At 59.9% G+C, this 61618-nt stretch overlaps 1 protein-coding gene across 1 annotated transcript; it reads right to left on the reverse strand.

Moving 5' to 3' along the window:
- Nucleotides 1-36329: 36329 nt before the first annotated feature.
- On the reverse strand, nt 36330-49586 carry VAT1 (vesicle amine transport 1). The gene is given in 4 exon segments (XM_048517753.1): nt 36330-36461; nt 36464-36496; nt 37801-38008; nt 49070-49586. Coding segments are annotated over 4 exon segments (738 nt in total). The 5' UTR covers nt 49466-49586; the 3' UTR covers nt 36330-36360.
- Between the last annotated feature and the right edge of the window lie 12032 nt (nt 49587-61618).

Genomic DNA, 61618 nt, shown 5'->3' on the forward strand with positions numbered 1-61618 from the left:
GTTTGCTGTGAGGGGGGAAGGGCAAGGAGATTGTCAGCCCCTTTGAGTCTCCTGCAGGAGAGAAAGGGGGGATATAAATCCAAAGTCCTCTTCTTCTCTTCTTTTTTATTATACTCCCTGGCAGCAAGCCTGTGTTTTGCAGCACTGGCAAGAAATGTCCTCTAGAAAAAACAGAGTGGACGGCTAAAGTATGGGAATGAATGAGTTAAGTTGACAAGTTTCACAGATCTAAAGATGTGAGAGGGGTAAATCGATGCTGGTTGTCTGTACGGCTGCATGTAGACGCTGAAACGGGATAATAATCATTTTAAAAAGCTGGAATCTGCAGTATAGTTTATATTAAAATGTATTTAACTGAGATTGCTGAACTAGAAATGAGAGGGTTAACTGTACCTTTTTTTTAATTGAGGAGAATTCTAGGGCAGCGATGGCGAACCTATGGCACTGGTGCCAGAGGTGGTACTCAGAGCCCTCTCTGTGGGCATGCACAAACAGAGTTCATCATGTGGGGGGGAATAGCGCTACACACATCTAAGACTGGCCTGTGGCCGCTGGAGAAACAGATTATCCAAGCATTAAAACCTAAGACCTAGTTTTGGGGAAGCAGTGTAGAGTAACCCTATGATAAAAGCGCTGTATTAAACCCCACTGATTTTCATGCAAAGAACTAAAGAAACATGATCCTTTACACTGAGGGAAGTAAAGCTTGGTTGCTGGCAATGGGGCTTGCTTCTGAGTAAACCCTCCTAGGGTCGTGATTCACCCGTTGGAAGAGTTGCACAGTTGCTTCAAAGCAAAGCCACCGACTACCACCAAGCTTACTCCCGAGTAACGCATGCCTCAGAGCCAACCATTTTTTCTAAACTAAAACCTCAGTATTCAGGTTAAATTGCCATGTTGGCACTTTGCGATAAATAAGTGGGATTTGGGTTGCAATTTGGGCACTCGGTCTCGAAAATGTTCGCCATCACTGTTCTAGGGTATTGGTATTAGGAAAGTATCTCTTTCACCCCACATGCAAACGCACTGGATTGTGAGTCCTTGCCAAACTCAATCAAGCAAACAGCAAAGGATGCTTTGAAGCTGTCCAAAGCCAGCTGGTGCATGTCTCCATTCAGGAATCTGGGAAGGTGCCACTGTCTGGGTCTGCTCTGTGGGCTGTGTTCATCGGCGGCTGCTCTCACCATTCACTGCTGTTTGCTTTTTCCGCAGCTCCGTCCTTCGGTCTGCCCACGGACCGTCCTGCTGTCAGGCATCCTGGATGTCTTGGACGAGGAGATGATGCGTGACGCCCTGGAGATCCACTTCCAGAAGCCCAGCAAGGGTGGGGGAGAAGTGGAAGCCATTGCCTACGTCCCGCCTGGCCTGGGTGCTGTTGCGGTCTTCGAACGAGAGGCAGGTGAAGCTGTCAGCCTTTCCACCGCTGGGCCGCTGTCTTGATCATGGCCCGTCCGGTGGCTCAGATATACTCGAGAGCAACTCAGTCCTTGTTCGGAGTTCTGAAAAAGAGGGGAGGTTTTGGTATTTTGAATGATGTGCCAGGGAAATAGATATCAATAGAAAGGGCACAGACTTTCCTTGGCCCTGAAATAACTCACCCGGATGGATGTGATCAGCCCAGAGGGAGGCGGCCGCAGAGCGTCTGGTGCCGGAGAGGGCTACCTATTCTGGGATGACGGCTGCCTCCTCCCCCTCTGCTGGGTTGGTTGTTCTCACGTTCCTATGTTTTTTTCTGCTGTGAAAATATTTTGCACTTCCTGTTTGGGAGTTCCCAATATTAAGTTTGTTTATTCAGAAACTCTAATAAATAAGTCTCCAAAGAATCACGTTAATGGTGTCTGTGGATAATTAGTGGAGGGGAGGGGATGGAAGGGGTGGTTTTGCTTGCTCTTAACAAAGAGTTATTTTTATTTATTTATTTATTTATTGGATTTTAAACCGCCCATCCCCGAAGGGCTCTGGGCGGCGTACAGCAGGCCTGCAGCAACAATACATAATAACATTAAACACAGCAGGCTAAAAACAACATTTTACACATAAACTAAGGTAATTTAAAACAATTTACAAATCTAAAACCATAAAACACAGCAGCATCAATAATATATGTGGCGCCCGATCCCAAGGCCGGGAGGGGACAGTGCTAATTAGATGGTATCAGGCGTACCAATGATGGCACGCAACACAAGGGCATCCTAGAGGGGGAGTCCGTGGCTGGCCTCACCAAAAACCCGGTGGAACAGAACTGTTTTACAGGCCCTGCGGAATTCACCAAGATCCCGCAGGGCCCGCACCTCTGATGGAAGAAAGTTCCACCAGGCAGGGGCCAGGGCCGTAAAAGCCCTGGCCCAGGTAGAGGCCAGCCACATCACGGAGGGGCCAGGGGCCACCAGTAAATTTGCCTCTGCCGACCACAGAGGCCTACCTGGGACATATGGAGTGAGACGGTCACGAAGGTATGAGGGTCCCAAGCCACGAAGTTAGACAGCTGCAGTTGCATAATGCAAAACTGCAGTCCTCGTTCCAGGAGGTCCTTGGGTCTGGGGGCGGGGGGGCAGGATTCTTGCAGAGAGCCCCATCAGAGCTGATTCCACTCCATGCGTGGGGCTGGCTCGGATATTTGTGGCCCACTAAGAAGAAATCAATAGTTAATTTTAAAGATCATATCATAAGAAGAGCACTGCTGGTTACCTGGGATAAATATAAATCAAAACTGTACAGGAAAATATCGATATGGGTCTCAAGGCTCGAAACTGCAAAATATCCAATTCGCAGAGTTATGAGAATACTAGAATGTGGAATAAATCTTGAAACAAAGAGAAAATCTAAAAATAGGTAACGTAGGGGGAGGAGGCAGGTCTGACAAGATGTAGCCTTGTAGGTACTTTGTGCAAAAGAAAATCCAAATTGTACATCAGGGAAATCACAGTCTCACACCTACAACAGTTTATAAACATGTTTGCATTTTCTGGCATAATTTTTGTTCCTTTGCTATGGGAGAATGGAAAGGAACACTTGTTGTAGGGATGCACTGCTGACCCAGCAGCACCGTAAGTAGAGCGCTGGCACACCGGCGCTCCTACGGCCTTCTGGTCGCACCGCTCCCCCACCCCTCATCCCCCGATGAGTCACGGGTCATATGAACTGCCTGGCTCCACAGCCGCCGGGTGTCCCGGACAAAGGGACAATGGAGTCGCACTTTAGCAGGTGAGGATTAGGCTGAGACGCTGATGCTCCTCTCCACATGCGCATGCCAGCCAGAGTGAGATCACGCATCACATGATGATCTCTCAGTCTCCCGCTCTCCCGGAATTCCCCCCGTTCCGCCCTTCTACACGCCCCCGTTAGAATCATAATAAAAGGTGCCAGGAACCAGCACGCGGGAGAGTCGCTAGGAACACGGACACCCGCGCTCCCGCTGCTGGCACTCTCCACCAGATGTTATCACCGCGTCTCGTCTCGTTCTTGCGCTGACCTCGCGGTCGCGACTACACTTGTGAACATCAAATCTGTTCTCGCATTCACACGTACCACAAAGTTTATTATTTTTTCACATTTTCTCTCATGCCCATGCACTATCTGTTTATTTTTGGCAATTTGCCAGCCCCCTCCTGTGGTTAGAACTGGACACCGTCCACCAAATTGTGGGTGGGTTGTACTGTTGTTACTGTTTTAACTAGAGTCCACCACACATGGGAAAAAAAGTTTCAAAATCTTTATAACAGCTCCAGCAGAGACGATCGTTTTGTTTAGACATCTTCTTAATTACTTCAGGGGTAATATACCATCTGAAAAACATTTTACACCAATTCTCCTTTAGCATCTGACTTTCTTTCGAAGTAAGTTTTAATATTTATTTTAGTCGCGAAATGTAAATTCCCATTTGGTAGAAAAGACTTTTAGGCTATATACCCTGGCTACGAAAGAGGCCAGACCACAATGGCCCACCAAGAAATAAGCCCTAGCATAATTTTTTGGGACTTTTGGAGGATGCTTGAAATATAAGCCCTACTCCAAAAATAAGTCCACAAAGATTACAGATTCCCCGGCTTTTAGCCGAGATCTGGCGGAGTGGCTGTGGAGGGCACAAAATCATGGAAAAAATAATACAGCCCCTGAAAATAAGCTCTAATGCATCTTTTGGAGCAAAAATTAATATAAGACCCTGTCTTATTTTGGGGGAAACACTGTAGTGTGACATAGCGGTTGGCAGGTTGCCTTGAGCTGGAGAGATCCAACTTTGAATCTCTGCTCAGATGTGGGCCAAGAGATCTGGAATTAGGATCTCCTACAGTTTAAAATTGTCCGCTGGTGGGGGTTATTTCAGAGTGGGCCGGTGGCACTGGAGGGGGTCTTGTTTAGGGCTGCTTTATCAGCCTTATCCCAATGACAGCTGCTCCTTGGCCCAGGTCTATGCCCCCCCTGATTTTGCCCCCTCCCCTTTCATCCAGGCTGCTTTGAAAAAAGTCCAGAAAATGTCAATTGTACTTGGAATGCTGTGTACCGTTCTGGTCACCACACCTTAAAAAAGATACTGCAGAGTTTGAGAAGGTGCAGAAAATAGTAACACAAATGATCAGGGGCTACAACAACTGCCTTCTGAGGAGCAATTAAAGTGGTTAGGGGGCAGGGCTGTATGATGTAGAGAAAGGTGGGCTGGGGAGACACGATAGAGGTCTATAAAATTATGCACGCTGTGGGGAGACTGGACAGGGAGAAGGTCTTATCCCTCTCACAGCCCAAAACCTACTTATTTACTGCCAAGTGCCAACACGGCAATTTAACCATAATAGCACTCCGGCAGTCGTCTTGTTTGTGGACTGCCTAGAGCGAGTATTAGAGGAATCTCAAGACCAAGGGCCCAAATTTAAGGTTACATTTAAAGGCCCACTTGAAATTTACCGCTTAAGTTACCAGCGACGGAACACTAACCCTGAATGCTAAGGGTTTTAGTTTAGAAAAAACCAAAGATGGACGAAATCCGAAGGCCGCGCATTTTCGGGAATTAAAGCAGGCGAAGCAACCATGCAACCCTTCAAAGGCCGTTGAATCCACAGCCCTAGGAGGGTTTACTCAGAAACAAGCCCCATTGCTAGCAACATTGCTTACTCCCAGGTAAAGGATTGTGCACAAGCCCAGTCTAGATGTGTATGTAATGTGGCCAATGGCTAGTATTGGGAATTATTTTCCACCCCCCGCATGGCGAACTTCTGATACGCGATTACCCACAGAAAGGGCTCTGAGTGCCATAGGTTAACCACCGCCTAGCCTAAAATTTAAAACACAAATTAAGCAGGGTTCTGACAGAATAAAGGTACAATTACCTAATGAAGCGGCAAGGGCCAAAAGAAATGAAACTGAATTAATATAAATTAGTCACAAACTCAGACTCAAAGAGATACAAAACTAGCCCAGATTTATTAAAATTAACCGCGTCCGGATTTTCTTTGCCTTCAAGAGACTCATAAAAAGAAGACAGATGCGAAAGATTTAATAAAAGAGTGCCGAGACGAGGAAGGTGTTAGGTGAATCTAGATGGAATACAGAAAGGAATGGTGTTTCCATTTTAATAAGAGAGAGTCTTGATTTTCAGTTAGAGGAGTTAGTCAGAGATCAGAACCGACGTTGGATTACAGTTAAAGGGAAACTAAATGCATTTCAAATAATAATAATGAATATATATGCCCCGAATAAGAAACAGAAAAAGTTTATGGATAAACAGTTAGGTAGACCTCAAAACTTTTTTTTTCAGGAGATACGCTAATTATGGGAGACTGTGATATGGATTTAAGGGGGCCACCACTAGCCTAGAGGTACCTGGTTGGCCACTGTGTGAACAGACGGCTGAACTTGACAGCTCTTGGTCTGATCTAGCAGGGCCTTTCTTATGTTCAGAGCTCAGGGGCACCTCTTGTTAGTCCTTGATAGCTTTGGCCCAGCCAGCCTCCACCTGCCTGATGGGTTGTGGTAAGGGTAAAGTGGCCCTGCCAGCTGCCCAGAGGAGGGGAGGGCTGGAATGGACAGAATGACTTGAAGTCCTAAATTCTTCTGTGGCGATCAAAGGGGCAGCTGGAACCCCTTTCTGTCGGAATAGTACCAGAACAGGGGCACATAGCCAAATATCTTGAACTACTAACTGAACCCCAACAGAGATGGATTATTACAAGGGCCAGATGCAATACTTTTCCATCGGCCATTACAAAGGGTCGCTACCTGTCTATCCCTCTCCAGGATCGGGTCTGTCCACACTGTAAAAACCAAGTGGAGACTCTTGCTCACATTATACTTGACTGTCCGAGATATGTGGGTATTAGGAATTTCTCTCCAAATCCAAATCCAAAACCTTTATTAGGCATAAAACCGGTGTGTGTCAAGAATTTCAAATACAATAAGAAGATCATTATTAGCAGCTTGCGAGGTACACAGAATTAAAATATAGCAGCTTAGCTTTGGAAGTTTCCAACATTAGAGTTATTTAGAAGCGTAGCCATTTTTATTTTATCAGAAAAGAGCATAAATCCTGTTGGTAATACAGTTCTCAAATCAGTTCTGATGTTGTTGTATTTTGAACAGTGAAGCAGAATATGAGAAAGTGTAGGAATTTCTCTCCTGGAGTGGAGTCTTAGACATACCTGATCAGAGACTCAACCCAGCTCTGTTATGGAGCTTTTATCAAACAACACAGAAGTAGCCTCTTGGGAAAAAAATTACTTAGCAACATTTCTTTTACAGGTATGACAGAATTTTCCCAGTAACGTCCAATGCCTAGATACCGTTTATCCTCTATCCCTGTGTGTTTCCCAGATATACTTTGGATTTATACGTTAGAGTATTATCTTGTAATGGAGCCTATTTTAATATGCCTAATAAAGGTTGTTGTGTTGTAACCAGCTGTGGCCACAGGGTGGTGGCGGCACTTCACTTTCCAAGGAACCATAATAGAAAAAGGCTTCCCTGTGAGAAAGCGGTTCAAGGGAGTGTATCAGGACACACAGGACGCCTTTCTAGTGTTTTGGAGCAACTGTGTGAAAACCCTGCAGACGTGAGATTTAAGGAGGCACAGACACGACCGGGCCTCCTAGCAGGGTGCAGAGGAGAGCAGCGGGGATGAGCAAGCCCTGCGAAAGAAAGGCTGGAGGACTTGGGGGCTGTTCAGTCTGTAGAAGAGGAGTTTGTGGTAGGATATGATGGCTCTCTTTTGAAGTATTTGAAGGGCTGTCACTTAGCGGAAGGTGGGGAGCTGTTCCTGTCGACAACAGAGGAGGCAACTTGCAAGAATAGGTTTAAATTATGGGCGGAAACGGACCGGCTGGTATACCAGAGTTAAATTGCCAGTTAGAACAGTTCATCAGTGGCACTAGGCTTCCTAAGATCCATCTCCTCTTCTCTAGTATTGAATACCAGAGCATCTGGACCAGGGGTAGGGAACCTGCGGCTCTCCAGATGTCCAGGAACTACAATTCCCATCAGCCCCTACCAGCATGGCCAATTGGCCATGCTGAGCCAGAAACTGATAGAGTTATGAATTCCCTGAACATCTAAGAGAGCAGGTTCCCTGAGACCTCCTGAACAAACATTTCCCAAGAATGCTTTAGAGTAGTCCCTTGCCTTTTGCAGGGAGTTGGACTTGAGTAGCCTTGGTAAAACGCCTTCCAGCTCTGCTTGATTCCACAGAAGTTAGAGTCCCTTTTACTACAAATGCTTGGTTGAAAGTCCTGTGCCAACATGATTCATAGAAGTCACACAGAGTGCTTTGGTATGACCCCTATACTCCAGAATGGAGTTGTGAGAATTGGGTGGAGACCCACAAGCAGCAGGAGGCTGCAGAGCTCATGTAGTTGGAGGGAACAAGGCTACCAGACTTGGACCTTGGTTGTGCAGCCCTTAACACCTTGTTAAGGTAAGCTGCACAATATTATTTAGGAACTTCCTACTACTGGAAGGGAGTTGTTTATTTTTGCTATGGTATAGAAGTGTTGGAGTTTATTGTTTCAAGAAGGGTTTCTTTTTTTTATGAATTTGCTTGATGGTAGGGAGTTCTCATAGAAGCCTTCATCACTTGGTAGATCCTATTCCCCAACAAGCCCTTGGAGTCTTAAGGAGCCAATGCTTACAAAGAGAAAAGAATTAAGACTTAGCAGTATCAGTAAGACTAGCTATAAAATAGAAAGGACTTAGAAGTACAACCCTAAGACAGGACCTTGGGAAGTGTGATGTTAAATGTTGATGTTTGATGTTATATGTTAAGAAAGTAAACCATTTTGTTTTTAAAAATTTGTTGTTGCAAACTCATTCCAAGTTCTGCCCCACAGAACCCACAGATAGAGGTTACACTGACGTGTAGACTCTGCCTCTGTGCTAACAGACGGTGTGAGCATTTCGGCCACCAATTGCCCCATTGAGCTAGACATGTGCTTGGAGCAGGCCCAGATGTGGTCTACCCAGTGGGAATTTGGATCTTGTGAAGACTTCTGGGGATGTACGAATACTAGTGCACAAATCAAGGGAAGGAAAGGGTGGAGCCTGCAGCTTGGTTTAAATAAAAGAATAAAGGGAATGCCAAAGTGATTCTGGATACAAGGCAGATACTGGCATTCATTCCAGCGAACGTTGACCTTTAGGCTGAGAGGTGTATGTTTTTGATGTAAATTTCCTGTTGATTTAAACAGAAGAACGTGTTAGATTGAGCATGAATGTAGAAGGACAACCAGGACAGCGGAATTTTAGTTCTTCTGTACTTTTCATAAGAACACAAGAACAAGCCAGCTGGATCAGACCAGAGTCCATCTAGTCCAGCTCTCTGCTACTCGCAGTGGCCCACCAGGTGCCTTTGGGAGCTCACAGGCAGGATGAGAAAGCAACGGCCTTCTGCTGCTGTTGCTGCTCCTGAGCACCTGAGCTATCTGAGATCAAGGAGGATCAAGATTGGTAGCCAGAGATCGACTTCTCCTCCATAAATCTGTCCAAGCCCCTTTTAAAGCAATCCAGGTTAGTGGCCATCACCACCTCCTGTGGCAAGATAAGAACATAAGAACAAGCCAGCTGGATCAGACCAAAGTCCATCTAGTCCAGCTCTCTGCTACTCGCAGTGGCCCACCCGGTGCAACTAGAGAGCTCACATGTAGGATCTTAGCAGGAGCTATTGGCCTTCTGCGGCTGTTGCTGCTCGAGCTGCCCTGGATTATTAAGGCATTTACAATCCTCAGATCAAAGAGGATCAAGATTGGTAGCCATAAATGGAAGCTTCTCCTCCATAGAATCATCCAGAGCCCCTTTTAAAGAGCTACTTATCCCGGAGTTGGTAGTATCACCCACTATCCTGTGGCAGCATATTCCAAAACCCACCAATCACACGTTGCGTGAAGAAGTGTTTCCTTTTATTAGATCCCTGAATTCTTGGCATTTTCAATAAATGCCCCCTGGTTCTAGTATTGGCAGAAAGAGAGAAAAATTTATCTCTATCAACATTTTTCTACCCCATGCACTTAATTTTATAGACTTCAATCCTTATACCCCCTCAGCTGCCTCCCTCCTCCAGGCTAAAGAGTCCCCAAGCGCTGCAGCCTCTCCTCATGGGGAAAGTGCTCCAGTCCCTCAATCATCCTTGCCCCTTCTCTGCACTTTTTCTATCTCTCCTCAATATCCCCTTTTTTTTGAGATCACGGCGACAAGGAACTGGACACAGTACTCCAAGTCACGGTCCAGCACCACTTGCTTTATAATAAGGAGCGAGAAGCAATCTTTGCAGTTTTATTCTCAATTCCTTTCCCTGGGCCGTTTATGCACGGCCTCTGAGTATGCAGCGGCGAGTTTGGCGAGGCATTGAAACGGAAATACTTCGCGAAGGCGTCGCGAGGCAGGGGGCGAGACTGACAGAAGGCAGAAGTGACTCCGCGGAGCCGCCTGTTACCCTCCTCCGCCCGTGATATGCATTCCCGCAAATTAGCCTGCAGGCGTCGCGGCCATACGCTGCCCCTCCGACCTGGAAGTGAGGAGGGACAATTAATAAAGCGGATGCGCCATGGCTGGTAAAATGGAAGACTGGCATCTTCTTGGCCAGTTATCGCCCAGGAGAGCATCCCTCTAACAACAACCCGGAGGTTGTTGTTTGAAAGTGACCTGGAGCCAGCCCTCTCTGAAGGAAGCGCATTCAGATGCGCCATGCTGCGTTGCAGCAGCGGGCGCTATAACGACAGCGGCCTGAAGTGGCGTTTTACCGCCAGACGTCATTATTTGGAGCGTGCAGAAGCGGCCTGGTCCCCAGCGCCGAGTTTCCCTTTTTTTTTTACAGCTGCCATGCATTGAGGTGGCATTCCCATGGGACTATCAGCTAAAGACGCCCTAAATCCAGCTTCCTGGTCTGCTGACTGAAATGCGCTGACCCCTGTAGCGTGTATGTAGAAGTTTGCGTTTTTTTGCCCCTATGTGGCCATCGCACATTTTACCACATTTAGACTGCATTTACCATTTCTTAGCCCTCACACCTAATTTATCAAGATTGCGCTTGGAGCTCTTATGATCCCCTTTATGGTTCCTCCACCACCCCTACATAATTTGAAGTATCCATCTACCAAACTTAGCCCACCCGCTACCCACCCCTGCTTGGAGGTCATTTTACTTAAGATAGATTTAAAGAGCACTGGTTCCAAAGGCGGATCATTGGGGGATACCACTCCTGGCATCTCTCCATTGTAGGAACTTCCCATTTACACCCACTCTTTGTTTCCTGTTTCTCAACCAGTTTTTAATCCATAGGAGGACTTCCCCTCTTATTCCTTCATTGCTGAGTTTCCTCAACAGTCTCTGGTAAAGGAACATCCAAAAGCCTTTTGGAAATCCAAGTAGACAGTATCCACAGTTCCACCCTACTATCCACATACCTGTTTACACCCCCAAAGTAGTAAGTTTGTAAAATAGGATTTGCCTCCTGCCAAGAAACCATGCTGGCTCTTTCTCAGCAGGTCTTGCTTTTCTACATGTTTTATAATTTTATCTTGTGAAGCCAGATTCTACTAATTTACCAGGAACAGATGTCAAACTGGCAGCTGGCTATGTAATTTCCAGAGTCCCCCCTAGATCCCTTTCATGCAAAGATTGGGTGCTTGGCATTGTTAAGCGCATCTTCCAGTCTTCCAGGGATGGAGCCACAGTTTCAGGGATAAATTCCATATTAAAGAGTAGAAGATCCAACGAGATTTCATGCTTGGAGGCTCTTTAAGAACTCTTAGGTGAATGCAATCTGGGCCCAGGGATTTGGTAGCATTTAGTTTATCCAATGGCTGCCAAGAACTTCTTCCTTAATACCACTATCTTACGCTGGATTCCTCGGATTAAGCCTCCTAAGAAGCTTGGATTTCAGGTGCAGGAATATTTCCCTCCCACCTCCTCTTGGGGGTGAAGACAGATGCAAAGAGAGATTCATTCCAAGCTTCTGCTGCAATCTCCCTGCCATCTTGCTTAGCACACCCTTTGTTCCTTTGTCATCCTAGCGGGCCTACAGCTTCCCTTGCTGGCTTCCTGCTTTTGATGGCAGCGAAGGGAACTGGCTGTTGCTGGTCAGATGTTAGCGGTATTACTTGTATCGTTCCCTCATGAAATCATACAGCCTCCCTTACAGCTAGCTTGCTTCTCTTTTGCCACCATTTGTATTTCCTCTCATATTCTTCATCAGCCAGAGCTGGACTTCCCATTTTCTAAAAGACATTTTCTTTTTTCTGATAATTTCCTCAGCCTCCTCTTATTATACGTAGGTGGCTTTCTTTTTTTGGACTGGGTGCTGCCTTTTCTAGCCTGTGGAAAACGTTTTGATTTCCAAGCTAGGCTTTTATTACTGTGTTTTTAAAATAGCCTCCAAGCATCCTGTGGACCCGGTTTTAGAAGCTCACCGGATTTTCATATTCCAGCATATTCAGAGCACCAATCCCCACGCGTTGCGTGGAGAAGTGTTTCCTTTTAATGATCCTAATTCTTCTGGCCAGGTTTTCAATGGATTGCCCCCTGGTTCTGAAGTATTGTGAGCAAGAGAGAAAATTTCCTCTCTGTCAGCATTTTTCTACCCCGGCCGCTTAATTTTATGAACTTCAATCATATCCCCCTCAGGGCGTCTCCTCTCTCAAATTCAAGAGTCCCAAACGCTGCAGCCTCTCCTCATGGGAAGGTGCTCCAATCCCTTCAATCATCCTCATTTGCCTTCTGTGCGCTTTTTTCTATCTTTTCGATATCCTTTTTTGGGATGCTTAAGTGGCGACCTTTAGACACTGAAGACATTACTCCAGAGTCTCGCGGTCGCACCACGGCTTTATATAAGGGCACGACAATCTTTGCAGTTTTATTATCAGTTCAGCGCCCTGAAATTATCCCCAGCATAGAGTTTGCCCATACTTCACAGCTGCCAGGCGGTGGAGTTGGTATTCCCATGGGACTATCAATGCCAAAGAAGCCTAAATCCTTTTCCTGGTCATAACATTGTGAAGATGGCGTTGACCCTTATCGCGTATGTAATGCTTGAAGTTTGGATTTTTTGCCCCTATATTGCATCACGCGCATTTTGCTACATTGGACTGCGTTTTGCCGTTTCTTAGCCCACTCACATGAATTTATAAAGATCCGCATGGAGCTCGCCAGCAATCCTTTGTAAGTTCTTACCACCCTACATGAATTTAGTATCATCCTACCAGAGCTTAGCCGCCACGCGCTACCGCTAGCCAGGTCATTTATGAATACATTAAAGAGGACTGGTCCCGAAACGGATCCCTGGGGGACACCACTCCCGACATCTCTCCATTGTGAGAACTTCCCATTTACACCCACTCTTTGTTTCCTGTTTCTCAACCAGTTTTGAATCCATAGGAGGACTTCCCCTCTTATTCCTTCATTGCTGAGTTTTCTCAATAGTCTTTGGTGGGGAACTTTGTCAAAAGCCTTTTGGAAATCCAAGTAGACAGTTCAGTTGGAGTCTTCTCAGTCGTTATACTTTTGGCCTTCTGGGGATGCAGTCCTGTGGTAATAATCTATCTCTTATCTTATCTATCTATCTGAAATATATCCTATATCTATCTGTCCTCATATCTATCTGTCTATCTATCTAGCTAGCTGTCTATCTATCCTATCTATACACACACTCTTGCACACACCAATTTCTGGAACTTAGGCAAGGGAAGGAGGGCAACCAATTCTTTCAGCCTCTGTTTACAAAGCGTCCTTCATACCCACAGCATTCTTGGTACCTTGCACACTATGTTCCTGCAGTCTCAGACAACTGTGAATAAACTGGGGGGAGGGGAGCTGCAATTGTCGTTCTCCACCGTGAGGTCTCCCTGTTCTCTTTTTGTGGCAGGGAGCTGCAGCCCTGCCCAAAGATGCAGCCGGGGCCTCGGGCAGCCGGGAACGTTGGAGTTTCCCACAGAAGCCACTGCTGGAGTTGCTGTGTGACCCTCTGGCGTTGCTTCTCTTCCATTATTCATGCTGCAAAGTCATCTGGACGAGGGAGGTCCTGGGCTCTCCAGCTGGCGCCATCTGATGCCGACCAACAGTCAGGGCCTCGGCTGTCCTTCCACTTACAGCCTGGCAGGGACCGGCCTGCTTTTTCTCTGCAGAAAGCCTCGAGCAGGACTGCCAGCCGGAGTGTCTGACCAGAGCGTCTGCTCCTTGGAGCTCTGGCAGGGACAGCTGTTCTTTCTCACCCCAGTGGCTTGCAGACAGCTGCGTTGGTCTGGGAGGAATTTCTGGGTCTTTGGCTGTGCTTTGGAATACTGGCTGTGCTTTGGAATCCCATTAGCCAATTGGCCATGTTGGCAGGGGCTGATGGGAATTGTAGTCCATGAACATCTGGAGAGCCAGAGGTTGCAGACCCCTGTTCTAGCTATATCAGTGATTATGAGAAGACCAAGATAATGGTTTTTACTAGATCCTTGAAGAAATATGACTGGGAAATAAACAATGTCCCTCTCGAACAGGTCAACCGTTTTAAATAACTTGGCCTCCTTTTTTCACACAATCTCTCATGGATCCCCCATAAAAAAGCAATACTTACCCAGTCATCATCTAGTACTTCTGGAATCCTCCGTTTTTTCTATAGCAGAGGGCACTCTTTTATTCCTGCCGCATTAAAGATTTTTAATGCGAAGATTGAATCCCAATTAGCATATGGAGTTCCAATCACAGATACAAGGCTATCAACCATTCACTCAATTCTCTCCAATCCATATTTTCCCCTAAAGATTATGGGATTACCTAACTTCATGTCCCCTACGCTTGGCCTATGTTTGGAACTTGGGCAATATTCCTTGGAACTTAAAGCCTGGTTTGAAGGCTTTAGATTTTGGCTGCGTCTTGATTTATCTTCCATCTAGACATTTCCCTTGACTTCCTTAATACTCCCCAGACACACAGGCTAACCCCTGTAAGATTTCTCTGATTGAAAATAAAATTGTATCTGTGGTTTGTCTCTTGAATCCACTCCTACTCTCTTTCCCTTATCAGAAGCATACAGAGCTACTGAAAGACCGACTCTTAGATTTGGGAATTTGCAGAACTGTATCTAGCAGCTAAAAGAACTTGCTCCTCCCGCACATTTTTGAATTCCATTTTAGGCAAGAATTGCATGGCTTAGTACTTATATTTTCTAGCCTTACCCCTGCTCCAAGGGAGAGCCTTCACAAGTGCTAGATTCAATGTCATGCCATCTGCCTTACTACACTGGCTTAGAGTTTAATAACCTGGAAAAAATCTAAAAGGTTCCTGTATAGCTGTAATGAATTCTAAGGTAGTTAAAAGAGCATTGTAGGCTCCACCAACTATTACATTGCACTAAAATTTGCTAAAATTAGATCTAGATATGTCAATCTACACCCTCTCTTCCAATCAGAGTTAACAGATTTGATTAGTTTATTTCTCTTGTTGAATAACTCTGATTCTGTTTTTTGTGAAGAGGTTGCAAGCTTTGTTATGGAAATAATCCAGAGCCAGTAACAATATGTATTTATCTGAGGTTATCCTTTTTGCCTTTTAAAATTGTTATGTTTGTTGTGTTTTGTTGCTGTTGTTCTATGTATGCCAATAAAGGCTTTGCTTTCTATATCAGTGATTCCCAAAGTGGACGCCACCGCCTTTGATGGAGATATGCTGCCTGCAGCGATCCAGAGTGATGATGGCTCCCTGAGTAAGAAACATTAATACATATATCTTTCTGTTTAATTGCTATTAAAATTTAAAAAAAATTAATTTCCAGGGGGCACCAAGTAATATTTTTTCTGGAAAGGGGGCGGTAGGCCAAATAAGTTTGGGAACCACTGAGCTATATGGTCACATCTATGCAGGCAGGAGGGCTGAAATATTAACCTTTTACGCTAAGGTAAAAAGAGATGCTGCCAAAAAACCTGAGAAAAAGACCCCACGGGAAAGGAGACTCTCTCACCAACCCTTGACAAGAAACCGATCACTCAGGCTAGGAAGGACTCCTGGGCTGCAGTTGGAAGCATCCTGCGGAAATTCCACAGTCCACATTCCAGTAAAGAGGATTTCTGCCAAAGCAGCAGCTTGTTGGCTTGGCTTCAAAGTGGAGGTTGGGACGACTCGAGCAACTTTGCCATGACCATTAAAGAAAGCCACGCAAAACACGCACAGCGTCTGATAGCTAAAACTCTGTGTCTGCAGCGCTGCTCAGCTGTGTGCTGAGGGTGAGGGCTGGCAGTCACTGTTTGCTGGCCGGCCGGCTATTCCCTCCCCTAGTCAATCCCCAGCAGCTTCAGACAACAAAAGATGAGGACAGGCATTGAAACTGGGGTGTGTTCTGTCCTGAACAATATTCTAGTATTGCCCCAAACGTCAGCAACCAAAACAGGATTTCTATCTGAAATAGAAGATGCCAGCCACAGATGCAGGCGAAACGTCAGGAGAGAATGCTGCTAGAACACGGCCATACAGCCCGGAAACCACACAGCACCCAAGGATTTCTATTGCAGAGCTTTTCTCCTTTCCCAGGAATAGCATAAATAGACTAAATTAGACACAATCAACGAAGGTTTTTGAATTAATTTTCTCTCACGGGAGAATTTGGGGAGGCTGCATGTCGGTCAGTCCTACTGGCTCATTGCTACCCATTTCCTTGAAAGTAGTCCCTTCCCCGAAGGAAATCTCGGAGTTTAGGAGCAGGATAATTACACACCCTGGAGCCGGATCCTGGCCCACTATCTGAGAAGAACAGGCACGCTTTAATTAGGCAGCAGACCCAGCAAAGAGAGAGAGGGAGCCCCACCTGGCTTCCTGCCCCTATGAGATGATGCATGTAATTATTTTCTCATGGGACAGACGTGCCTGTCAGGGCATGAAAATGTGAATCGCTCCCTGGACTTATAAGCTCCACCCACAACACAACACTATCAACCACCTCTTTGCATAACAAGTTCCACCCAAATGCTTACTGATTGGTTCCCCACCCTGGGACATGGACAATATACCCAACTAAACTTTCCCTTCTCACTAGACACAGTGTGTAACAGACTTCCCTCCATGACACGCCTCTGAAGATGCCAGCCACAGATGGAGGCGAAACATTAGGAACAAGATCCACCAGACCACAGCCACACAGCCTGGAAAACCCACCAGAACCAGAAAGAGGTTTATTTTTCTGTAATTTCAATTTCTAATGAATAAAATATTTTAAAATAAAACACCGGTAAGAAACGGAGCATGTTTTTATAATGAATGGAATGCTGAAAAATCACACCAGCATAGCCTGTATACTTCTATTTTATGTCTTAAATTGTGCTCTGTTATTTAAAATGTTGTACACCGCCCAGAGCCCTCTGAGAAGACGGTGGTATAAAGAAGAAGGAGGAGGAGGAGGAGCAGGAGACATTCTGTGGCTATATCAGGTCATCATTGCCAGCTGGCAAGTATGGAGGCCAGCAGCCACCTGCAAACTTTGTGCAAATGAACAAAGAGATCGGGACAACTTTTTTTGTTATATATTGTCGAAGGTTTTCATGGCCAGAATCACTGGGGTGAGGTGTTTTCCAGGCTGTAGGGTCGGGCTCTAGAAGCATTCTCTCCTGACGTTTTGCCTGCATCTGTGGCTGGCATCTTCAGAGAATCTGATAGTTGGAAAGGAAAGCAAGTGGAGTATATATACCTGTAAGTGAAGGTCAATAGGTGAGGGCATCTGAATAGGAGTGGCCTGGCAACTGAGTAACAATGAAGTGCAGCATGTGAGTAACAACGGAGATAGCATTTTTTTTGTTATGCTTTTAATAAACACCCAAAAAACACATAAGGCATAGGGTAACATTAGGCAGACGAGCAGTTCACGTCTGAATTTGTGTAAACAGGCTTGGCACATGAGCTTTCCAATTTTTGACACACACCTTGCATACGTAAGCAGGACAGCGCTGGCTTCTCTTCGAACATAAGGAAGTGGTATGAACTGGACAGATGCAGAAGCAGCTTGTGAGTCGCCAAAAGAGCACCGGGGCCAGGGCGGACACCCGCGGGCGCTGTGAAGGGACCAAGCTGCCCTTGGCCAGCACTCGGTGGAAGGCACCCCTTTGGCAATAAGAGGCGTTACACATCTAATTGCGGTAGACCTTTGCAGACCTACTTGTGTCCGGACATTCATTACAGCTCATTCAAGTGTACAACATTTGACACCATCACAGAAAAACCACATGCAGACAAGACATTTCCCTGGATGCGGACAGGGTGGTTCCCACACCCTTTGGCACGCCACCCTCCCCCATCTATCCCAGGGACCACTGCATAATATACTTTCTTGTTATCGAAGCCAAACCCCAACAAAATCCAAAATGAGTTTTAAGGTTTGCGAGTTTTCTTTTAAAGCCAATAGCAGGTCGACGGCAAGAAGCCAACTATCCAATAAAAAGACCCCTCCCTTTTCTAGCAATGTGTGCGACGACCCAGTTAGAACAGTTGGATGAAAATGGAAGCCAACATTCACATTCAATGGAATTTTCCAATTGGAACTCATCATTTTGGAACGGTTGCTTTGTCGATCTGTTTGAGAACAACACTACTTATCAACGAGACAAACTGAATATGTTTCTTTCCAAGGCCTCCCCGCACCCAGCTGTGCTTCCAAATTACAAGCACTATAACTTTGTATGCATTAGAACAGTGGTGGCGAACCTTTGGCACTCCAGATGTTATGGACTACAATTCCCATCAGCCCCTGCCAGCATGGCCAATTGGCCATGCTGGAAGGGGCTGATGGGAACTGTAGTCCATAACATCTGGAGTGCCAAAGGTTCGCCACCACAGCATTAGAAAAATATAAACTTGGATTCTTGAGAGGGAACTAACGTCAGGAGGATCTTCTTGAAAACTTCTCCCCTTAAACGAGTTGCACTTCAGTGACTGAGGTTCTGTAGGGTTAGGGTTATGGTAAAAAGGCATTTAAAGGCACAATTCCCTTTCAAGCTATGTTAAGGGGTTTTTTTAAGTGGTGGCAGCTACTAGTGGCTACGCTGGACCACACTGTTGCAGTCGGGAATTGTTCGAGGGAAACGGCTCCTCTTTTGCAGCACCTGAGGATCTCTCGGGCCTTAGCTGGTGCCTCCTGACAGTGGCCCACTGGGAACTTTTGCAGTCAGGTCTAGTCCAGGCAGACCTGACAACGGGTGTTTTTACAAACAATGCTAAGAACAATACTTTAATTCTCCACATCTACAACTCAAAAGAGGGACAGGCAGAGGCACACAACGGTTTCAAAATGTAGATCTCTAGACTGCCTTAATCCAGCCACAATTCCCATAAAAGCTTCCTTGGCCAGGACTATCCGTGTTCTTATCTGCAGGGATCAATTCCCCCGAGGGGATCAGTGTGCAAAGATGCACACGCTCGCGGCAACGATTGCCACACTGCGCAGGCTTCCCCGCTGCCCATGAGAGTCACAACCCGGAACCATTGTGCGTCTCAACCCTGTCGCTGTATCTTTTGGCAATTGTTTGAACAAGTCAAATTTGGCAAATGCTTCCTTGACTAGGTCTAGCTAATTCTCTCTTGAGAAGAAGGCACGGGAAAAACCAGGGGGCGCTTGTGAGGCGAGGCAAAGACGGGGTTCTCTGCAGAGGCCGGGCTCCTCCGGGCTGTATCTAAAAGAGAGGCTGCAGCATTTTGGGGCCCCCGTTCAGAATAAGGCATCGATCAGGCAGCTGCCGGTAGGCCGAAGCAAGGCAAGCGCACGAAGAGCTTTCAGGAGGGTTCCTGGTAGGGCACGTCCCACCGTCAGACGAGAGAGCTGAGCCGCGGGGCAAGTGTGTCTGACTGAGCGCTGCGGGTGTCAGTAAGGCAGATTTGGGGAAACTCAAACTTCCTGGACCGAACAGGGCAAGGTCCGTAAACTGCAGGGGCATTGGCTTGGAGATAAAGATTTGGGCCTAGTGCTCCTCAGAACATAGCCAGCGCAGCTAGAGAGAGCAAGGAGCCAGACATGGGGGCCGCGGGGAAAAAGCCCCTCTAGGCGAGGAGGAGGAGGAGGAGGAGGAGGAGGAGGAGGAGGAGGAGGAGGAGGAGGAGGAGGAGGGCGTGTCTCAGGGGCACAGGGGTGTGATTGGGGCTGCTTGCTCTAAGCCAGGGGTCTTCAAACTATGGCCCTTCAGATGTTCATGGACTACAATTCCCATCAGCCCCTGCCAGCATGGTCAAGTGGCAGGGGCTGATGAGAATTGTAGTTCATGAACATCTGGGGGGCCATAGTTTGAAGACCCCTGCTCTAAGCGGATCTTTTTCCCACTGGCCTGATTGGGGTCTGGATAAATTGGTCTGGGGCAGGTGAGCCCAACCTTAGAAGCACCTGGGCCAGGTTGCCTGGGTACAGCGCCAGGCCAGCTAGCCCAACATTAGCTGCGTTGTTTAAGCCCTACAAGCCAAGAGCTTTTCCACTTGAGTTTGGTACCTCCCACAGGCCAGAAAGCAGCGGGTTTCTCTGACTAGGTGGCCCTACAGCCCCTCCCAGCTATAGGATCCCCTCCATTAAAACCACTCGGAATATCACAAGGCAGGTTCAAGAACGCCGCTGGGAACCGATCTGGACGATGGAAGCCTGACTTGGCACCAGATGAAAACTGACATCCTAATTCCTACCCCTCTTCCCAAGTCCTCGTCAACTGTTTAAACCTCCAACCTTCCGATCGGACTCTCTTCACGTCAAGGGCCACAAGGCGTGCCGAGAAACAAAGCCAAGTCTGGGGACCACAGCTGACCACCACCCCCACCACCCCCACCCCCCCCCCCCCCCACCCCCCCCCCCCCCCCACCCCCCCCCCCCCCCCCCCCCCCCCCCCCCATTCCCCCACCCCCTCACCCTCCCCCCCCCCACCCACCCCCCTCCCCCCCCACCTCCCCCCCCCCCCACCCCCCCCCCCCCCCACCCCCCCCGCCCCCCACCCCCCCCCCCCCCCACCCCCCCCCCCCCCCACCCCCCCCCCCCCCCACCCCCCCCCCCCCCCACCCCCCCCCCCCCCCACCCCCCCCCCCCCCCACCCCCCCCCCCCCCCACCCCCCCCCCCCCCCACCCCCCCCCCCCCCCACCCCCCCCCCCCCCCACCCCCCCCCCCCCCCACCCCCCCCCCCCCCCACCCCCCCCCCCCCCCACCCCCCCCCCCCCCCACCCCCCCCCCCCCCCACCCCCCCCCCCCCCCACCCCCCCCCCCCCCCACCCCCCCCCCCCCCCACCCCCCCCCCCCCCCACCCCCCCCCCCCCCCACCCCCCCCCCCCCCCACCCCCCCCCCCCCCCACCCCCCCCCCCCCCCACCCCCCCCCCCCCCCACCCCCCCCCCCCCCCACCCCCCCCCCCCCCCACCCCCCCCCCCCCCCACCCCCCCCCCCCCCCACCCCCCCCCCCCCCCACCCCCCCCCCCCCCCACCCCCCCCCCCCCCCACCCCCCCCCCCCCCCACCCCCCCCCCCCCCCACCCCCCCCCCCCCCCACCCCCCCCCCCCCCCACCCCCCCCCCCCCCCACCCCCCCCCCCCCCCACCCCCCCCCCCCCCCACCCCCCCCCCCCCCCACCCCCCCCCCCCCCCACCCCCCCCCCCCCCCACCCCCCCCCCCCCCCACCCCCCCCCCCCCCCACCCCCCCCCCCCCCCACCCCCCCCCCCCCCCACCCCCCCCCCCCCCCACCCCCCCCCCCCCCCACCCCCCCCCCCCCCCACCCCCCCCCCCCCCCACCCCCCCCCCCCCCCACCCCCCCCCCCCCCCACCCCCCCCCCCCCCCACCCCCCCCCCCCCCCACCCCCCCCCCCCCCCACCCCCCCCCCCCCCCACCCCCCCCCCCCCCCACCCCCCCCCCCCCCCACCCCCCCCCCCCCCCACCCCCCCCCCCCCCCACCCCCCCCCCCCCCCACCCCCCCCCCCCCCCACCCCCCCCCCCCCCCACCCCCCCCCCCCCCCACCCCCCCCCCCCCCCACCCCCCCCCCCCCCCACCCCCCCCCCCCCCCACCCCCCCCCCCCCCCACCCCCCCCCCCCCCCACCCCCCCCCCCCCCCACCCCCCCCCCCCCCCACCCCCCCCCCCCCCCACCCCCCCCCCCCCCCACCCCCCCCCCCCCCCACCCCCCCCCCCCCCCACCCCCCCCCCCCCCCACCCCCCCCCCCCCCCACCCCCCCCCCCCCCCACCCCCCCCCCCCCCCACCCCCCCCCCCCCCCACCCCCCCCCCCCCCCACCCCCCCCCCCCCCCACCCCCCCCCCCCCCCACCCCCCCCCCCCCCCACCCCCCCCCCCCCCCACCCCCCCCCCCCCCCACCCCCCCCCCCCCCCACCCCCCCCCCCCCCCACCCCCCCCCCCCCCCACCCCCCCCCCCCCCCACCCCCCCCCCCCCCCACCCCCCCCCCCCCCCACCCCCCCCCCCCCCCACCCCCCCCCCCCCCCACCCCCCCCCCCCCCCACCCCCCCCCCCCCCCACCCCCCCCCCCCCCCACCCCCCCCCCCCCCCACCCCCCCCCCCCCCCACCCCCCCCCCCCCCCACCCCCCCCCCCCCCCACCCCCCCCCCCCCCCACCCCCCCCCCCCCCCACCCCCCCCCCCCCCCACCCCCCCCCCCCCCCACCCCCCCCCCCCCCCACCCCCCCCCCCCCCCACCCCCCCCCCCCCCCACCCCCCCCCCCCCCCACCCCCCCCCCCCCCCACCCCCCCCCCCCCCCACCCCCCCCCCCCCCCACCCCCCCCCCCCCCCACCCCCCCCCCCCCCCACCCCCCCCCCCCCCCACCCCCCCCCCCCCCCACCCCCCCCCCCCCCCACCCCCCCCCCCCCCCACCCCCCCCCCCCCCCACCCCCCCCCCCCCCCACCCCCCCCCCCCCCCACCCCCCCCCCCCCCCACCCCCCCCCCCCCCCACCCCCCCCCCCCCCCACCCCCCCCCCCCCCCACCCCCCCCCCCCCCCACCCCCCCCCCCCCCCACCCCCCCCCCCCCCCACCCCCCCCCCCCCCCACCCCCCCCCCCCCCCACCCCCCCCCCCCCCCACCCCCCCCCCCCCCCACCCCCCCCCCCCCCCACCCCCCCCCCCCCCCACCCCCCCCCCCCCCCACCCCCCCCCCCCCCCACCCCCCCCCCCCCCCACCCCCCCCCCCCCCCACCCCCCCCCCCCCCCACCCCCCCCCCCCCCCACCCCCCCCCCCCCCCACCCCCCCCCCCCCCCACCCCCCCCCCCCCCCACCCCCCCCCCCCCCCACCCCCCCCCCCCCCCACCCCCCCCCCCCCCCACCCCCCCCCCCCCCCACCCCCCCCCCCCCCCACCCCCCCCCCCCCCCACCCCCCCCCCCCCCCACCCCCCCCCCCCCCCACCCCCCCCCCCCCCCACCCCCCCCCCCCCCCACCCCCCCCCCCCCCCACCCCCCCCCCCCCCCACCCCCCCCCCCCCCCACCCCCCCCCCCCCCCACCCCCCCCCCCCCCCACCCCCCCCCCCCCCCACCCCCCCCCCCCCCCACCCCCCCCCCCCCCCACCCCCCCCCCCCCCCACCCCCCCCCCCCCCCACCCCCCCCCCCCCCCACCCCCCCCCCCCCCCACCCCCCCCCCCCCCCACCCCCCCCCCCCCCCACCCCCCCCCCCCCCCACCCCCCCCCCCCCCCACCCCCCCCCCCCCCCACCCCCCCCCCCCCCCACCCCCCCCCCCCCCCACCCCCCCCCCCCCCCACCCCCCCCCCCCCCCACCCCCCCCCCCCCCCACCCCCCCCCCCCCCCACCCCCCCCCCCCCCCACCCCCCCCCCCCCCCACCCCCCCCCCCCCCCACCCCCCCCCCCCCCCACCCCCCCCCCCCCCCACCCCCCCCCCCCCCCACCCCCCCCCCCCCCCACCCCCCCCCCCCCCCACCCCCCCCCCCCCCCACCCCCCCCCCCCCCCACCCCCCCCCCCCCCCACCCCCCCCCCCCCCCACCCCCCCCCCCCCCCACCCCCCCCCCCCCCCACCCCCCCCCCCCCCCACCCCCCCCCCCCCCCACCCCCCCCCCCCCCCACCCCCCCCCCCCCCCACCCCCCCCCCCCCCCACCCCCCCCCCCCCCCACCCCCCCCCCCCCCCACCCCCCCCCCCCCCCACCCCCCCCCCCCCCCACCCCCCCCCCCCCCCACCCCCCCCCCCCCCCACCCCCCCCCCCCCCCACCCCCCCCCCCCCCCACCCCCCCCCCCCCCCACCCCCCCCCCCCCCCACCCCCCCCCCCCCCCACCCCCCCCCCCCCCCACCCCCCCCCCCCCCCACCCCCCCCCCCCCCCACCCCCCCCCCCCCCCACCCCCCCCCCCCCCCACCCCCCCCCCCCCCCACCCCCCCCCCCCCCCACCCCCCCCCCCCCCCACCCCCCCCCCCCCCCACCCCCCCCCCCCCCCACCCCCCCCCCCCCCCACCCCCCCCCCCCCCCACCCCCCCCCCCCCCCACCCCCCCCCCCCCCCACCCCCCCCCCCCCCCACCCCCCCCCCCCCCCACCCCCCCCCCCCCCCACCCCCCCCCCCCCCCACCCCCCCCCCCCCCCACCCCCCCCCCCCCCCACCCCCCCCCCCCCCCACCCCCCCCCCCCCCCACCCCCCCCCCCCCCCACCCCCCCCCCCCCCCACCCCCCCCCCCCCCCACCCCCCCCCCCCCCCACCCCCCCCCCCCCCCACCCCCCCCCCCCCCCACCCCCCCCCCCCCCCACCCCCCCCCCCCCCCACCCCCCCCCCCCCCCACCCCCCCCCCCCCCCACCCCCCCCCCCCCCCACCCCCCCCCCCCCCCACCCCCCCCCCCCCCCACCCCCCCCCCCCCCCACCCCCCCCCCCCCCCACCCCCCCCCCCCCCCACCCCCCCCCCCCCCCACCCCCCCCCCCCCCCACCCCCCCCCCCCCCCACCCCCCCCCCCCCCCACCCCCCCCCCCCCCCACCCCCCCCCCCCCCCACCCCCCCCCCCCCCCACCCCCCCCCCCCCCCACCCCCCCCCCCCCCCACCCCCCCCCCCCCCCACCCCCCCCCCCCCCCACCCCCCCCCCCCCCCACCCCCCCCCCCCCCCACCCCCCCCCCCCCCCACCCCCCCCCCCCCCCACCCCCCCCCCCCCCCACCCCCCCCCCCCCCCACCCCCCCCCCCCCCCACCCCCCCCCCCCCCCACCCCCCCCCCCCCCCACCCCCCCCCCCCCCCACCCCCCCCCCCCCCCACCCCCCCCCCCCCCCACCCCCCCCCCCCCCCACCCCCCCCCCCCCCCACCCCCCCCCCCCCCCACCCCCCCCCCCCCCCACCCCCCCCCCCCCCCACCCCCCCCCCCCCCCACCCCCCCCCCCCCCCACCCCCCCCCCCCCCCACCCCCCCCCCCCCCCACCCCCCCCCCCCCCCACCCCCCCCCCCCCCCACCCCCCCCCCCCCCCACCCCCCCCCCCCCCCACCCCCCCCCCCCCCCACCCCCCCCCCCCCCCACCCCCCCCCCCCCCCACCCCCCCCCCCCCCCACCCCCCCCCCCCCCCACCCCCCCCCCCCCCCACCCCCCCCCCCCCCCACCCCCCCCCCCCCCCACCCCCCCCCCCCCCCACCCCCCCCCCCCCCCACCCCCCCCCCCCCCCACCCCCCCCCCCCCCCACCCCCCCCCCCCCCCACCCCCCCCCCCCCCCACCCCCCCCCCCCCCCACCCCCCCCCCCCCCCACCCCCCCCCCCCCCCACCCCCCCCCCCCCCCACCCCCCCCCCCCCCCACCCCCCCCCCCCCCCACCCCCCCCCCCCCCCACCCCCCCCCCCCCCCACCCCCCCCCCCCCCCACCCCCCCCCCCCCCCACCCCCCCCCCCCCCCACCCCCCCCCCCCCCCACCCCCCCCCCCCCCCACCCCCCCCCCCCCCCACCCCCCCCCCCCCCCACCCCCCCCCCCCCCCACCCCCCCCCCCCCCCACCCCCCCCCCCCCCCACCCCCCCCCCCCCCCACCCCCCCCCCCCCCCACCCCCCCCCCCCCCCACCCCCCCCCCCCCCCACCCCCCCCCCCCCCCACCCCCCCCCCCCCCCACCCCCCCCCCCCCCCACCCCCCCCCCCCCCCACCCCCCCCCCCCCCCACCCCCCCCCCCCCCCACCCCCCCCCCCCCCCACCCCCCCCCCCCCCCACCCCCCCCCCCCCCCACCCCCCCCCCCCCCCACCCCCCCCCCCCCCCACCCCCCCCCCCCCCCACCCCCCCCCCCCCCCACCCCCCCCCCCCCCCACCCCCCCCCCCCCCCACCCCCCCCCCCCCCCACCCCCCCCCCCCCCCACCCCCCCCCCCCCCCACCCCCCCCCCCCCCCACCCCCCCCCCCCCCCACCCCCCCCCCCCCCCACCCCCCCCCCCCCCCACCCCCCCCCCCCCCCACCCCCCCCCCCCCCCACCCCCCCCCCCCCCCACCCCCCCCCCCCCCCACCCCCCCCCCCCCCCACCCCCCCCCCCCCCCACCCCCCCCCCCCCCCACCCCCCCCCCCCCCCACCCCCCCCCCCCCCCACCCCCCCCCCCCCCCACCCCCCCCCCCCCCCACCCCCCCCCCCCCCCACCCCCCCCCCCCCCCACCCCCCCCCCCCCCCACCCCCCCCCCCCCCCACCCCCCCCCCCCCCCACCCCCCCCCCCCCCCACCCCCCCCCCCCCCCACCCCCCCCCCCCCCCACCCCCCCCCCCCCCCACCCCCCCCCCCCCCCACCCCCCCCCCCCCCCACCCCCCCCCCCCCCCACCCCCCCCCCCCCCCACCCCCCCCCCCCCCCACCCCCCCCCCCCCCCACCCCCCCCCCCCCCCACCCCCCCCCCCCCCCACCCCCCCCCCCCCCCACCCCCCCCCCCCCCCACCCCCCCCCCCCCCCACCCCCCCCCCCCCCCACCCCCCCCCCCCCCCACCCCCCCCCCCCCCCACCCCCCCCCCCCCCCACCCCCCCCCCCCCCCACCCCCCCCCCCCCCCACCCCCCCCCCCCCCCACCCCCCCCCCCCCCCACCCCCCCCCCCCCCCACCCCCCCCCCCCCCCACCCCCCCCCCCCCCCACCCCCCCCCCCCCCCACCCCCCCCCCCCCCCACCCCCCCCCCCCCCCACCCCCCCCCCCCCCCACCCCCCCCCCCCCCCACCCCCCCCCCCCCCCACCCCCCCCCCCCCCCACCCCCCCCCCCCCCCACCCCCCCCCCCCCCCACCCCCCCCCCCCCCCACCCCCCCCCCCCCCCACCCCCCCCCCCCCCCACCCCCCCCCCCCCCCACCCCCCCCCCCCCCCACCCCCCCCCCCCCCCACCCCCCCCCCCCCCCACCCCCCCCCCCCCCCACCCCCCCCCCCCCCCACCCCCCCCCCCCCCCACCCCCCCCCCCCCCCACCCCCCCCCCCCCCCACCCCCCCCCCCCCCCACCCCCCCCCCCCCCCACCCCCCCCCCCCCCCACCCCCCCCCCCCCCCACCCCCCCCCCCCCCCACCCCCCCCCCCCCCCACCCCCCCCCCCCCCCACCCCCCCCCCCCCCCACCCCCCCCCCCCCCCACCCCCCCCCCCCCCCACCCCCCCCCCCCCCCACCCCCCCCCCCCCCCACCCCCCCCCCCCCCCACCCCCCCCCCCCCCCACCCCCCCCCCCCCCCACCCCCCCCCCCCCCCACCCCCCCCCCCCCCCACCCCCCCCCCCCCCCACCCCCCCCCCCCCCCACCCCCCCCCCCCCCCACCCCCCCCCCCCCCCACCCCCCCCCCCCCCCACCCCCCCCCCCCCCCACCCCCCCCCCCCCCCACCCCCCCCCCCCCCCACCCCCCCCCCCCCCCACCCCCCCCCCCCCCCACCCCCCCCCCCCCCCACCCCCCCCCCCCCCCACCCCCCCCCCCCCCCACCCCCCCCCCCCCCCACCCCCCCCCCCCCCCACCCCCCCCCCCCCCCACCCCCCCCCCCCCCCACCCCCCCCCCCCCCCACCCCCCCCCCCCCCCACCCCCCCCCCCCCCCACCCCCCCCCCCCCCCACCCCCCCCCCCCCCCACCCCCCCCCCCCCCCACCCCCCCCCCCCCCCACCCCCCCCCCCCCCCACCCCCCCCCCCCCCCACCCCCCCCCCCCCCCACCCCCCCCCCCCCCCACCCCCCCCCCCCCCCACCCCCCCCCCCCCCCACCCCCCCCCCCCCCCACCCCCCCCCCCCCCCACCCCCCCCCCCCCCCACCCCCCCCCCCCCCCACCCCCCCCCCCCCCCACCCCCCCCCCCCCCCACCCCCCCCCCCCCCCACCCCCCCCCCCCCCCACCCCCCCCCCCCCCCACCCCCCCCCCCCCCCACCCCCCCCCCCCCCCACCCCCCCCCCCCCCCACCCCCCCCCCCCCCCACCCCCCCCCCCCCCCACCCCCCCCCCCCCCCACCCCCCCCCCCCCCCACCCCCCCCCCCCCCCACCCCCCCCCCCCCCCACCCCCCCCCCCCCCCACCCCCCCCCCCCCCCACCCCCCCCCCCCCCCACCCCCCCCCCCCCCCACCCCCCCCCCCCCCCACCCCCCCCCCCCCCCACCCCCCCCCCCCCCCACCCCCCCCCCCCCCCACCCCCCCCCCCCCCCACCCCCCCCCCCCCCCACCCCCCCCCCCCCCCACCCCCCCCCCCCCCCACCCCCCCCCCCCCCCACCCCCCCCCCCCCCCACCCCCCCCCCCCCCCACCCCCCCCCCCCCCCACCCCCCCCCCCCCCCACCCCCCCCCCCCCCCACCCCCCCCCCCCCCCACCCCCCCCCCCCCCCACCCCCCCCCCCCCCCACCCCCCCCCCCCCCCACCCCCCCCCCCCCCCACCCCCCCCCCCCCCCACCCCCCCCCCCCCCCACCCCCCCCCCCCCCCACCCCCCCCCCCCCCCACCCCCCCCCCCCCCCACCCCCCCCCCCCCCCACCCCCCCCCCCCCCCACCCCCCCCCCCCCCCACCCCCCCCCCCCCCCACCCCCCCCCCCCCCCACCCCCCCCCCCCCCCACCCCCCCCCCCCCCCACCCCCCCCCCCCCCCACCCCCCCCCCCCCCCACCCCCCCCCCCCCCCACCCCCCCCCCCCCCCACCCCCCCCCCCCCCCACCCCCCCCCCCCCCCACCCCCCCCCCCCCCCACCCCCCCCCCCCCCCACCCCCCCCCCCCCCCACCCCCCCCCCCCCCCACCCCCCCCCCCCCCCACCCCCCCCCCCCCCCACCCCCCCCCCCCCCCACCCCCCCCCCCCCCCACCCCCCCCCCCCCCCACCCCCCCCCCCCCCCACCCCCCCCCCCCCCCACCCCCCCCCCCCCCCACCCCCCCCCCCCCCCACCCCCCCCCCCCCCCACCCCCCCCCCCCCCCACCCCCCCCCCCCCCCACCCCCCCCCCCCCCCACCCCCCCCCCCCCCCACCCCCCCCCCCCCCCACCCCCCCCCCCCCCCACCCCCCCCCCCCCCCACCCCCCCCCCCCCCCACCCCCCCCCCCCCCCACCCCCCCCCCCCCCCACCCCCCCCCCCCCCCACCCCCCCCCCCCCCCACCCCCCCCCCCCCCCACCCCCCCCCCCCCCCACCCCCCCCCCCCCCCACCCCCCCCCCCCCCCACCCCCCCCCCCCCCCACCCCCCCCCCCCCCCACCCCCCCCCCCCCCCACCCCCCCCCCCCCCCACCCCCCCCCCCCCCCACCCCCCCCCCCCCCCACCCCCCCCCCCCCCCACCCCCCCCCCCCCCCACCCCCCCCCCCCCCCACCCCCCCCCCCCCCCACCCCCCCCCCCCCCCACCCCCCCCCCCCCCCACCCCCCCCCCCCCCCACCCCCCCCCCCCCCCACCCCCCCCCCCCCCCACCCCCCCCCCCCCCCACCCCCCCCCCCCCCCACCCCCCCCCCCCCCCACCCCCCCCCCCCCCCACCCCCCCCCCCCCCCACCCCCCCCCCCCCCCACCCCCCCCCCCCCCCACCCCCCCCCCCCCCCACCCCCCCCCCCCCCCACCCCCCCCCCCCCCCACCCCCCCCCCCCCCCACCCCCCCCCCCCCCCACCCCCCCCCCCCCCCACCCCCCCCCCCCCCCACCCCCCCCCCCCCCCACCCCCCCCCCCCCCCACCCCCCCCCCCCCCCACCCCCCCCCCCCCCCACCCCCCCCCCCCCCCACCCCCCCCCCCCCCCACCCCCCCCCCCCCCCACCCCCCCCCCCCCCCACCCCCCCCCCCCCCCACCCCCCCCCCCCCCCACCCCCCCCCCCCCCCACCCCCCCCCCCCCCCACCCCCCCCCCCCCCCACCCCCCCCCCCCCCCACCCCCCCCCCCCCCCACCCCCCCCCCCCCCCACCCCCCCCCCCCCCCACCCCCCCCCCCCCCCACCCCCCCCCCCCCCCACCCCCCCCCCCCCCCACCCCCCCCCCCCCCCACCCCCCCCCCCCCCCACCCCCCCCCCCCCCCACCCCCCCCCCCCCCCACCCCCCCCCCCCCCCACCCCCCCCCCCCCCCACCCCCCCCCCCCCCCACCCCCCCCCCCCCCCACCCCCCCCCCCCCCCACCCCCCCCCCCCCCCACCCCCCCCCCCCCCCACCCCCCCCCCCCCCCACCCCCCCCCCCCCCCACCCCCCCCCCCCCCCACCCCCCCCCCCCCCCACCCCCCCCCCCCCCCACCCCCCCCCCCCCCCACCCCCCCCCCCCCCCACCCCCCCCCCCCCCCACCCCCCCCCCCCCCCACCCCCCCCCCCCCCCACCCCCCCCCCCCCCCACCCCCCCCCCCCCCCACCCCCCCCCCCCCCCACCCCCCCCCCCCCCCACCCCCCCCCCCCCCCACCCCCCCCCCCCCCCACCCCCCCCCCCCCCCACCCCCCCCCCCCCCCACCCCCCCCCCCCCCCACCCCCCCCCCCCCCCACCCCCCCCCCCCCCCACCCCCCCCCCCCCCCACCCCCCCCCCCCCCCACCCCCCCCCCCCCCCACCCCCCCCCCCCCCCACCCCCCCCCCCCCCCACCCCCCCCCCCCCCCACCCCCCCCCCCCCCCACCCCCCCCCCCCCCCACCCCCCCCCCCCCCCACCCCCCCCCCCCCCCACCCCCCCCCCCCCCCACCCCCCCCCCCCCCCACCCCCCCCCCCCCCCACCCCCCCCCCCCCCCACCCCCCCCCCCCCCCACCCCCCCCCCCCCCCACCCCCCCCCCCCCCCACCCCCCCCCCCCCCCACCCCCCCCCCCCCCCACCCCCCCCCCCCCCCACCCCCCCCCCCCCCCACCCCCCCCCCCCCCCACCCCCCCCCCCCCCCACCCCCCCCCCCCCCCACCCCCCCCCCCCCCCACCCCCCCCCCCCCCCACCCCCCCCCCCCCCCACCCCCCCCCCCCCCCACCCCCCCCCCCCCCCACCCCCCCCCCCCCCCACCCCCCCCCCCCCCCACCCCCCCCCCCCCCCACCCCCCCCCCCCCCCACCCCCCCCCCCCCCCACCCCCCCCCCCCCCCACCCCCCCCCCCCCCCACCCCCCCCCCCCCCCACCCCCCCCCCCCCCCACCCCCCCCCCCCCCCACCCCCCCCCCCCCCCACCCCCCCCCCCCCCCACCCCCCCCCCCCCCCACCCCCCCCCCCCCCCACCCCCCCCCCCCCCCACCCCCCCCCCCCCCCACCCCCCCCCCCCCCCACCCCCCCCCCCCCCCACCCCCCCCCCCCCCCACCCCCCCCCCCCCCCACCCCCCCCCCCCCCCACCCCCCCCCCCCCCCACCCCCCCCCCCCCCCACCCCCCCCCCCCCCCACCCCCCCCCCCCCCCACCCCCCCCCCCCCCCACCCCCCCCCCCCCCCACCCCCCCCCCCCCCCACCCCCCCCCCCCCCCACCCCCCCCCCCCCCCACCCCCCCCCCCCCCCACCCCCCCCCCCCCCCACCCCCCCCCCCCCCCACCCCCCCCCCCCCCCACCCCCCCCCCCCCCCACCCCCCCCCCCCCCCACCCCCCCCCCCCCCCACCCCCCCCCCCCCCCACCCCCCCCCCCCCCCACCCCCCCCCCCCCCCACCCCCCCCCCCCCCCACCCCCCCCCCCCCCCACCCCCCCCCCCCCCCACCCCCCCCCCCCCCCACCCCCCCCCCCCCCCACCCCCCCCCCCCCCCACCCCCCCCCCCCCCCACCCCCCCCCCCCCCCACCCCCCCCCCCCCCCACCCCCCCCCCCCCCCACCCCCCCCCCCCCCCACCCCCCCCCCCCCCCACCCCCCCCCCCCCCCACCCCCCCCCCCCCCCACCCCCCCCCCCCCCCACCCCCCCCCCCCCCCACCCCCCCCCCCCCCCACCCCCCCCCCCCCCCACCCCCCCCCCCCCCCACCCCCCCCCCCCCCCACCCCCCCCCCCCCCCACCCCCCCCCCCCCCCACCCCCCCCCCCCCCCACCCCCCCCCCCCCCCACCCCCCCCCCCCCCCACCCCCCCCCCCCCCCACCCCCCCCCCCCCCCACCCCCCCCCCCCCCCACCCCCCCCCCCCCCCACCCCCCCCCCCCCCCACCCCCCCCCCCCCCCACCCCCCCCCCCCCCCACCCCCCCCCCCCCCCACCCCCCCCCCCCCCCACCCCCCCCCCCCCCCACCCCCCCCCCCCCCCACCCCCCCCCCCCCCCACCCCCCCCCCCCCCCACCCCCCCCCCCCCCCACCCCCCCCCCCCCCCACCCCCCCCCCCCCCCACCCCCCCCCCCCCCCACCCCCCCCCCCCCCCACCCCCCCCCCCCCCCACCCCCCCCCCCCCCCACCCCCCCCCCCCCCCACCCCCCCCCCCCCCCACCCCCCCCCCCCCCCACCCCCCCCCCCCCCCACCCCCCCCCCCCCCCACCCCCCCCCCCCCCCACCCCCCCCCCCCCCCACCCCCCCCCCCCCCCACCCCCCCCCCCCCCCACCCCCCCCCCCCCCCACCCCCCCCCCCCCCCACCCCCCCCCCCCCCCACCCCCCCCCCCCCCCACCCCCCCCCCCCCCCACCCCCCCCCCCCCCCACCCCCCCCCCCCCCCACCCCCCCCCCCCCCCACCCCCCCCCCCCCCCACCCCCCCCCCCCCCCACCCCCCCCCCCCCCCACCCCCCCCCCCCCCCACCCCCCCCCCCCCCCACCCCCCCCCCCCCCCACCCCCCCCCCCCCCCACCCCCCCCCCCCCCCACCCCCCCCCCCCCCCACCCCCCCCCCCCCCCACCCCCCCCCCCCCCCACCCCCCCCCCCCCCCACCCCCCCCCCCCCCCACCCCCCCCCCCCCCCACCCCCCCCCCCCCCCACCCCCCCCCCCCCCCACCCCCCCCCCCCCCCACCCCCCCCCCCCCCCACCCCCCCCCCCCCCCACCCCCCCCCCCCCCCACCCCCCCCCCCCCCCACCCCCCCCCCCCCCCACCCCCCCCCCCCCCCACCCCCCCCCCCCCCCACCCCCCCCCCCCCCCACCCCCCCCCCCCCCCACCCCCCCCCCCCCCCACCCCCCCCCCCCCCCACCCCCCCCCCCCCCCACCCCCCCCCCCCCCCACCCCCCCCCCCCCCCACCCCCCCCCCCCCCCACCCCCCCCCCCCCCCACCCCCCCCCCCCCCCACCCCCCCCCCCCCCCACCCCCCCCCCCCCCCACCCCCCCCCCCCCCCACCCCCCCCCCCCCCCACCCCCCCCCCCCCCCACCCCCCCCCCCCCCCACCCCCCCCCCCCCCCACCCCCCCCCCCCCCCACCCCCCCCCCCCCCCACCCCCCCCCCCCCCCACCCCCCCCCCCCCCCACCCCCCCCCCCCCCCACCCCCCCCCCCCCCCACCCCCCCCCCCCCCCACCCCCCCCCCCCCCCACCCCCCCCCCCCCCCACCCCCCCCCCCCCCCACCCCCCCCCCCCCCCACCCCCCCCCCCCCCCACCCCCCCCCCCCCCCACCCCCCCCCCCCCCCACCCCCCCCCCCCCCCACCCCCCCCCCCCCCCACCCCCCCCCCCCCCCACCCCCCCCCCCCCCCACCCCCCCCCCCCCCCACCCCCCCCCCCCCCCACCCCCCCCCCCCCCCACCCCCCCCCCCCCCCACCCCCCCCCCCCCCCACCCCCCCCCCCCCCCACCCCCCCCCCCCCCCACCCCCCCCCCCCCCCACCCCCCCCCCCCCCCACCCCCCCCCCCCCCCACCCCCCCCCCCCCCCACCCCCCCCCCCCCCCACCCCCCCCCCCCCCCACCCCCCCCCCCCCCCACCCCCCCCCCCCCCCACCCCCCCCCCCCCCCACCCCCCCCCCCCCCCACCCCCCCCCCCCCCCACCCCCCCCCCCCCCCACCCCCCCCCCCCCCCACCCCCCCCCCCCCCCACCCCCCCCCCCCCCCACCCCCCCCCCCCCCCACCCCCCCCCCCCCCCACCCCCCCCCCCCCCCACCCCCCCCCCCCCCCACCCCCCCCCCCCCCCACCCCCCCCCCCCCCCACCCCCCCCCCCCCCCACCCCCCCCCCCCCCCACCCCCCCCCCCCCCCACCCCCCCCCCCCCCCACCCCCCCCCCCCCCCACCCCCCCCCCCCCCCACCCCCCCCCCCCCCCACCCCCCCCCCCCCCCACCCCCCCCCCCCCCCACCCCCCCCCCCCCCCACCCCCCCCCCCCCCCACCCCCCCCCCCCCCCACCCCCCCCCCCCCCCACCCCCCCCCCCCCCCACCCCCCCCCCCCCCCACCCCCCCCCCCCCCCACCCCCCCCCCCCCCCACCCCCCCCCCCCCCCACCCCCCCCCCCCCCCACCCCCCCCCCCCCCCACCCCCCCCCCCCCCCACCCCCCCCCCCCCCCACCCCCCCCCCCCCCCACCCCCCCCCCCCCCCACCCCCCCCCCCCCCCACCCCCCCCCCCCCCCACCCCCCCCCCCCCCCACCCCCCCCCCCCCCCACCCCCCCCCCCCCCCACCCCCCCCCCCCCCCACCCCCCCCCCCCCCCACCCCCCCCCCCCCCCACCCCCCCCCCCCCCCACCCCCCCCCCCCCCCACCCCCCCCCCCCCCCACCCCCCCCCCCCCCCACCCCCCCCCCCCCCCACCCCCCCCCCCCCCCACCCCCCCCCCCCCCCACCCCCCCCCCCCCCCACCCCCCCCCCCCCCCACCCCCCCCCCCCCCCACCCCCCCCCCCCCCCACCCCCCCCCCCCCCCACCCCCCCCCCCCCCCACCCCCCCCCCCCCCCACCCCCCCCCCCCCCCACCCCCCCCCCCCCCCACCCCCCCCCCCCCCCACCCCCCCCCCCCCCCACCCCCCCCCCCCCCCACCCCCCCCCCCCCCCACCCCCCCCCCCCCCCACCCCCCCCCCCCCCCACCCCCCCCCCCCCCCACCCCCCCCCCCCCCCACCCCCCCCCCCCCCCACCCCCCCCCCCCCCCACCCCCCCCCCCCCCCACCCCCCCCCCCCCCCACCCCCCCCCCCCCCCACCCCCCCCCCCCCCCACCCCCCCCCCCCCCCACCCCCCCCCCCCCCCACCCCCCCCCCCCCCCACCCCCCCCCCCCCCCACCCCCCCCCCCCCCCACCCCCCCCCCCCCCCACCCCCCCCCCCCCCCACCCCCCCCCCCCCCCACCCCCCCCCCCCCCCACCCCCCCCCCCCCCCACCCCCCCCCCCCCCCACCCCCCCCCCCCCCCACCCCCCCCCCCCCCCACCCCCCCCCCCCCCCACCCCCCCCCCCCCCCACCCCCCCCCCCCCCCACCCCCCCCCCCCCCCACCCCCCCCCCCCCCCACCCCCCCCCCCCCCCACCCCCCCCCCCCCCCACCCCCCCCCCCCCCCACCCCCCCCCCCCCCCACCCCCCCCCCCCCCCACCCCCCCCCCCCCCCACCCCCCCCCCCCCCCACCCCCCCCCCCCCCCACCCCCCCCCCCCCCCACCCCCCCCCCCCCCCACCCCCCCCCCCCCCCACCCCCATGATGGGAATTGTAGTCCATAACATCTGGAGTGCCAAAGGTTTGCCACCACGGGTCTACATGTTTGAATATATAAAATTTTGAGATTCGTGTCAAAAGCTACAAAGATATGCCTGAATTTCAATGGAATCACTTGGCCAAGTCCAACTTTCTCTATCAGGGGTGTCAAATTCATTTGTTTCAAGGGCTGGATACCACACAAATGTGGTTTCGTTGGGCCAGGCCCTGTGAGGGGGGATTTGGCTGCCTTGGCTGGAGTATCCCCAGTCAGCTCCCCAGCCCAGGTTGGCACTGGGGGTGGTTACCTCAGCTTCAGAGGGCTTATCAGGCCTGCAAACCCCCCACCTTGATCTGCCGGCCCAGGTCAGGAGTGGGGGTTGCCTCAAATGGCTCATGGGCCTCGTGGGGCTCTCAAGGGGCTGGATCCAGCCCCTGGGCCACATGTTTGACACCCCCGTTCTATCTGCTTTTGTTAAGACCACCTTGTCCAACAGCACCTCTCATGGAACAAGTCAGGAGAAAAATGCCCCATGTTAGTATTAGAAGAACTACTCAATTCAATTATTTATATCCCAATTATTCATATTCAAAAGTATCCCTGACTGATTCAGTGGCCACCTTCAGGCTAGTGGTGGCGAACCTTTGGCACTCCAGATGTTATGGACTACAATTCCCATCAGCCCCTGCCAGGATGGCCAATTGGCAATGTTGGCAGAGACTGTTGGGAATTGTAGTCCATAACCTCTAGAGTGCCAAAGGTTCGCCACCACAGGGCTAGAAGTTGACCACAAAACCAGCTTTAAAAGATGGAACCACTCAGTTAAAAACCTGGGTAAACAAGAAATGATTTGTTCAGGTGCCTGACACACAGCGAAGGAGCACCGCTTCAGGCTCCAGGGGCAGCCTCTTCCAAAGGTGAGCGGCCACCACTGAAAACTCCATTTCCTGTCGTTTCACTTGCTTAAGAAATTTAAGCCCAGTGAACGAATACTTAAAACTTGGGGTTTCTGCTAGTGAACTTTCCACCAATCCACCTGCTCATTTCAATTGCCAGCTTGGGCTGAAAACTGAAACTCAGACAGAGGTCAGGAAGAGCCCCGTTACTGACCTTTTGGAGAGATTTTTCGGACTTCCTCCACATAATCAGTTGTCCGGTAATCGATGGGATGGGTGACTCCGTTCTCCCTGAGACCGTCGTGCTTGGAGGCAGAGGCGGTGCCAAAAATTGTGACATTTTCCACAGTCTTGCAGAGTTGGACCGCTGCAGTTCCTACCCCACCTGAGGATGGGAAAAGCCGTCCATGTAAGCAAACACAATTGGAGCCGTAGAAAATAGGGTGCCATACACAGAGCTCTTGAAGGCTCCAGCCCTCTCCAGGCCAGAGGGGGGAAAATGCCCTCTGTTGCCCAGAAAGTTGGCCATCATATTTTGCAGGCAACAGCTGCAGTATTAGTTCAACACACTGCGAATGTGATGTAAGCGGACAAAGGCCAACAAATGCACCAATGTTCACTAGGCCGCGTAATTTCTAGGCCCACCTAACTTGGTTCACTAAGATAAAGCTCCACCAATGCTACAAAGTGACCTCACCTTCAGAACAGGTTCCACCACACAATGAAAGTCAACATCTCCCAAGAATTCTGGTAGTTGCTTTTTCTTATTTGTCTCTCAACAGAGCTGACACACAAACCCAAATGGCTGCATATGCTCTGCAAAACCTTACTAAGTATTTCTAGGCTTTTTTAACATTCTTAACTTTATAACATTTATAACATTTTTAATATTCTTAACATTTATATTAAGTGGCACATGTGGTACATGTACATTTATATTAAGTGGAACATGTTAGCAGTAATAATTTTCTTACTTGTCTCTCAACAGAGCTGACACACAAATCCAAATGGCTGCATACACAATGCAAAACCTTACTAAGTATTTCAAAGCCTTTTTTAACATTCTTAACATTTATTACGCAGCCATTTGGGTTTGTGTGTCAGCTCTGTTGAGAGACAAATAAGAAAATTATTACTGCTTACATTTCCTACTATAATAATTATTGTTTTTGTAAAACCAATTTTGTAAAATTGTTATTTTATATAAATGTTAAAAATGGTGTTAGATATTACTAGAATCTAATGCATAAATTATACTATGTTGTTTATTTATTTGTAGAAAGACCTGTGCATGGCAAATGAATGAATAATTTTTCCTGAAAGAGTTGCTTCTCCTGAGGAAGACTACAGTGAAAACGTACTTATAAACGCGCGAGTCGTTTGGGAAGTACTTTCTATATGGAATATAATTATCCTAAAGATATTGAAAAAATGAACTATTTTTGCTCAGTAGATATTGAAGATATGGATTATGTATCTCAAAAACGAACAGTCGAAAAAACCGGATGTACAATCATTGGATTCAGTAACTGGATAATTATAAAATATACATAAATACATTTATTGAACACATTGATCCTCCGTCTTCAGTGTGTGACGCGCTGTTTTGTTCCAATGACCGAATTGCCCCAGGGAAGGAACAGTCTAAGCTGGTCAGGCTTAGCTTCCTCAGCAGAGAGTCCCCCTTACCTGCCGCCATGTGGACCAGGACGCTCTGGTTGGGTCGCAAATTTCCAAAGTCAAAGAGGACCATGTAGGCTGTGATATAATTGACCAGGAAGGCGGCTGCTTCTTCGAAGCTCATCCCTTCTGGCATGGGGAACGTCCGGTGGGCTGGAACGGTCACCACTTCCTGCCAGAGCCCGGAGGTGGCCATCACCATGACTCTATCCCCTATCTGGAACGAGAAGAGGCATTTAGCAGTGCTGACGGGAGGATCAAGGCCAGAGTTGGCTGGCCAGCCACAACATCCCCGCCCTTCGAGATCGTAATGGGATCCCCTTTTGAGTCAGACACCCTTGGACAGAGCCAACTTTCACCGAAGGATTTGCAACCTTCAAACAGCCTTTCCGAAGGCGCAGCGGCAACTTTCAGCTGTGGAAGGCGGCCCACCAACAAATGTCTACTCATGAGAAGTTCTCTGCAGTGACTTCACTGTGGCGTAGGAGGTTAAGAGCTTGTGTATCTAATCTGGAGGAACCGGGTTTGATTCCCAGCTCTGCCGCCTGAGCTGTGCAGGCTTCTCTGGGGAATTCAGATTAGCCTGTGCACTCCCACACATGCCAGCTGGGTGACCTTGGGCTAGTCACAGCTCTTCGGAGCTCTCTCAGCCCCACCTACCTCACAGGGTGTTTGTTGTGAGGGGGGGAGGGAAAGGAGATTGCAAGCCCCTTTGACTCTCCTGCAGGAGAGAAAGGGGGGATATAAATCCAAACTCTTCCTCTTCTTCTATCAGCGCCACCCAAATGCTAAAAAGGCCAAGTGACCTTATCCAAGCTGGCCTGTTTCTAATGGATTCAGAGCAGAGACACAAAGCTGGAAGAATGTAATATGTTTAGCAAAGAAATATATTGTTATGGAGCACAGGGGAAGACAACCATTTGCAAAAAGCTACCAGGAACTCTGGAAAACAGATGCTCTGTCGCCCTCCGAGGGTGGGCCGCTCAAGAGTTTTCGCGTGTTCTCAATTCTTTATTTATTTTATTTTTATTTATTATCGCATTTATAGACCGCCCCATCCCCTAAGGGCTCTGGGCGGTGAACAACAAGTGTTACAAAACAGTAATAACAGTAACAATAAAATTAATATAATTAACATCTTTAAAATATAGAATTACAGTATGCCACATGGATCACTTGGCGTCCAGCATTAAAACTATCAATAAAAACCCCTCCCGGAGAGGGGGACGGTGTAGATGTCACAAACTCCCAGAATGCTAAAAGGAGGGACAGAAAAGGCGCAGCAACATTAAAAGGCCAATGGAAGGCTTAAGGCTAGAAGAGGAATGTGAGTTTGCATGGTGACGGCAGGTCCAGTTCCTAGAGGGGCTCCCCACTTTTGGGGTACCGTCAGGGGACCAGACCAGGGAAACTACCTGCCAGATGGAAGCCCTGTTGCCCCTGTGTGATGTACTGGCTGCTGCAACATACACAGGAAAACTACCTAAGCTTGTCCCGGAATGGAAACCACCCAATCCCACAATCCCTTCTTCCCAGCACCGGCTGAGTGTGGGCTACTTGGCTTCACTTGCTGGTGAGGAGAAGGCAGTGGTGGGATCCAAAAATGTTAGTAACAGGTTCCCATGGTGGTGGGATTCAATCTGTGGTGTAGCGCCAATGGGGCTGGGCAGGGCACAACGGGGGGGTGGCCGGGCATTCCGGGGGCGGGGCATTCCTGGGTAGGGCACTGGTCCTTGGGCGGGAAACGAATGCACGCAGGTGCAGGCTGCCACGCACGCCGGTGCACCTCCTGCTAGACTGCTTCAAGTTCTGCGTGCTACTGCTGAGAGGAGGGGCGTAGCTAAGGCAAAAATCACGTGTCAAAATCACCCATTAGTAACCCCCTCTCGGCACACACAAATCGATTCGATTTCGAATACCTTTAATGGCATATAAATTGTTTAAGATTAACTTAGCAAGATAATAACAGCCTTTACAGCTTTACAATTTCTGACGAGTTAAAATAACACCATTTAAAAATTTAGCCACCGCTTCCAACAGCTCGTAGTTGTGGCTGTTTAAAAGATATATAACCTTCTGTTTATCTGTAATGCCTTCACTTCCATGCAGGAAGGGGATTATGTGCTTCTTCCTACCTATCTCATAAAAGGACAATTCAACAGCATATGAGATACTGTTTCCACAGAACCCATGCCACACGGGCATTTCCTTTCTTTATGCGGGATTCCAAGGTGGCGTCCAAGGCTAAAGGAAGAAGGCAGGGCATTACACCTAGCTAAGGTGACTGCTCTACGCCACCGGGCCTCAACCAGGAGATAAAGGTACTGGGCTACAATTAATCTATCCACAGGTATTCCCAGAGAGATCGGGGAACAGGTTTTATTAGCTTCCTCTAGCATCTGTTGAAACTCTCTGTCAAAAAGTCTCTTCTTGATAGCCCCATAGACCTCCTGCTCTGTTAGCATTAGCAGGTCCTCCAAGGAAATGCCCAACTCATTAAGTTTGGCTTCGATTTTAACCCACCACTGGGTTGCACACACAAATCATTAGTAACCTACTCTCAGGAACCTGTGAAAACCTGCTGGATCCCACCTCTGGGAGAAGGCACTCTGTCCATGCTCAGAATGACTTACCATCTCAGAAGTGAAATGAGCCTAACCAATCCCCCAGAATCCCCGGTGAGATGCATATTCTGCAGCAGCCACGCAGGGCTCCTTGGTAAAGTGTCCGTTTGGAAAACAAACCCCTTCCATTTGAAAATTATTGAGTATTTTGCCCGCTCTGAAGCAGCAGGTTTAGTGTTTAAGGCATCAACAAGACAGGCCGGCCTGGTAATAAGACAGACAGGCAAACAGTACACACCCTTTTACGGATGAAAAGGGTGAGCTATGGAAACAATGCAGCCCTCTCAAGCGCCATCCAGATTTCTGCTTTTTCCCCCTTGGAAAGAAAAAAACACATCCTTTGCAGAGAGGAAATCCTGTGTTTATCTGTGGCTCCAGTATCAGGAAAAGAGCAGCAGAGTAGCTCAACAGCCTTCACCTTCTGCGTGAACCTTCCTCTCCGCATGCTGGCAACGAATACTTTGCACATGTGTCCGCCAGGCGAAAGAGGCCCCGTTGCTGCCTTGTGGAAACGAACACGAGAAGCAGCGTTCATTTCCAGAACTGCATAATGGAGCGGAAGATGATTCACAGTAATTCACCCACACTGGTCACGCCGCACCCGGGGAGACCCACAATTCCAAACTCCATCTCCACCCTGAATGTGACACATCGTTCACTCTTTCACTCTACGACTCGAATTCCAGAATGCTATTTGCTAAAGATGAATGATAAAAACAAGGCTCCAATCTTAACTATGCAGAACCAAGTCACAGGAAACTCTGTGGCACTAAGTCTACAGATAAGCCCAGACTCTAAGAACTCTAAGAACATAAGAACAAGCCAGCTGGATCAGACCAGAGTCCATCTAGTCCAGCTCTCTGCTACTCGCAGTGGCCCACCAGGTGCCTTTGGGAGCTCACAGGCAGGATGTGAAAGCAATGGCCTTCTGCGGCTGTTGCTCCCGAGCACCTGGACTGTTAAGGCATTTGCAATCTCAGATCAAAGAGGATCAAGATGGGTAGCCATAGATCGACTTCTCCTCCATAAATCTGTCCAAGCCCCTTTTAAAGCTATCCAGGTGAGTGGCCATCACCACCTCCCGTGGCAGCATATTCCAAACACCAATCACACGTTGCGTGAAGAAGTGTTTCCTTTTATTAGTCCTAACTCTTCCCCCCAGCATTTTCAATGAATGCCCCCTAGTTCTAATATTGTGAGAAAGAGAAAAATTTCTCTCTGTCAACATTTTCTACCCCATGCATAATTCGATAGACTTCAATCATATCCCCCCCTCAGATGTCTCCTCTCCAAACTAAAGAGTCCCAAACGCTGCAGCCTCTCCTCATAAGGAAGGTGCTCCAGTCCCTCAATCATCCTCGTTGCCCTTCTCTGCACTTTTTCTATCTCTTCAGTATCCTGAATGAAGAAACATCTCACAGCATGGTTGTGGTTTTTCCAGGCTGTGTGGCTGTGGTCTGGTAGATCTTGTTCCTAACTTTTCGCCTGCATTCGTGGCTGGCATCTTCGGAGGTGTATCACAGAGAGAAATCTGTCCCACACTGTGTCTAGTGAGATGAGAATGTTTAGTGGGATATATATTGTCCATGTCCCAGAAATATTTCTACCATATATCAAGGGAATCACAGATCAAATAGGGAAACTGATGAAAAAACATAAGCTACAAACCATCTTCAAACCCACCAGGAAAATACAGCAGATGCTACGCTCAACAAAGGACAACAGAGACCCCCTCACTTCTGCAGGAGTCTATCGCATACCCTGCAGCTGAGGAAAGGTCTTCATAGGAACCACAAAATGCAGCATTCAGACTCGTATTAAGAAGCATGAAAGACACTGTCGGCTTAACCATCCGGAAAAATCTGAAGCAGAACATGTCCTAAATTGGACATAACATTTTATTTCAGCTGTTCTCAACCTGTGGGTCGCGACCCCTTTGGGGGTCGAACGACCCTTTCACAGGGGGCACCTAAGACTTCCTGCATCAGTGTTCTCAATCTGTAAAATGGATATATGTTAGGGTTGGGGGTCATCACAACATGAGGAACTGTATTAAAGGGTGGCGGCATTAGGAACGTTGAGAACCACTGTTTTATTTGAAAACACTGAAATTCTGGACAATTCGGAAGGTTACTATATCAGACTGCACAGGGAAGCCATTGAAATTCACAAACACCAAGACAACTTCAACAAGAAAGAAGAGACTCGGAGAATTAACAAAGCTTGGCTACCAGTACTTACAAACACCAGAATTAAAGGCTAAAGGCATGCTAAGTTCATGACCAATGGACTCCACCCAGACACAGGGTTTGCATTCACTAATACTGCTGCTGCTTCAGGGAATGCAAATGTAACTACAACGTAAATGGACTGATAACCTCACCCGCAATACAATGCACTCCACCACGCCTTTGCATATCAAGTTCCACCCAAACATTTACTGATTGGTTCCCCAGCCTGAGACATGGACAATATATACCCCACTAAACACTCTCTTCTCACTAGACCAGGGGTCTGCAACCTGCGGCTCTCCAGATGTTCATGGACTACAAATCCCATCAGCCCCTGCCAGCATGGCCAATTGGTCATGCTGGCAGGGGCTGATGGGAATTGTAGTCCATGAACATCTGGAGAGCCGCAGGTTGCAGACCCCTGCACTAGACACAGTGTGTAACAGACTTCTCTCTGTGATACTCCTCTGAAGATGCCAGCCACAGATGCAGGTGAAACGTTAGGAACAAGCTGTACCAGACCACGGCCACGCAGCCCGTAAAACCCACCACAACCAGTTGAATCCGGCCGGGAAAGCCTTCGACAATACTCTCACAGCATGTTCAGACACTGTGATTGCTTTGTAGGATGTTAACAGGATCTTGTGCCCACAGGAAGGGAGAAATGTGCGGCCGCCCAGTTGCCACGGCTTCTAATTGTGTGTGGCGTGTGAGAAGGGCACGCAGGTGCTGGTAACAGCGAGCAAAGCGGCTTAACTTTTCACTCACTTCTTAACAATATAGCAAGCAAGTCCGGCTGGCTGAGCTCCCGGAAACCTTTTGTTACATCTGCAGAGATCACCTCCAGCTCCCCGGCTCTGCCGTCCTCCTCCCCCACATGTTCCCAGGCTGCGGCAGAGACCCAGTAAAAGGGGCCAAAGTTTGAAAAGACACAGTGAGCCCCAGTGTGGACTCTAGATACATTTCCCTGGAATGCATCAGCTGCTTCACAACACAAAGAATCTCGATTTTCATTGTGGAGAAAATCTCTGGAGCCAGCTCCCCCCCCCTTTACTCCCCCACACGTGACCTCCACCCCTCCCAGCCATCACACGCCAAAAGCACATTAATAAATGCAGTTCAAGACACACTGCTGGATTTTGCACTGAGAGCAAATTAGAAAAAAACAGAATGATTCATTCTTCCAAACGTCTCTCCCCCACCCACCCACCCGCACATCCTCCCGATAGATTTTCTGTGATAGGGTGAAGTTTTGCAAAACACTTTTAACGGCTGCAAAGGAGAAACGTCAAAAACGGAACCAGAAGCAGAGATCAGAAGGGCCTGTGCGCAGAAAAGTCAGAGCTGGACATCAGGGGGGAATCTAAAGTACCTGGTCAATTCACCAACACACTTCTAAATGATCTGAATTTGCAATTTGTCCCCTCGCCCAGGGTGGGGATACACATAAAACTATGAATCATTGACAACATTATCACAACTGGTTCGCCTCTGCCACAGCTGGAAATGGTAAGCCACTCCAGAACAGAAGGGGAGGGGGGTGAGAAAGGAAAAGTGGACCCAATCCCTGGCTGGGCTGCAGCAAAAGGCCTTCGCCCTTCCCTTGCTCCCCGTGCGGCACCAAACGCACCCTTGGCCGGCAGGGGGCTGGAGGTAGTATTTTCCCCCCTCACACACATAAGGCCTACGTGGCACCAACACTGATAAGAGAAAAAGACTTCAAACCTGTACATTTCAAAGCCTTCCTCTGTTCCTTGCAGGGTTGCCAACTGAGCTCCTGCACCTCCCCATTTATTTGTTTAATTACCGTGTTTCTCCGAAAATAAAGACAGTGTCTTATATTAATTTTTGCTCCCAAAGATGAACCATGTCTTATTTTCAGGGGATGTCTTATTTTTCTGTGTTCTGTTCGTCGGGCATGCTTCCAAACAAAAACTTTGCTACGTCTTACTTTCGGGGGATGCCTTATATTGCGCACGTCAGCAAAACCTCTACTACGTTTTATTTTCAGGGGATGTCTTATATTCGGGGAAACAGGTTATAACCTCCAGGTGGAGCCTGGACAGATCCCCAAATGTCAACTAATTGCCAGACTACAGAGATCAGATCCCTGGGAGAAAAGGCTGGGCTCTATGACATGATGACCCTCTGGGATCTCTTCCCTCCGCAGCGGCACCATCCTCAGGCTTCACGCCCAGAAATGTCCCCAGCCTCGAACTGGCAACCCTTGTGCCATAGGGCAGGGGGAGGAGCTACACAGGTATCGGGCGGCACAACCAGATTCTGCACACAAAGAGGACAAGGAGGATACCTGATCGAAAGAGGATCTCACTGGCAAGAAGAGAAGCGCAGTCCCCCTCCCCACAAAAAGGAACCTGGGAGGGGAATAATTGGAGTGGGGAGCAGAGGTGGGATCCAGCAGGTTCTCACAGGTTCCCGAGAGTAGGTTACTATTTATTTGTGTGTGCCGAGAGGGGGTTACTAATTGGTGGTTTTGCCCCGTGATTTTTGCCTTCGTTACGCCCCTCCTCTCAGCAGTAGCGCGCAGAACTTGGAGCAGTCTAGCAGGAGGTGCACTGGCGTGCATGGCAGCCTGCGCCTGCGGGCATTCGTTTCCCGCCCAAGGACCGGCACATTGGCTGCGTCCTTGCCACAGCCCCGCCCAGGAATGCCCTGCCCCAGAATGCCCGGCCACCCCCCCGTCGTTCCCCGCCCAACCCCATTGGCGCTACGCCACTGTTTGAATCCCACCACCATGGGAACCTGTTACTAAAATTTTTGGATCCCACCACTGGTGGGGCGCAATGAGTGGGGGAGAGTTAGTTGACCCCTCTTCCACAGCCTCTTGGCTTCGATCGCCACACCTGTGAAACGGCTTTTCCGAAAGTCACCCGTGGCCATTACATACAAACATGAGAGCTTTTTGTCACCCAGTGGCCCAGAACATAATGCGATTCGTTCATTAAGTTCATGTGTACAGCCTTCCTTTCTCACGGAGACTCCTGGTGGGTTAGAGAGTAAAGAAAGGGGGGAAACTCAGAGGCTGGAGGGAAGGCAAAGCAGAAACGTTTGAATAAATGCATCAATAAAGCCACTCCATGTTCCAGGACACACAAGCTGGGCATATTCCTGCTACCACAAGAGAGCAACATGCCAGCGCCTCTTCGCCCTGAGGACGCTGTGTTCCCAGTCCCTACTGTGGCTATCATGACAGCTCTAGGCTCAGAGGAAGAAACTTCATGGGACCTTCAGGGGAACTGAGTCATGTCTCTGCGGGCCTGGCTCTGAGACACAGACAGCACCGGCTGACAGCTCTGGTGGGTGGTCTCAATTTTTATCTTTGCCGATCCTTCCTTATTTACTTTTCGCTCCTAATTCGGTAGATCACTCATTTCTGTTAGACGCAAGGCTCTGCAACCTGTGGCTCTCCAGATGTTCATGGACTACAATTCCCATCAGCCAATTGGCCATGCTGGCAGGGGCTGATGGGAATTGTAGTCCATGAACATCTGGAGAGCCACCGGTTGAAGACCCCTGTGTTAGAGCATTTGGAAAAGAGAACAGGGCCGTTCCAGCAGTTCTACCCATCAGATCCAAGAAAGCTCGTGGAAACATTAGGTCATCTTCAAGATATTTAAAGGGCGGGATCTCTTGCCAAAGCTCTCTTCAGCATCTATGTCAGGTCACCCAATGAGATCAGGCGTGCCGTTCAAACTGGGTGTGGTCGATACACTGACAACACACACCTCTCTCATTAATCGTGCTTGAAGAAATGGCTGCCTCGGTTTTAAATCAGTGTCTGCGTGCATTTCACCAGCAGAAGGCGAAGAAACTGCAAATGAACCCAGACAAGGCAAAGGCGACAATGGATGGGAAACAAGATGCTCTGAAATGGATGGACTTTTTCCCCCAGTTCTGGAGGGAGTAAAACCATCTGTAGCCAGCCTGGTTAAAAATGTGTGTGGGAGGGGGCAGTGGTGGGATCCAAAAATTTTAGTAACAGGTTCCCATGATGGTGGGATTCAAACTGTGGCGTAGCGCCAATGGGGCTGGGCGTGGCACAACAGGGGCGTGGCCGGGCATTCCGGGGGGTGGGGCATTCCTGGGCGGGGTTGCGGCAAGGACGCAGCCGCTGCGCCGGTCCTTGGGTGGGAAACGAATGCACGCAGGCGCAGGCTGCCACGCACACCGGTGCACCTCCTACTAGACTGCTTCAAGTTCTGCGCGCTACTGCTGAGAGGAGGGGCGTAACTAAGGCAAAAGTCACGTGGCAAAATCAACAATTAGTAACCCCCTCTCGGCACATACAGGTAATCAGTAGCCTGCTCTCGGGAACTTGTGAGAACCTGCTGGATCCCACCTCTGGGAGAGGGTATTCCCTATGAATGGAGAAGCACGCAGGTACTACTGCTAGGAAAGCCTTCTCCACCCCTTCACCTAGCATGGAGACTATCTCCCTTTCTGAACCTGGGCCCATGCTCCACATTCTCCAAGCTGGATTACTGTAATGTCATCCACGTGGGGCTGCCCTTGAAGACAACTCCAGCAACATACAGCACCAATTCTGGAGCAGACTGCCACTAATACTGCAGCTTTCGCCCCAGCAGCCCCTCCCACTTCACTCCACTGCTCCGGGGTATTTATATTCAGGCACTTAAAGACGTTTTTGGTATTAACGCATTGTGTTTCTAATGCTGCCGTGATTAGAAGCTACCTGGAGATAACTGGAAAGGCAGGATTTAAAAAGCAAGTACAGGATCATTTCAGCAGAAACCAGTGGGGCCTCCGATCAGCGGTGGGATCCAAAAATTTTAACAACAGGTTCCGATGGTGGTGGGATCCAAACAGTGGCGGCGCCGCACACACACACCTCCAGTCCCTGTTGGGCAGGGAGGTTGCTTTAGTAACCCCTTCTCGGCACTCAGAAAAAATTAGTAGCCACTTCGGGAGAAGTGGTGAGAACTGGTTGGATCCCACCTCTGCCTCCGATCCAAGAGGAGCTCTTCTGAGGATCAAGCCAGACCAGAAACTCTGAACCACCTGTTGCCAACTGGAAATGGAGAAACTGGTTGTTTCTCACTGGGACCTCCTACAAGGGGGCAAGAAATCTTAATGCGACCCAGCAGGATATGCCTGGCACTTTCAATATCGGGCCCATTTGGCACCCCGCTTAAAGTTACCTGCCGGCGCTAGCAAACCTCCGTAACTGCACAGGGCAAGGGCCAGACTTTTGGGGGGCTTCGCAGAGGGCAAGAGGAGCCAACTCTACCGGCTCGAAGGGACGCTTAGCACTGACCGGCTTCTAGAGTCTCTGCTGCCTCTTGGTTTCGGACTTCCATAGCAACCAGGATGGGAAAGGCAAGGTGTTGAGGAGAAGAGCTTTCCTAGTGTCATTTTGGATGCCTGGGGAATGAGCCATTCATGCTGGACCCCTCCCTTCTCCTCAGAGCCAACAGCCCTGCCCTGCAGGGCATCTAGTCAGCATCATTAGCACAAGGACTGGCCACGGAAATCCCACCGGACTCCGGGAAACACGGCTCTGAAGGGAAGGCGCTGCTTTCTTCTCTGTTTATTCCAAGAGGCGCAGTCGGAGCCAGCAGGATCTGGGTTGTGGGGGCCAGCCTGGTCTCCTCAGGAACTAAGTAGGGCTGGTTCTGGTCAGTATGTGGACGGGAGCCCCCCGCCCGCCGCCGCCCCAAAGTCGGGGCAGAGCACCTCTGTTGGTCTGTTGCCTTGAAACCCCGATGGGGGTCCCCGTAGGTCACAGGTGTCAAACTCGCGGCCCTCCAGAAGTTATGGACTACAGTTCCCATCATCCCCTGCCATCATGATGCTGGCGGGGGATGATGGGAACTGTAGTCCATAACTTCTGGAGGGGCGCGAGTTTGACACCTATGCCGTAGGTCCGTGGTGGAGAACCTTTGGCACTCCAGATGTCATGAACTACAATTCCCATCAGCCCCAATTGGCCATGCTGGCAGGGGCTGATGGGAATTGTAGTCCATGACATCTGGAGTGCCAAAGGTTCGCCACCACTGCCATAGGTTGTCTGCACCTTGACAGCCAAAAGCAACCACGCCTGCCTTCACCCTTAGAAGATCCTGAGAAGAGGCCAGCTGGTGATTGGGGCACATAAAAAGTACGGGGGGGGGTCACTCTAGATGGAGCCCCGCCCAGAGCCCGGGTCTTCCGCTTTCCCTCTTGCCACGATGCGTGGGCTACGCAGCATTCGGGGCCCCCCATCAGCTGAGAGGCAGCCCACCCACCCACCCACCCACCGGAAAGCAGGCCACGGGCTTGTGCGGGGATCTGCAGGAAAAGGCCCGCAGCCGCAGCAGCAGCCGCGCCCCTCCCTCCGAGGGGAAAGGAGCCCCGCCCCCCGGCTCCCTCCCTCCCTCCCTCCCCTCCCGCCGCGGGACCCACCTTGGGGCTGTCGACGCCCTCCCCGACGGCCAGGACGGTGCCGGCGGCCTCCATGCCGGGGCAGAAGGGCGGGGCGGGCAGGCGGTCGTAGAGGCCCTGGCGGGCCAGCAGGTCGGCGAAGTTGAGGCCGCAGGCGCGCACCTGCACGCTCACCTGGCCGGCCGCCGCGCTGGGCTGGGCCCGCGCCTGCACCTTCACCTTCTCGTAGCCGCCGAAGCCCGTCAGCACCAGCGCCCGGCACCGACGCCCCTCCGGCCCGGGCCCGGGCCCGGCCTCCTCGACGGCCCCCGACGCCTCCGGCTGCTCGCCGCCTGGAGGGGAAGGGGGCGCGGCGGCGGCCGTCGGGCCGGGAGGGGGGGAGGCGGCGTCGCCCCCGGCCGCGCCTTCCGCAGACATGAGCGCCGGTGCTGCCGTGCGGGGGGAGGAGGAGGCGGCGGCGGCGGCGGGAGAGGCGCGCAACAGCTGGCGAGGCCGGCAGGCAGGCAGGCAGGCAGGAGGGCGACGAGGAGGAGGCGGCAGCAGCAGCAGCAGCAGCAGCGAGGAAGAGGAGGAGGAGGGGGAGGAGCCGCCCCGCCCCCGCGCTCCGCAGCCCGCTCAGGCCGGGGGCGGGGCCGGGGGCTACGCGGGGCGCCGAGGCCGGGCGCGCCCACGGGAGAGGCGCGGGGCTCGCTCCCTGCCCTGCCCCGCCCTGCCCTGCCCCGTCGGCTCCGACGGGTCGCTCTGCTCTTGCGCCGGCGGATCGGGGCCCCTGGCCTTCGTGGGGCGGGGCGGCTGCTGCGCTCTGCTGGCCTTCCCAAGCCCCGGGACAGGAGCCGGCCGGGGGGAGCTCGCGGGGCGTTCTGTTCCCAGCCCGGTCTACCTCGCAGGGTTGCTGTGAGGAGGCTAGACACGGAGCGAAGGCGGGGAATGAGGCGCGGCCGCTTTGAGTCCCCACTGGAGCGGGTGGGGGGGGGGAGCAGGGTATGTGGTGGCGAACCTTTGGCACTTCAGATGTTATGGACTACAATCCCCATCAGCCCCTGCCAGCATGGCCAATTGGGGCTGATGGGAATTGTAGTCCATAACATCTGGAGTGCCAAAGGTTCGCCACCACGATGACGCTCATTGATGCATTAATGTCACCCAGAGCCAAGCTGCCCGTCCCCTCCCATGGACACCACCGGCGGCCTCTCGGTCTCTCTCTCTCTGCCTTTGCTCCAGAGAGACTACAAACGACGCTGGAGCTGGCCATTGGGGAGGACAGCCCTTCTTCTCAGTCACATGGGGGCGGTGGCAGAGAGCCTCCTCCCCAGTAGACCAAGGAGTGGCCCTCCAGTCTGGCCCGAGCAGCTGCCTGCTTCAGTATCCCAAATGCGCACAATTGTTTCCGAGCCACAGAGAAATGCCAGAGTCACGGCTGTGATGAACGAAGCAAGGGAAAGAGTAACCGCAGAGCTCAGCAGTGCCAGGGGTAGCATGATGGGAGCATCCTTCAGCCCCACCCCCCACCCACCCCCGCTGGAGAGGACATGCCCAGGTCTCATTGGGAGCCCCCAAGCAGCAGTCGGACCCCCAGCCTAAGGGAGGCGGTCTGTCTCTGTGCCTCCCGTGGCCCTCAGAGGTGGTAGGATCCCAGGTGTGTTGGACAGCACACTGACCAAGGAAGGCCTGGAGCACACATGAACACCCAACACCTGCCCACTCCAAATAACTATCCAGGTGAGGGCGTGGGCCAGTGCCGGCACGGTATATAGTGGTTCAGAGCAGCGCACTTCAATCTGGAGAACCGGGTTCAATTCTCCACTCCTCGACATGAAGCCTGCTGTGTGACCTTGTGCCAGTCGGAGTCCTCTGCAAACTCTCTCGGCGCCACCTGCCTCACAAGGTGTCTGTTGTAGGGAGAGGAAGGGAAAGGAGGTTTGGGGCCACTTTAAGACTCCTTGCAGGAAAGAAAAGCAAGGTGTAAAAACCAACTCCTCATCTTCAGAGGGAAAGTAGGCCCAGGGGACTCCTGGGATGTCCGTGTGCAGGAGAGCCAGCCGCCATGCCCACGTGGGGCAGGTGAAATCACACACACCTTCGTTGCAGTCTTCTGCATATTACCTGTGAGGGAACCCGCAGAAATTAGGGCTATCAAGACACTCCCTTACCCACCAGCTTCTTGTCTGGAAGACAGGTGCAGGCTTAAGGCCTACGAAAGTCTCTGAGAACGTGAGGTCGTGCTGAGTTGGCGTTTCAGAGAGCAAGATAGAGTGAGTTGGCGCAGGTGCCGGCAAGATCACTGGGCCCGGAGGCTTCAAGGGCAAAGAGCCCAGAGACGGAGTTTCACCCTCGCTTTCCATCTCCCTCCCATTGTGGAGGGGGCGGGGCAGGGAGAAAAGGTGTGTTGCTTAGTTGGGTCTTGTACTGCGGCAGAGGGCATACCTGATTGGTCAAGCTACATCATTAGCTTGATTGGTCAACGAGAACCATGCCAATGTGTAGGCCATTCGGCATAATCTTTATTTCTTATTTATTGTATTTTGGATTATCTCTGTCTTTGGGTCTCCTCTTGATTCCTGACCAGGCGGGTCTTGCTCACTGAGAGTTTAGGTTAGATACTTAGCTTCTTTATTTTATCTTTGCTGTTTGGTGCTCAGCAGTGGCGTAGTGGTTAAGAACAGGTGCATTCTAATCTGGAGGAACCGGGTTTGATTCCCTGCTCTGCCTCCTGAGCTGTGGAGGCTTCCCTGGGGAATTCAGACTAGCCTGTGCACTCCCACACATGCCAACTGGGTGACCTTGGGCTAGTCGTGGCTTTTCAGAGCTCTCTCAGCCCCCACCTACCTCACAGGGTGTTTGTTGTGAGCGGGGAAGGGCAAGGAGATTGTCAGCCCCTTTGAGTCTCCTACGGGAGAGAAAGGGGGGATATAAATCCAAATTACTACTACTACTACTACTTCTCCTCCTCCTTCTTCTTCTCCTTCTCCTCCTCCTCTTTGCACATTCTTTTAATACATTCCACTAATTGTATTTTGTGGTGTTCTTTAGTGATGGGACTTCAGTGTGAACCTTGTACTTTAGTCTTTGATTGGCTGCAGCTGTGCGTGGGGCAGGGTGGTCAGTTGCCAAACTGCAGTCAAAGTTGGTTCCAGGTAGCCACCTAGAGGATTGGTTCAGCCTTCCGTCCTTTCAGGATTGGCCAGTGCAGACGACTGGGGAAAGCAATGGCAAAACCACCCCGTAGACATAGTATGCCTAGTAAACATTGGGCTGTGACTTTGTGCGTGGGTCAGTAATGAACCGGTGCTTGCCTGGGGAACGACCATTACCAGAGTAACTGTTTCTTGAAACTCAACCTGCAAGCGTCCAATCCTGCAGGGTTGACTTCGTGATCTTAGACGTATCCAGTCAGTCTCTTGAGGACCAGCATGGTGTGGTGGTTAAGAGCCGGTGGACTCTAATCTGGGGAACCAAGTTTGATTCCCCACTCCTCCACATGAGCAGCAGAGTCTTATCTGGGGAAGCTGACGTTGCCCCTCTCCTGCATTCCTGCTGGCTGACCTCGGGCTAGTCACAGTTCATTCTTTTAATACATTCCACTAATTGTATTTTGTGTTGTTCTTCAGTGATGGGACTTCAGTGTGAACCTTGTACTTTAGTCTTTGATTGGCTGCAGCTGTGCGTGGCGCTGGGTGGTCAGTTGCCAAACTGCAGTCCAAGTTGGTTCCAGGTAGCCACCTAGAGGTTGAGCCCTCCGGGGGGGGGGGGGTTGGTTCCAGGTAGCCACCTAGAGGTGAGCCCTCCGGGGGAGGGCGGTCTATAAACCCAATAAATAATAAATAATAATAATAATAATTCAGAACTCTCTCAGCCCCACCTGCCTCTCAAGCAGTGGTGGGATTCAAAAATTTTACTAACAGGTTCCCATGGTGGTGGGATTCAAACTATGGCGTAGCGCCAATGGGGCTGCGCGGGGCACGGCGGGGGCATGGCCAGGCATTCCGGGGGTGGGGCATTCCTGGGCAGGGCTGTGGCAAGGACGCAGGCGTGCATGCCCCAGGTGCAGTTCCCCTTCGCCCCACCTCTAGATTCAAATAATGACTGTTTAAAGTATTAAAAAAGCAATATACCGTATGGTAGTGTATTGTTTCTTTTTTATATAATTGTATTGATTGATTTTAAATAATAACATAAGTAAGGAGAGAAACCAAAAACTGTTTACAATTGTTAACATATTACAAACATATCTAATTGTCTATCTCTCTCAACCCCCCCAACTAAAACATCCTATATTCCTCCTTCCCATATTTCCCTCCCTCCCTAATTTTTTACTTCCCCTTCAGATTCCTATAACTATTTTATCTATTCCACTTGAAAGAAAACTAACAGAGGGAGAGATCCAAAATCCTTAATCTAAAAGAGTAGTTTAAACTCCTCTCTTTCCAATATAAATTTCAAGGGGAAAAAAGAAAATGAAAAATCTTTACCTATAATACTTTCCCAACCTTTATACCAATGAACAAAAAATAAAATAAAATTACTATATATTGTATTACGTCATACAGGTCATATACACATGGGGGTGCCATGGGGAGGCCGCAGGCGGCGATTTTGCATCCCCCACTTGACGAGATTTGTTGTACCCAGGGACAGAGATTACCCCCTTGTCCCTAGTGGAGTTAATTATTAATAACCAGTTCTCCGAGCTGAGAAAATTTTAGTAACCGGTTCTACTGAATAGGTGTGAATACGCTGCATCCCACCTCTGCTCTCAAGGTGTATGTTGTAGGGAGAGGAAGGGAAAGGAATTTGTAAGCCCCTTTGAGTCTCCTTACAGGAGAGAAAGGCCGGGTATAAATCCAAACTCTTCTTCTTGTTATTCTTCTTGGTCTCTGGCAGGGAACTGGTGGTTGCACATTGCCTTCTGATGTTGAGTGTATGCATATTTTCTCCCTCTCTGCCTGATGTGTTAGCGTGGAAGCCGTCCATGTAAATAAACCTTGTGTTTTTTTTACCTTGCTGCTCGCCTGATGATTGAGACATAACAAGTTGCACATGCAGAAAAGCCCCGAGTTCTCTTCAGCCGCCTAGGAGGTATTACAGGGATGCAGAAACCAGTCCCCAACCAAGATCAAATCCAGCATCTTCTCAACAAGATAAGAACACCTGGTGCTTTTCGACTGTCTTCCTAGATTCTATGTCAGAGGCAAGGTGGGCAAAACAGTTGGGTCCCCAAAGAGGGATGTGATTTGTCTGGAGGCAGGCTAGGGAGGGAGGACAGTTTTAGCCAAGGAGTACCTGTTCGGCTGCTAAGGGATCTGGTGGCCACAGGACAGTCTCCAAAGGATGCTGCTGGGTGTGAGCGAAGGAGGCCTCTCTTCGAGAAGGAAGGGTTCCAAAACAACACTCCAGCTGCTCAGAAGATAGGAGGGCAATCCGTTTGCTCCCAGCTGACAGAAGCCTCCCCTTCACCCGGGCCTCTGGCCCAGACTGACTGACCACCATTCAAATCCTGGCCAGCTGGGTCATGTCAAGAATTAGGACTAATAAAAGGAAACATTTCTTCACGCAAGGCATGATTGGTGTTTGGAATATGTTGCCACAGGAGGTGGTGATGGCTTCTCACCTGGATAGTTTTAAAAGGGGCTTGGACAGATTGATGGAGAAGTCGATCTCTGGCTACCAATCTTGATCCTCTGATCTGAGATTGCAAATGCCTTAGCAGACCAGGTGCTCGGGAGCAGCAGCAGCCGCAGAAAGCCATTGCTTTCACCTCCTGCACGTGAGCTCCCAAAGGCACCTGGTGGGCCACTGCGAGTAGCAGAGTGCTGGACTAGATGGACTTTGGTCTGATCCAGCTGGCTTGTTCTTATGTTCGTATGTGTCATGCTGCTGTTATGGGAGCAAGTGGCATTTCCGTCTTGATTTCTCAGTATAAATCCTGCAGGGGCTCAGGTTTGTTTCAAGTCATGCCCACATGCTGGGGGGCTGACCTTTTACACCCGGATATGTATGCTCTGTGCACATGTTCTCTGGTGGGGCTGAAGGTCTTCAAAGCACAGCAAATCCCCAGGATTGGAAGTAGCAACATGGACTGGCCACTTTCTGCCTTCCAAAGTGCTTCAGTGTGTCTGTTTCTCTTCCCTCTCGTTGCTTTCCAGACAGATGCCAGGACCGCAAACCCCTGGCTCACACTGAACACTATCCTATCCATATCCCTACAGTGACAACAGACAGCCCTTCTAATAACCCCTGTGGCTTGCATGCCTGTGGCTGCACAGCGTGATGCACAGCCATGGCCGCCACGACTCTCGCTCCTCAGCGCTCTGCCCACAAATGGGCTTTTCTCCTCTGACAGCTTTTCTTAAACAGAAACTTGTGGCGTAAAGAGAGAGAGTTGCTTGCAAGCGCTGCGTGTGACAACCACGGGACGCTTGTGGAGTTTACGGGTTCATTCATAAATGAGCCACGAAGGAAGGCCTCCATAGTTAACAGGCAGGCTTGCAACATGTAAGATCCCCACCCCCATAGAATCCTCTTCTCTGGATCTGTTTGCAAGGCCTCCTGGATCTGGGGGCGGGGATGGGATCACAGGATCAATTCTTGTGATGCGAGTAGCGGGAGGTTTTTGTTTTGCTTCGCTGTCAAGTCACAGCCAACTTCCGGTGGCCCTGCTGGGTTTTTGAGGCAAGAGAGGTTCAGAGCTGGTTTCCCACTGACTGCCCCGCCTCGGTGTGACTATTTCTCTCTCTCTCTCTCTCTCTCTCTCTCTCTCTCTCTCTCTCTCTCTATCTCTATCTCTCTATCTCTCTATCTCTCTATCTCTCTATCTCTCTATCTATCTATCTATCTATCTATCTATCTATCTATCTATCTATCTATCTATCTATCTATCTAATTTCTAAACCGTCCACCCCCGAAGGGCTCTGGGTGGTGAACACTAGGCCAGAAACAGTACTACACACAATAGGCCAAAACAACAGTACACAGAATAAAATAAAGCAGCAATGGTCGGCAACGTGTGGCTCTCCCGATGTTCATGGACTACAATTCCCATCAGCCCTGCCACTTGGCCATGCTGGCAGGGGCTGATGGGAATTGTAGTTCGCGAACCTCTGGAGAGCCACAGATTGCAGACCCCTGGCTCAGCCGCTGAGACATTCATTGCAGCTGTCCTTGAACGCTCTGCGCAGTCTAGGGTAGGGATTCCAGCCTCCAGGTGGAAGTTGGGGGTCTCCTGGAATTACAGCTTATCTCCAAGCTACAGAGATCAGTTCCCTTGGAGATGACGGATATTTTGCGGGGGGGGGGGGGTTATGACTCTGCACCCTACTGAGGTCCCTGGCCTCCCCAAACTCCACCCACAAACCTCCAGGCGTTTCCCGCCCTGGATCTGATAACCCTCCTTGTTGGTAGATATACATTATTAGCAGAGTTTAACAGATACCAATAAACAGGGCCAGAGCAAGAAGAAACTGTGTGTGGGGCACACGTGCACCCCACATGCCCCCACCACGCCCTCGCATTTGCACGCGCCCGATGCATGGAACACCGCCCGCCCAGTGGTGGGATCCAACAATTTTAGTAACAGGTTCCCATGGTGGTGGGATTCAAACAGTGGCGTAGCGCCAATGGGGCTGGGCGGGGCACGACGGGGGCGTGGCCGGGCATTCCGGGGCGGGGCATTAATCATTTCTCTGTGACTGTAAAAAACTCTTACTGTAAAAAAAAAGTTCCTAATTTCCAGCTGGCATCTTTCTGTCCATAATTTAAACTCATTATAGCAAGTCCTGTCGTCTAGTGCCAACAGAAACAAATACATCTCCTCTAATTGACTGCCTGTCAAATACTTAATATTTTCAAATACTTAATTTTGTTTCTAGAGATCAAAAGAAGGATACTTGCCTTAAACAAGGAACTTGACCATATTTCTAAAACATGTTTTTAAAACAGCCCAACAGGGAGAATGATCCCGTTTTCTACCTTTCGCTAACCAGCCACATAGCAAACAACAGGACTTGATGATTTTTGGACCGAATGGAATTTCTAACGGAAAAGCAGACCCAATTAGTAGCCCCCTCTCGGCACACACAAAGAATTAGTCACCCACTCTCGGGAACTGGTGAGAACCTGCTGGATCCCACCTCTGGTGCTATGCCACTTCCAATAAAGACCCATGGATCTCACTCCTCAGTGTGTTTGCAGCCTGAAACAACCTTTTTATCGAGGGTAATACGGAGAAAAACAATGAATGGTATACTGTACAGTTGTCTCAGCACGTGGCAGGGATTGACTGACTGACTAGAACAAAGGAAACAAGTCCGCTTTAGAACGTCACATGATATACGTGCTCATAAGCAGTGGCTACCTGACTGGCCGATAGCTAATCAATAGGTCAGCTCATTGGAATGTGACCTCCACATCCTGTGTACACACAAGCAGACAGTTAACACATTCATGACTGGGTGTGGTAGGCCCTTGGCAAAGACCAACACTGCTCCACCCCCTGTTCCCTCACCTGTGGCCAAGGGAGACCGGGTAACCCTCTTCCAGGGACATTTTGCAAAGGACAAATAAAGCCAAGCCAGGCTGCTCCCTTCTCAGTCCACTGATTTCAGTGCCCTCAAGAGGATTGCCCTGAAACCACCAAACACTGGTTTCTAGAGCAGCAGTGGCGTAGGAGGTTAAGAGCTCGTGTATCTAATCTGGAGGAACCGGGTTTGATTCCCCGCTCTGCCGCCTGAGCTGTGGAGGCTTATCTGGGGAATTCAGATTAGCCTGTACACTCCCACACTCGCCAGCTGGGTGACCTTGGGCTAGTCACAGTGCTTTGGAGCTCTCTCAGCCCCACCTACCTCACAGGGTGTGTGTTGTGAGGGGGGAAGGGCAAGGAGATTGTCAGCCCCTTTGAGTCTCCTGCAGGAGAGAAAGGGCGGATATAAATCCAAACTCTTCTTCTTCTTCACTCTGCCCCCCAAAATGACTCCTGGGTCGTGGGGCTGCTTGTTAACCATCCAAGTCCTAAACAGTCTGGGGCTCACATACCTTCGATAATCTCTCTCCTAGTCTGTCCCCCGAAGATCCCTGTGGGCAGCAAATGAACATCGTCTTGTGACCCGTGGCCCGAAAATTGTCCAGCTTGCCTCAGGCGGGGCCAGGGCTTTTTTGGTCTTGGCCCCAACCTGGTGGACGGCTCGGTCCAGTGAGACCAGGGCCCAGTGGGATCTTGTAAGACACCAGGTATGTGACTGAGGCAGCTCCACTTTTGACCATCTCAGCCTCCTTCCTTTCCCACTTTTTATTTGCTTCTTCCCTGTATTTGTTTGCGGGAGCAGCAGTGGCGTAGTGGTTAAGAGCAGGTGCACTCTAATCTGGAGGAATTTGATTCCCTGCTCTGCTGCTTGAGCTGTGGAGGCTTATCTGGGGAACTAGATTAGCCTGGGGACTCCCACACATGCCAGCTGGGTGACCTTGGGCTAGTCACAGCTTCTGGGAGCTCTCTCAGCCCCACCTACCTCACAGGGTGTTTGTTGTGAGGGGGGGGGGAAGGGAAAGGAGTTTGTAAACCTCTTTGAGTCTCCTTCAGGAAAGAAAGGGGAGATATAAATCCAATTCTTCTTCTATTTTGGTTTTTACTGTAATTAAATCACCATCCAGTTTTAGATATGCTGAGATATGGTTAGATGTTAGACTGTTTTAAAATTGGTATTATATTTATATTTAAATATTGGAAACCGCCCTGAGCCCGTGAGGGGAAGCCTGTAAAACCAATAAATGAAATGAAGTGAATAGTGAGCACATCTCAGGCAAGGGAAATGGTGTGCTCTCTCTCTCCTCCACAGAATCTGTGGCAGCTCCGGTTGTCCTGGGCATCGTTCAGGAAGGACGTTGTCCCATTGAACACTTGATTTAAAAATGCGCCCGTGGATGGTGTGCGGTGCTGAATATCTCTGTTGTCAGGAGGGAACTCTGATCTCTCCATCATCAGCCCAAGGGCTGGACAGCAGATGGACTTCCTGCCTTTCTGCCGGGGCTCCTTCCCGCCCTTGGAATGTCCTGACTTTGCAAGTCAGCTCCTCTTCCGGGGGTTTCGGAGGGAGGAATTCACTGGTGGGGCTGCTTATTGCTGGAGACAGGATCCTGCAGCCGGTGACTAAGGGGAAGGGCTGGCCGGGAAGAGTAAACAAGCATTTCCCCTTCTCTCTTGGCTTTGGGCTCCCCACCCCCTGCAACCCACCCGTTTTCTCAAAGGTCTCGAGGGGGAGATTGAGCCGTTAGGAGGCCACAGCAGTGGCGGGATTCAAATAATTTAACAGCCGGTTCTGGTGGGGTCAAGGAAGACTCCACAGTCCCCTTCTCTAGTTATTGATTCAATACACTCAGAGACAATCAGTCCATTAGAAACTTCTTTTTGTAGTTTATTAAGTCTCACTTATATCTGATATCTCATTTAGGCTAGCATAATACAACTTAAACTTAAAATTCAAGAAAACACTTAATGTAGCTTAAGACACGTAACAGGCAAGTGGACAAACTGCTCTAATGAACTAACTAAAAAACATTCAGGGAAAAAAACTGGGCTCCAGCTTCAGTTAAACCCTCAACCCAACTAACTGCCTCTCTCTGCGCTGAGAGCCGCAGCCTCCAACTGCCCCTTTCGGAATGTCCGCTGGACTCTTCACAGGCGGAGTGACTTAAATAATTCAACAAATGTCTGTTTACAAGCACCCTTTTTAACGACCGGTTCTGCCGGAAGCAGTGCGAACCGGCTGAATCCCACCACTGGGCCACAGGGATCCGTCCTTTTGTTGGGTGCACCTTGGGAATTGCCTCGGCTTCACGATGTCAACAGCCCCGTCACTCCCTGCCCACCCATCGCACCAGGAGCGCCCTGGCAAGAGGCTGTGCCCGTTGGCACCCCAGGCTCCAGAGAGGCAGCTCCTTTCCTCCTCCCCTCGGTCAGGACTGAGGGGTGGGGGCAGGTCCTTTCCCTCCTTCCCTTGGGGCCCTTCTCTAGGACTCTCTTGGCCTGGTAACCTGAGCCTCTTGGGAGGTGTGGCGCTGCAGCAAACCGTAGCCCTGGCCAGTGGTAGTATTCAAATATTTTAACAATCGGTCCCGAAAGGATTCAGTGGTGGGATGATGACCATTGGTGGGATCCAACAATTTTAGTAACAGTTTCCCATGGATCTCACTCCTCAGTGTGTTTGCAGCCTAAAACAACCTTTTTATAGAGTTGTAGTCCAAGGGCGGGCACATGGGGGCACTTTGTGCAAACCGAAGGGTACCTGCAGCATCCGTCAGAAGTGCATCACTCCCACTGCTCTGTTTCTGGCCCTGCATGATCTGACCCAACTGACTAGTCAATCTTATTTATTTATCGCATTTAACATACCGCCCCATTGCCGAAGGCCTCCGAATATCTCCGAATATTCCTTGCATGACAGAAACACACTTTAAAAAGAGTATTTCCCTTTCTCCAGAGAACATGATGTTAGCAGTGCTGCATTTCTCCTGAGCCAGGTAACTCTTTGTCTGGATGAGAGAATCACGCCAAGGGTTGTTACCGCGCTGCCTGGTAACTTTTACTATTCCCAGACCAACCAGCTCTCGGCAGCACAGGGGAACAGAAACGTGACCCGACACGGCAAGTATAGTGAAATAATAAAAGGTTTTATTGAGATGCTGACCTACGTGTCAGCACTTCCGCACCACGGCAACTGCGCTGCCTGGCAGCTTTACAACATCTTAAATACACTTTCTCCCGCTGGGAGTCCGGGAGAATACGGACAGCCTACAACCATTCATTCACAAAATACAAGTAACCAATCATACATCTACAATACGTGGGAACCAATTAGAGTCCAGTGGGCAGTCCCTTCTTGAATTTCGCGGCAGAGGCAAGGCGAGGCGATGACGTCAGCACTGGCGGGAAGAACACAAAGGAGTCAACTTTGGGTGCTTGGGGTCAGGAAGCGAAACTTAACGGTGAGGGCAGCCTTATCTGCCTGCTGGCGGGGTTAAGCAGAGTGCGGCGCGTCGTACGGTGGACCTTTTGGCGGTGTCAATTAGGAGTTTTACAAATGAAAGGGACATGCCCAGGTGCAGCAGGGGTGGATTCCTTCCTTGAGCCAAGGAGGTTCCATGCAAACGCAAATACAAAAGATAGCTATAATTCCTACTTTCTATCCAACGCTGTGTGTTTCTACCTGACTTACACAGAAATAAAACGTAGTTCCATCTTTATTCAAACCAAGACCAGAAGCGGAATAAAACCACTTCTGGCTCCGCGATCAGGGTCGTGCTGGACTGAACAGGGCCGCCGGGAGACATTCCAAGATGGCGGCTGCCAGCCAGTTGTTGACCTCAGAACCAGACGCTGGGGGTTCTCTTGTACGAGAGGAGGGGGCTGGCAGTCAGCAGGGTGGGCTGCCAAAGGGTGGGGTTTCTCTGGAACAGAACTGTGTGGGCCGGCCTTGTTGACTGTGTCAGACAAATCAAGATTTTGCAATCCCAAAACTCTGAGCTGGGGAAGTTGTAACTCCAACTTTACCACGTCCCCCCCCCTGGAGAACAAAGTGGCCCAGA

This window comes from Sphaerodactylus townsendi, linkage group LG15 (genome assembly GCF_021028975.2).
Source record: "Sphaerodactylus townsendi isolate TG3544 linkage group LG15, MPM_Stown_v2.3, whole genome shotgun sequence".
NCBI lineage: Eukaryota > Metazoa > Chordata > Lepidosauria > Squamata > Sphaerodactylidae > Sphaerodactylus > Sphaerodactylus townsendi.